The following is a 71,740-nucleotide window of genomic DNA, read 5'->3' as shown; positions in this document are numbered from 1 at the left end:
AAGAATCATTGACTGCACACAGAATTCCCAGAATAAATTTGCACAGGGTAATTGATTCTTTTTATATGCCACTGGATTCCTTGTGCTGGTATTTTATGTCAGATTCTTCACCTATATCCGTAAGTACTCTGGTCGGCAATTCACATTACTTTACCTTATTTGTATGGAAGTTATTCTAGATATATGGAATGAATAGGGAATTACAGAAGTTAAAATAGTTTAAACACCATGAAAGTGACTAGGTCTTTAGGAGTTAGGTAAGACTGAACTATGAATCTACCTGAGTGTGGTTCCTTTGCTGGTCTCCAATGACAGTCTGATATGGTCTCTGATAGTTGGTGTATTACATTTTTCCTTTTATTTTTGGATTGATTTTGGCAATATTCTTTCACTTAGAAATTGTCCCTTTCCTTGAGATTTCCAGTGTGCTATCATATACTTGCTAATTTCTTCTCTCATAACTATTTTTATTTCCCCTATCTCTGAGGTAAAGCTGACCAGGTCTGTTTCTTACTCTAATCCTGTCTAATTTCACTCTCCTTCCTTCTTCATTCTCTGTAATTAGACTCATAAGGGCTTTTTATTCCTATTTTATTAACTACTCTGAAGAACCAGCTCTTGTACTTACTTCTTTCCACTTTTTTATTATTAAAGTTTTTATGAGACAAGATCTCATATGTAGCCCTGGCTGTCATGGAACTCACTATGTAGACCCGGATGGCCTTGAACTCACAGAGATCAGCCAGCTTCTGCCTCCTGAGTGCTGGGATTAACTGCATGCCCAACTTAATTTCCTTTTGTCCATCAAATTCAGTCCTTATCCTTATGAATTCTCTCCTTCTTATCTCTTGTTGAGTCTCCTAATTTCTTGAGACAAGCAGTAACAATGAGGTGATGTTTAGCCTCTTTCAGTGAAGGCATTTGAGGCTGTGTCTAAGTAGTGTTAACTTTGTTTCTTATATTTTAATAATAAGTGTTCTCTTTTCTTTACTTCCTCAAAAGTCTGTATTTTCTCTCTTGACCTTCTCTTTGATGCAAGGTTGTGTAGGGATGTTAAAAATTTGAAGTAAATATTTGAGGTTTTGTCTCCCTTTTTGTTATTTGTTGTTTCTTGTGCAGGGTGTAGACAGAATAGGTAGGCTCTGAGAACCTTGATTTTTATGTTTCTGAGTTTTGCAAAGTTGTTTGTCTTATTGCATATTGGTTCCCATCAGCGGACTTTGGAAGTGTGACATTCTCCACTGTATATCCCATAGCCTTATATCCACTGTTTACATTTTCTGATCCTGAGGTCATTCATTTGGCTTTTGTCATTTGCCTTGAAGTTTTTTAAATGTGCAGAAAAGTAGAGAAATGTGTGTAATGAACACCATGCACATCCCAGGTCATCCAGGGACTGTGCACACTCAGCCATGTTTGCCTTCCTGAGGTACTGATTTCATGATAACTCACATCTAAATGCTCAAGTCCGCCCCCTTTAATAAAGAAAGGTCCTTTCTCATATCACTGCCATACCATTGTTGTACATGAGAAAATTACACCGACATCTATAGTTTTCTAAAACCATGTCTATATTTAAACCCCCATAACCATCTAAAAATGACTTTAAAAGCTAGTATACAATGAATGGCCAGGCAATATAATCTGGATAGTTATTAGTGGTTGAACACTCTTTTCATTTGGTAATTCTTTTATCTTTGTCTTGTTGTAGCAGGGTCATGTACAGCCCAGGTTGGCCTTAACCTCACTATGTATGTGGTCTACAATGACCTCTAACTTCTGGTCCTCCTGTTGTCCCTGTCCCAGTGCTGGTATCACAGGTGTGTGCCATCAGGCTAAATTATTTGTGCCCACAGACAAAGGAAATGTGAAGTTATCTTGATCTGATTTTATTTTTTATCAAGTTGTCTTTTCTTTCCTAAGCTTTTGTTTTATATATTTAGTTCTTCTATTTTTAAGAATAGGCTCTGAATTGCTTCATTGCAGACATTCTAATTAATTCATACATTTAGATGTGCTTGACATTTCTTGGAGGTAGGTATTCGCCAGTCCTACTTTACTTTCATTTGCTTTATTAATTTTTTTTAGTAAGTTTATTTTACAACATCATTTAGTTCAACATAATAGCCATAGATTCCCCTGTTCTCCCACTCTCGCCCCCTCCCCCCTCCCCCCACCCTACCCCTCATTTCCACCTCCTCCAGATCAAGGTCTCCCCCGAGGACCGGGATCGACCTGGTAGACTCAGTCCAGCCAGGTCCAGTCCCCCCCTCCCAGACCGATCCAAGTGTCCCTGCATAGGTCCCAGGATTCAGACAGCCAACTCATGCAACGAGCCCAGGACCCGGCACCAACACACAGCTGCCTCCCAAACAGATCAAGCCAAATGACTGTCTCACCCGTTCAGGGGGTCTGATCCAGTTGGGGCCCCTCAGCCTTGGTTCATAGATCCTGTGCTTCCATTCATTTGGTTATTTGTCCCTGTGCTTTATCCAACCTTGGCTTCAACAATTCTCGCTCATATATACCCTCTTCTTTCTCACTAATTAGAATCCCAGTGCTCCACCAGGGGCCCAGCCGTGGATGTCTGCATCCAGATTCCTCAGACCTTCCTTGGATGGGGTTTATGGCACAACTAACAGGGTGTCTGGCCATCCCATCACCAGAGTAGGTCAGTTCCTGCCGTCTCTCGACCATTGCCAGCAGTCTTTTGTGGGGGTATCTTTGTGGATCTCCGTGGGCCTCCCTAGCTCTCTGCTTCCTCCCTTCTCATGTGGTCTTCATTTAACATGGTCTCCTATTTCTTGTTCTCCCTCTCTTTTCTTGATCCAGCTAGGATCTCCCACTCTCTTTCCCTCGACCGTTGCCCTTCATTGTTCCCACTCATGACCAGGCTGTTCATGTAGATCTCATCCATTTCTCCGTGTTTTTTTGGGGTCTCGTTTTCCAGGTAGCCTCACTGGTGATGTGAGTAGCAGTCCAGTCATCCTTGTTCCACATCTAGCATCTTCCTATGAGTGAGTACATACCATATTTGTCTTTCTGAGTCTGGGTCACCTCACTCAGGATGATTTTTTCTAGATCATCCATTTGTCTGCAAACCGTATGATGTCATTGTTTTTCTCTGCTGAGTAGTATTCCATTGTGTATATGTGCCACAATTTATTTATCCATTCTTCAGTTGAAGGGCATCTAGGTTGTTTCCAGGTTTTGGCTATTACAAACAATGCTGATATGAACATAGCTGAGCAAGTGCTCTTGTGGTATGATTGAGCATTTCTTGGGTATATGCCCAAAAGTGGTATAGCTGGATCTTGGGGGAGATTGATTCCCAATTTTCTAAGAAAGCGCCATATTGATTTCCAAAGTGGTTGTACAAGCTTGCATTCCACCAGCAGTGGAGGAGAGTTCCCTAGTTCCACAACCTCTCCAGCATAAAGTGTCTTCAGTGTTTTTGATCTTAGCCACTCTGACAGGCGTAAGGTGGTATCTCAGAGTTGTTTTGATTTGCATTTCCCTGATGATTAGGGATGTTGAGCAATTCCTTAAATGTCTTTCAGCCATTTGGGTTTCCTCTGTTGAGAATTCTCTGTTTAGTTCTAAAGCCCATTTCTCAATTGGACTGTTGGTCGTTTTGATGTCTAATTTCTTGAGTTCCTTATATATTCTGGATATCAGTCCTCTGTCACCTGTGGGGTTGGTGAAGATCTTTTCCCATTCTGTAGGCTGTCGCTTTGCCTTGTTGACCGTATCCTTTGCTCTACAAAAGCTTCTCAGTTTCAAGAGGTCCCATTGATTGATTGTTTGTCTCAGTGTCTGCGCTACTGGTGTTATATTTAGGAAGTGATCTCCTATGCCAATGCGTTCAAGACTACTTCCTACTTTCTCTTCTAGCAGGTTTAGAGTAGCTGGATTTATGTTGAGGTCTTTGATCCACTTGGACTTAAGTTTTGTGCACGGTGACAGATATGGATCTATTTGCAGCCTTCTACACGTTGATATCCAGTTATGCCAGCACCATTTGTTGAAGATGCTTTCTTTTTTCCATTGTACACTTTTGGCTTCTTTGTCAAAAATTATATGTCCATAGGTGTGTGGGTTAATGTCAGGGTCTTCAATTCGATTCCATTGGTCCACATGTCGGTTTTTATGCCAATACCAAGCTGTTTTTATTACTGTAGCTCTATAGTAGAGCTTGAAGTCAGGGATTGTGATGCCTCCAGAAGTTGTTTTATTGTACAGGTTTCTTTTAGCTATCCTGGGTTTTTTGTTTTTCCATATGAAGTTGAGTATTATTCTTTCCAGGTCTGTGAAGAATTGTGTTGGTATTTTGATGGGGATTGCATTGAATCTGTAGATTGCTTTTGGTAAGATTGCCATTTTTACTATGTTAACCCTGCCTATCCATGAGCATGGGAGATCTTTCCATTTTCTGACATCTTCTTCAATTTCTTTTTTCAGGGACTTAAAGTTCTTGTCATATAGGTCCTTCACTTGCTTGGTTAGTGTTACCCCAAGGTATTTTATGTCATTTTTGGCTATTGTAAAGGGTGATGTATCTATTATTGTCTTCTCAGCTTCTTTGTCCATTGTATATAGGAGGGCTACTGATTTTTTTGAGTTGATCTTGTATCCTGCTATGTTGCTGAAGGTGTTTATAAGCTTTATCAATTCCTGGGTGGAATCTTTGGGGTCACTCAAGTATACTATCATGTCATCTGCAAATAGGGAAAGCTTGACTTCTTCCTTTCCAATTTGTATCCCCTTAATCTCCTTATGTTGTCTTATTGCTCTGGCTAGAACTTCAAGTACTATATTGAATAAGTATGGGGAGAGTGGACAGCCTTGCCTCGTTCCTGATTTTAGTGGAATTGCTTTGAGTTTCTCTCCATTTAATTTGATGTTGGCTGTTGGTTTGCTATATATTGCCTTTATTATGTTTAGGTATGTTCCCGTATTCCTGATCGCTCCAAGACTTTTATCATGAAGGGGTGTTGGATTTTGTCAAATGCCTTTTCTGCATCTAGTGAGATGATCATGTGGTTTTTTTCTTTGAGTTTGTTTATATGGTGTATTACGTTGATGGACTTTCGTATGTTGAACCACCCTTGCATCCCTGGGATGAAGCCTACTTGATCATGGTGGATAATTGTTCTGATGTGTTCTTGGAGTCTGTTTGCCAATATTTTATTGAGTATTTTTGCATCAATGTTCATGAGGGAGATCGGTCTGTAGTTCTCTTTCTTTGTTGTATCCTTGTTTGGTTTAGGAATCAGTGTAATTGTAGCCTCATAGAAGGAGTTTGGTAATGTTCCTTCTGTTTCTATTATGTGGAACAATTTAGAGAGTATTGGAATTAACTCTTCTTTGAAGATCTGGTAGAATTCTGCGCTGAAACCATCTGGTCCTGGGCTTTTTTTGGTTGGGAGACTTTTAATGACTGTTTCTATTTCCTTAGGGGTTATTGGGCTATTTAAATAGTTTATCTGGTCTTGATTTAACTTAGGTATGTGGTACTTATCCAGAAAAATGTCCATTTCTTTTAGGTTTTCCAGTTTTGTGGAGTAGAGGTTTTTGAAATATGACCTTATAATTCTCTGGATTTCCTCAATGTCTGTTGTTATGTCCCCCTTTTCATTTCTGATTTTGTTGATTTGGATTCTCTCTCTCTGTCTTTTGGTTAGTTTGGATAAGGGCTTGTCTATCTTGTTGATTTTCTCAAAGAACCAACTCTTTGTTTCATTAATTTTTTTGTATTATTCTCTTAGTTTCTAATTTATTAATTTCACCTCTCATTTTGATAATTTCCTGGCGTCTATTCTTCCTGGGAGACTTTGCTTCTTCTTGTTCTAGAGCTTTCAGGTGTGCTGTTAAGACACTAGTGTGAGATTTCTCCAACTTCTTTATGTGGGCATTTAGTGCTATGAATTTCCCTCTTAGCACTGCTTTCATAGTGTCCCATAAGTTTGGGTATGTGGTGTCTTCATTTTCATTGATCTCTAGGAAGTCTTTAATTTCTTTCTTTATTTCTTCCTTAACCCATTGGTGATTCAGTTGAGCATTATTCAGTTTCCATGAGATTGTAGGTTTTCTGTAGTTTTTGTTGTTGTTGAAATCTAACTTTAAACCATGGTGGTCTGATAGAACACAGGAGGTTATTCTAATTGTTTTGTATCTGTTGAGATTTGCTTTGTGGCCAAGTATGTGGTCGATTTTAGAGAAAGTTCCATGGGGTGCTGAGAAGAAGGTATATTCTTTCTTGTTAGGATGGAATGTTCTGTAGATATCTATTAGGTCCAATTGGGTCATGACATCAGATAAGTCCTTTATTTCTCTGTTAAGTTTCGATTTGGGAGATCTGTCCAGTGGTGAAAGTGGGGTGTTGAGATCTCCCACTATTAATGTGTGGGGTTTTATATGTGGTTTAAGCTTTAGTAATGTTTCTTTTACATATGTGGGTGCCCTTGTGTTTGGGGCATAAATGTTCAGAATTGAAACTTCATCTTGGTGGATCTTTCCTGTGATGAGGATGTAATGTCCTTCTTGATCTCTTTTGATTGATTTTAGTTTGAAGTCTATTTTGTTGGAAATCAGGATGGCTACCCCTGCTTGTTTCTTAAGACCATTTGATTGGAAAGTCTTTTCCCAGCCTTTTATTCTTAGGTAGTGTCTGTCTTTGAATTTGAGATGTGTTTCTTGTATGCAGCAGAAAGTTGGGTTCTGCTTTCGTATCCATTCTGTAAGTCTATGTCTTTTTATAGGTGAATTAAGTCCGTTGATATTAAGGGATATTAATGACCAGTGATTCTTCATCCCTGTTATTTTTGGTGGTAGTGTGTGTGTACTTCTCTTCTTTGGGATTTACTGTTGTGGCTTTATCTATTGCCTGTGTTTTTGAGTGTGTATCTGACTTCCTTCGGTTGGAATTTTCCTTCTAGTGCTTTCTGTAGGGCTGGGTTTGTGGATAGGTATTGTTTAAATCTGGCTTTGTCTTCGAATGTCTTGTTCCTTCCGTCTATGATGATTGAAAGTTTTGCTGGGTATATTAGTCTGGGCTGACATCCATGGTCTCTTAGTGTCTGCATTACATCTGTCCAGGTCCTTCTGGCTTTCAAAGTCTCCATTGAGAAATCGGGTGTTATTCTGATGGATTTACCTTTATAGGTCACTTGGCCTTTTTCCTTGGCTGCTCTTAATATTCTTTCTTTATTCTGTACATTTAGTTGTTTAATTATTATGTGTTGAGGGGACTTTTTTGGGGGGTCTAGTCTGTTTGGTGTTCTATAGGCTTCTTGTATCTTCATAGGCATTTCCTTCTTTAAGTTGGGAAAGTTTTCTTCTATAATTTTGTTGAATATATTTTCTGTGCCTTTGAGTTGGTATTCTTCACCTTCTTCTATCCCTATAATTCGTAGGTTTGGTCTTTTTATGGTGTCCCAGATTTCTTGGACATTTTGGTTCATGACTTTGTTGGCTTTAGTGTTTCCTTCGACTGATGGAACTATTTCTTCTACTGTATCTTCAATGCCAGAAATCCTCTCTTCCATCTCTTGCATTCTGTTGGTTATACTTGCATCTGAAGTTCCTGATCTTTTACTCAGGTTTTCTATTTCCAGCATTCCCTCTGTTTGTGTCTTCTTTATTTTTTCAATTTCCCTTTTCAGTTCTTGGACTGTTTCCTTTGTTTGTTTCATTGCTTTTTCATGATTTTCTTTCAGTGCTTTATTGTTTTCTTCCAGGACTTTAATGTTTTCTTCCAGGACTTTATTGTTTTCTTGGAGGGCTTTATTGTTTTCTTCTAATTTGTTTGCCCTTTCATCTAGTTGTTTACAGCGTTCTTCCAATTTTCTTGTCTTTTCCTCTACACAAGCCTCTACCTTCTTCATGAAGTTACTCATAAGGCTACTTTCTTCTGCTTCTTCCAATTTTTGGTGTTCAGGTCTAGATGTTGGAGGCGGGCTAGGTTCTGGTGATGCTGTATTGCTCTTCATTTTGCTGTATGTACTTCTGCCTTGACGTCTGCCCATCTCCTTGTGGTTCCTTCTTGGTCTTATCAGTGTACTTGTTTCAGAAAGAGCTGACAGATTCAGGAAGACTCTCTCTCTTGTCCAAAAGGGAGTTCTCTTGTCCAACTCTCTGGTCCAGAAGGGAAGTCAGGGGCAGGCTCTGGTCCAGAATGGCAGTCCGGGACAGGCTGGGAGCTGGGGGCCGGTCTCTAAGTCTCAGGAAGTGGCTGGGGTCTTGGGCAGATGGGCGTGGGGGCAGGGCGCGGAGATTGCAGGGGCTTCCGAGGGGCCGGAAAAGGGGATCCCTCCCAGTGGGGCTAGAAGGGGAGCTGTCCGGTGGCCAGAACCTGGTGCCAAGTTGGGCAGGTCCTCCCGGAGTGGCTGGTGCCCAGGGATGGGGTCTGGGCTGGACCCAGGCACTCACCTCTGGTCCAGAAGGGAAGTCAGGGGCAGGCTGGGAGCTGGGGGCCGGTCTCTAAGTCTCAGGAAGTGGCTGGGGTCTCGGGCAGATGGGCGTGGGGGCAGGGTGCGGAGACTGCAGGGGCTGCCGGGGGGCTTGGAAAAGGGGATCCCTCCCGGTGGGGCTAGAAGGGGAGCTGCCCGGTGGCCAGAACCCGGCGCCAAGCTGGGCAGGCCTCCCCGGAGTGGCTGGTGCCCAGGGATGGGGTCCGGATTGGACCCGGGTACTCACCTCTGGTCCAGAAGGGAAGTCGGGGGCAGGCCGCTTTATTAATTTTTTTAAGACATTGTCTCACTCTGTAGACCAGGCTGGCCTCCAATACATAAGAGATTTGCCTGCCTCTGCCTCCTAAGTGTTGGAATTAAAAGCATGTGCCACCACACCAAGCATTTTCCCTCTTCTTGCAAATATTTCCCAATCCATTTATTGGAAATACTTTAAAGAACTTGTTGACCGTATTTCTGTAAGTGCATTTACTCATTTGTTCATTTTGCATATAATCAGTATAAAAGTATCTGTCTTTTATTTATTTTCTCTGTGTATGCATATATGTGCACATGCATGTTGTGCACATGTTTGTGAAGGACAGAGGTCAGTCTCATTGTTCCTTAGGAGTCATCCACCTAGTGTTTTTGAGACAGGGTCTCTCCCTGGCCTGGAGCTCACCAAAAGCGCTAGGCTGGCTGGTCAGTGAGCCTTGAGTATCCGCCTTCCTCTGCCTCCCCAGCTCTTGGATTACAAGCATTCCTCTCTATGCCTGGCTTTTTAAAATGGGAGCTCTGGGGATTGAACTCAGGTCCTTGTGTTTACAAGGCAAGCACTCCATTGACTGTACCATTGCTCTGGGTCTACTGTCTATTGTTTAATGGAAGATTTCAGTTCTTTCCATTATCATACTAACCTATTGATTGGCTCATTTATAGACAGTTTTGATTGGATCCCTGACTAGACTGGAGCTCACCATCCTTCTGTCTCAGCTCCCCCAAGTACTGAGATTACAAATGTGGTTCACCTTTTTAGACTTATTTAATGACTTTATTTAAGGGGATTGCTATACTCCCCTCTCACCAATCATTTACTTTATGCCATCTCATTCTTTCTCTTTCCTTGTTTTTTATAGCTCGATCTTATTGTCTTCACCCCCCTTTGCCCTGCCCCTTTTCACTTGGAAGCCCCTACTAGATCTTTCCATTACATTAAGGACCACATTTCTTCTTTGTTTATGTAACCAACCAGCTTCTCACTATTATTTAAGAGCAAAATTCCAGCTATTCATAAGACAAGGTGTTCTATTTCTCCCTTCTCATTTCTCCTTGGTCCCCAAAGTTGACAGGTCTAGAATTATTCTAATTTCTTCTGCTGCTCTCTGCTCAGGTGAAATCTTTGTACTCATCAGTCCCCACACACATTCCAAGGGTTGCTGAGCTTTGACATTTGTAGGACTATCATTAGAATCTCCCTTCTATTTCTAGAGTCCTCCCTTAGCACTTTTGCTAGCTAGAGACAAGTCTACTCTTCTTCATCTTGGTTGGATTCTTCCACATGCCAAGGTCTGCTTCTCACTTCATCCTTCTTCATTCCCTGGTTTTTATATCTGTCTCACGTGTCCCTGGGTCTTCTCTGGAGCCTTTGCCTCATGTGTGGATATAGGATGTGAACCCTCAGCAGTATCATTTGGCTTCCTGGGGGTATGTGAGACCAGAAGACAGGATGCTTTCACCAAGGTCACACTGTATAGCCCAGACTTGACCATGTGACATGCTGTAGTCATGGAATGTATTCAGAGCAGACTCTGGGTGTTTGGGGATGGAAGCTTCCAGGAACAGTGCCCGATCTGTCACTTGCCCTTTCCCTGTTGGAGATCACAAAGGGCAGGGAGAACCTAGCATGGAGCTAGGGGTGTCTCCATGAGCACAGGCCCCTGCTGACACACATACAAGAAATGCATCTTTGCCCCTTTAAGCCACTTATTTTGAACTTTCAAGCAATTTTTGCTACTGTTGCATCATCTACCCCTGTTAGTTGACTGAGAACCAGAAAGGATGCAGGCTTCTCTGTTTTTTGTTTTTGTTTTTGTTTTTTTTTTTTCTTTTTTGCAAATCTTGTCTGCTCTCTTGTCTGGCTCTGGGCCCATCCAACAATGTACACATTCTTTGCAGGATCCAAGAACTCAGATTGGATTGCTAGATGTCCTTGGGGTAGGATGCTGAGAAGAAAATGAATTAGTACTAGGGCGGATGCATGGGAGAGAAAACAAGGAGGTTGTTGGAAGAGGTCAGGAATGCGGGTACCATGCCGCGGTGCCCACATTGTCCTAAGTAGAAGATGGGAGGAAATGGAAGCTCACACAGCTCTGGGTCCTGAGCCTTGCTGTGAATCTTTTTCTGGCCAGCTTTCTAGGGTGCTATTGGAGAGAGAGAAGTCATAGCTGAGAGAGACCCATGTTGGGTTGCCGGCAGGTCAGTCTAGGTGCCTCCTTCCTCCTGTCCCAAGTGAGCCCTTTGCACATCCATTGCTTCTGAACTAGACTCCTACTGAAAGGCCTTTGGCATCAGCTGACTTTGGTGTTTCCCATATTTGAGACCCCACTTCTGAGATGGTGCCATCAGATTTCCCTGGAGAACTCCTTAGAATCATCTCCCTTTTGGGGTTTTATGCAAAAAAAAAAAAATCATTAATTTTGGCCAGGCAGTGGTGGCACATGCTATTAATCCCAGCACTTGGGAGGCAGAGGCAGGTGGATCTCTGTGAGTTTGAGGGTAGCCTGGGCTACAGAGTGAGTTCCAGGACAGGCTCCAAAAAGCTACACAAAGAAACCCTGTCTCAAAAATCCAGAAAAAAAAAATCATTAATTTTGTAATTAGACTTATTTTTTGAGTAAGAACCTCCCTGTTTAGTTCAGGCTGGTCTCAAACTGTTGATCCTTCTGTCTCAGCCTTCCAAGGATGATCATGACTGGTTAGTGATTTGAAAAATGTTTTAAAAGGGCCAGAGATTTCAAGACCCAAGTGGTTGAGGAGGGACCTAGACTCTCTGTGTGCCTATGAAGTCATCTTGTATCCACCAGGCCTGACCTAGGTACTGGAAGTTCATCATCATTGTAAGCAGCTGCTATGACTTCAGCCACTCTAGTGGTTCTGGTCCTCGTGGCTGGTACCATGGAGGTCATGGTGGCAGGGATTCCCAGCTGTGACACATTGTCTCCAGGATGTTTAGAGCCATCAGAGTTAGAAGAACCATTTCTGGCACCAATTTCTAGGACCTTTTGTCCTCCTCGGTCAGAAATACCACCAGAGAGCTCTCCGGGCCTGCCCTGTGTTGCCAGGACTAGGGAATGTGAGTGCTGAGATGCCATAGTCAGTCACCCAGAGAGGTGCCCATACCTTGGTGCCTCCTCCTCCATGTGCAGCATTTGTGGATACTGATGTGTGTAGATAAATCCAGGGTTTGTGGCTGGGCTAGTGTTTACATTTCTACTTTCATATCATTCATCGAACCTTCCTGTAGTTTGTTTAACTCTTTGGTCTTTGGGAGCCCCAATGTTGTGGAATATTATTTTAACTGTGTAAAGGTGTGTTACATTTTTTTCTGCTGCTTTTGTTAACAATGCAAAGATGTGTTACATTTGTTTGATTAAATAAAACTAACCTGGGGTCCGGAAGCTGAGTCAACAACTAGCTGACAGGAAGTGGTAGGGAGGAACTATGTGTAGATAGGGTTCTTTTTTTTTATTGTTTCCACATTTATTTATTATTTATTTACTTTCTTTTTTTAATTTAAAAAAATTTTCAATTCATTTTTCATACCAACCACAGATCCCCCTCTCATCCCTCCTTCTGCTCCCCCCACCTCTACCTAACCTCTTATCCCCACCCCCGGCCCACCCCTCCTCCAAAATGGTAAGTTCTCCCACGGTGGGGGGAGGGGACAGCAAAGCCTGGTACATTCAGTTGAGGCAGAATCCAGCCCCTCCATGCTGCCTCAAAGGTGAACAAGATGTCCAACCATAGGTAATGGGATCCAGAAAGCCAGCTCATGCACCAGGGATAGATCCTGATCACATGGCCAGGGGCCCCTCAAACAGTTCCAGCTACACAACTGTCTCCCATATGCAGAGGGCCTAGTCTGGTCCCATGCAGGTTCCACAACTGTCAGTCTAAAGTTGTGAGTTCCTATGAGCTTGGTTCAGTTGTCTCTGTAGATTTCCCCATCATGACCTCTGTTTTTTTGTTTGTTTGTTTGTTTTTTTCCGAGACAGGGTTTGTCTGTGTAGCTTTGGCACCTTTCCTGGAACTCACTCTGTAGCCCAGGCTGGCCTCCAACTCACAGAGATCCACCTGCCTCTGCCTCCCGAGTGCTGGGATTAAAGGTGTGTGCCAGCACCACATCTTCTTTATTCATTCTTTGGTTGAGGGGTATCTAGGTTGCTTCGAGATTCTGGCTATTATGAATAATGCTGTAGCTAGGGTTCTTAAGTAGTGGCTGAGCAAAAGGATGCCCCTTTTTTGGAAGACGCGAGCAAGGACAGAAGGTTAGCTATTTGCTATTCAGCCTCTCTGAGGGAGCAAAATTTCACCTAAAGAAAGAAGAAAGGAAGGAAGAAAGAAAGAACCAATAACAGCAGCAGCAGCAGCAGCAGCAGCAACAACAACAACAACAAAAACCCCCCCAAAACAAAAAACAAAACAAAACAAAAAAAAGAAAACCTCACAAAAACCCAAAATGTAGTTGGTTGTTTTACTCTTTACTCTTTGGGGGCCGGCCACCCAGCTCCCAAATAAATACATAGAGACTTATTCTTACTTATGAATGCCCAGCCTTAACTTAGCTTATTTCTAGCCAGTTTTTCTTAAATTATCCTGTCTAACTTTTGTCTCTGGGCTTTTACCTTTCTCTATTTCTGTATATCTTTTCTTCTTATTCCATGTCTGGCTGGGTGGCTGGCCCCTGGCATCTTCTCTTCCCAGATTTCTTCTCCTATTTATTCTCTCTGCCTGCCAGCCCTGCCTATCCTGTCCCCTGCCTTGCTATTGGCCATTCAACTCTTTATTAGACCAATCAGGTGTTTTAGACAGGCAAAGTAACACAGCTTCACAAGAGTTAAACAAATGCAACATTAAAGAATGCAACACATCTTTGCATCACTAAACAAATGTTACACAGCATAAACAAGTATAACAATATTAATCTTCAATTAATATTCCACAACACCTTCCTGTACCAAAGACCTAGCACACAGGGGCGAAGGCTCTGTGCAGGTGCCAACTCGACTTCTCCATGTTTGATGAATTGTGTAGATGTTGTCTTCAGCAAAGGGGCCTGGCTGTCAGTTTGTGGAGAGTCACCTACAGTCTTGACCACAGCCTGGACTGTTTGGTGGTTCCCATGGGACCCTTTTGGCCCACAATTCAATTATATGGTCCCAATCCCAGTACAGGGAACTTCATTTGGTGACAAGGGATGTCTAGTTGAGGCTCTGTCTCATCTGTTATTTGGAAGTTTCATTTAGGTTGCCTTTATATATGTATACATTTTAGGAAGCTTCTACTGTATGATGTTTCTATACTACCTCTCAAATGGCCCTTAATTTTTAGCTGTCTCTCCCTGTATTCCCTTCCTCATCCCCCTCTTCTCTTTCCCTGTCCATGTTAACCTTCCATTCCAGTCTTCTACCTCCCATCCATTCATAATTATTCTTTTCTCTAGGGAGATTTATCTGGCTCCTCCCACCAGTCCCTTACTTGATACCTAGCCTCAGTGGTTCTATGGCTTGTAGCTTGGTTACCATTGACTTAACAACTACTATCCACATATAAGTGAATACATACCATATTTGTCTTTCTGGGTCTGGGTTACCTCACTCGCCATGATGTTTTTTCTAGTACCATCAATTGCTTGCAAATTTCATTTTTTAATGGCTGAGTAATACTCATTGTATAACTGTAGCACATGTTCTTTATCTATTCTTCTGTTGAGAGACATCTAGGTTGTTTCCGATTTGTGAGCAGCAATGAACATGGTTGAGCAAGTGTCCTTGTGGTAGAATGAAGAGTCCTTTGGGTACATGCCCCAAAATTGTATAGCTGGATCTTGATGTAGATCAATTCCCAACTTCCATAGGAACTGCCACACTGATTTCCATAGTGGCTGCATGACTGCATTCCAGCCATCAATAAATGAGTGCTCCCCTTATCCCATGTCCTCATTAATATGAACTCTCACTAGTTTTATTGAACTTAGCCATTCTGATGGGTGTAAGATGAAACTTGAAAGTTTTGATTTGCAATTTTTTGATGAACTAAGGATGTTGAACATTTCTTTGTTTCTCAGCCATTTGAGTTTACTCTTCAGAATTATGCTTAAATCAGTATCTCATTTTTAATTGGGTTATTTGTTCTCTTGTTATCTAGGTTTTTGAGTTTATATATTTGGGATATTAGCCCTCTATTGAATGTGTAGTTTGTAAAAAAAAAAATCTTTCCCATTCTGTAGGCTGATGCTTTGTTTGAAAGATGATATCCTTTGCCATATACAAGGTTTTCAGTTTCATGGGGTCACATATATTAATTGTTGATTTTAGTGCCTGTGCTATAGATGTTCAGTTCAGAAAGTCTTTTCCTGTGTCAATGAGTTCGATGCTATTCCCCACTTTATCTTCTATCAGGTTCTGTGTATCTGATTTTATTTTGAGGTCTTTTGAGTGTTGTGCAGGGTGATAAGTATGGATCTATTTGCATTCTTCTATATGCTGACATCCAACTTGACTAGCACCATTTGTTGAAGATGTTGTCTTTTTTTCCAATGTTTATAGCTTTAAAAAAATACAAAAACATGTGTCCATAAGTGTGTGGATTTATGTATGAGTCTTCAATTTCATTCTGTTGATTGACATGTCTGTTTTTGTGCCAATACTATGCTGGTTTTTTTTTAAATCACAATAGCTTTGAAATAGCTGGGGATTGTGACATCTCCAGCAGTTCTTTTATATTGTTCAGGATTGTTCTAGTTATCCTGGTTTTTTTTTTTTTTTTGTGTGTGTGTGTGTGTGTGTGTTTCTTTATGAAGCTGAAAATTGTCTTTTCAAGATCTGTGAAGAATTGTGTTGGAATTTTGACGAGGATTGCTTTGAATCTATAGATTGCTTTAGGTAGGATAGCCATTTTTACTCCATTAATCCTATTGATCCATGAGCATGGAGATCTTTCCATCTTCTGATATCTTCTTCGATTTCTTTCTTCAGTGACTTGAAGTTGTTTATCATACAAGTCTTTTGTTTTCCTGGTTAAAGATGCCCCAAGATATTTTGTATTATTTGAGGTTATTGTGAAAGCTCTTGTTTCCCTGATTTCTTGCATCTCTTGTGTGAAACCTACTTGATCATGGAAGATGATTTTTCTTTCTTCCTTCCTTTCTTCCTTTCTTCCTTCCTTCCTTCCTTCCTCCCTCCCTCCCTCCCCCCTCTCTTTCTTTCTTTCTTTCTTTCTTTCTTTCTTTCTTTCTTTCTTTCTTTCTTTCTTTCTTTCTTCTGTCTTTCTCTCTTTTTTTGATATGTTCTTGGATTCAGTCTGCAAGTATTTTATTGAGATTTTTGACTACATTCATAAGGGAAATTAGTAATTCTCTTCTCTGCTGGGTTTTTATGTGGTTTGAGTATCAGAGTAACTGTGGTCTTGAAAAATGAACTGGGCAATGTTTCTTCTGTTTTTATTTTGTAGGATGATTTGAGGATTGTTAGCATTAGCTCTTCTTTGAAAGACTTGTAGAATTCTATGCTAAAACCATCTGGTTCTGGGCTTTTTTTGGTTGGGAGACTTCTAATGACTGCTTCTATTTCACTAGGCCTCATAGTTTAAATTACTATCTGATCTTAATTTAATGTTGGTAAGTGGAATATATCAAGAAAATTATCCATTTCTTTTAGATTTTCCAATTTGGTGGAATACCGGATTTTAAAGTAAGTCCTTATTTTTCTCTGGATTTCCTTGGTCTCTACTGTTATGTCCCCCCTTTCATTTCTAATTTTGATAATTTTGATATACTCTCTCCACCCAGTAGTTAATTTGGATAAGAGTTTGTCAATCTTATTGATTTTTCTCAAGGAACCAACACTTTGTTTCATTGACTCTTTGTATTGTTTGTTTCTATTTTATTGATTTCAGCACTGAGTTTGATTATTTCTTGCCATTTACTCCTTTGGGTGTGATTTATTTTTTTGTTCTAGAGCTTTCAGGTGTGCTGTTAAGTTACTAGTATGAGATCTCTCCAGTTTTTTAATGTAAGTACTTAGTGCTATGAATTTGCCTCTTAAAACTTCATTGTGTCTCATAAGTTTGGGTATATTGTAATTCATTTTCATTTAATTCTGGAAAGTCTTTGATTTCTTTCTTAATTTTTTTTCTTTTTCTTTTTCTTTTCTTTTATTTTACAATACCATTCAGTTCTACATAACAGCCACAGATTCCCTTGTTCTCCCCCTTCCTGCCCCCCTCCCCTTCCCCCAGCCCATCCCCCATTCCCACCTCCTCCAGGGCAAAGCCTCCCCCAGGACTGAGATCGACCTGGTAGACTCAGTCCAGGCAGGTCCAGTCCCCTCCTCCCAGATTGAGCCAAGCGTCCCTGCATAAGTCCCAGGTTTCAAACAGCTAACTCATGCAATGAGCCCAGGATCTGGTACCACTGCCTAGATGCCTCCCAAACAGATCAAGCCAATCAACTGTTTCACCTATTCAGAGGGCCTGATCCAGTTGGGGGCCCCTCAGCCTTTGGTTCATAGTTCATGTGTTTCCATTCGTTTGGCTATTTGTCCCTGTGCCTTATCCAACCTTGGTTTCAACAATTCTCGCTCATATAAACCCTCCTCTTTCTTGCTAATTAGACTCCTGGCGCTCCACTCGGGGCCGAGCCGTGGATGTCTGCATCCAGATTCCTCAGCCCTTGGATGGGGTTTCTGGCACAACTATTAGGGTGTTTGGCCATCCCATCACCAGAGTAGGTCAGTCCCAGCTGTCTCTCAACCATTGCCAGCAGTCTTTTGTGGGGGTATCTTTGTGGATTTCTGTGGGCCTCTTTAGCACTTTGTTTCTTCCTTTTCTCATGTGGTCTTCATTTACCATGGTGTCCTATTCCTTGTTTTCCCTCTCTGTTCTTGATACAGCTGGGATCTCCTGCTCTCTTTCCCTCGACCCTCACCCTTCATTGCTCCCACTCATGTCCAGGTTGTACATGAAGATCTCAGACCAACAGTCCAATTAAGAAATGGGCTACAGAACTAAACAGAGAATTCTCAACAGAGGAAACTCAAATGGCATTTAAGGAATTGCTCAACATCCCTAATCATCAGGGAAATGCAAATCAAAACAACTCTGAGATATCACCTTATGCCTGTCAGAATTGCTAAGATCAAAAACACTGAAGACAGCTTATGCTGGAGAGGATGTGGAGCTAGGGGAACTCTCCTCCACTACTGGTGGGAATGCAAGCTTGTACAACCACTTTGGAAATCAATATGGCGCTTTCTTAGAAAATTGGGGATCATCTCCCCCAAGATCCAGCTATACCACTCTTGGGCATATACCCAAGAAATGCTCAATCATACCACAAGAGCACTTGCTCAGCTATGTTCATATCAGCATTGTTTGTAATAGCCAAAACCTGGAATCAACCTAGATGCCCTTCAACTGAAGAATGGATAAATAAATTGTGGCACATATACATAATTCAATACTACTCAGCAGAGAAAAACAATGACATCATGAGGTTTGCAGGCAAATGGATGGATCTAGAAAAAATCATCCTGAGTGAGGTAACCCAGACTCAGAAAGACAAATATGGTATGTACTCACACATAGGAGGATACTAGATGTGGAACAAGGATGACTAGACTGCTACTCACATCACCAGTGAGGCTACCTGGAAAACAGGACCCAAGAAAGACACGAGGTTCTTTCTTAATTTTTGTCTTGACACATTTCAATCAGTAGAGAGTTGTTCATTTTCCATGAGTTTGCAAGCTCTATGTTGTTTCTGTTTTTATGGATACCCGTTTTTAATCTCTGGTAGTCAGATAGGACACAGGGTGTGATTTCTATTTTCTTGTATGTCTTAAGACTTGCTTTATGCCCAATGTTGTGGTCAGTTTTGGAGAAAGTTTAATGGAGTGTAGAGAAGAAGGCAGTGTGTGTGTGTGTGTGTGTGTGTGTGTGTGTGTGTGTGTGTATGTGTGTGTGTGTGTTTGGGTGGAATGTTCTGTAGATATCTGTTGGGTCCATTGCATTTATAACATGTTAGCTCCAGAATTTCTCTGTTTAGTTTTTGTCTAGATTACCTGTCCATTGGTCAGAATAGTGTATTGAAGTCTCCCACTATCAATATGTGATTGAAGCTATAGTAGCATTTCTTTTATGAACTTGGATGCCCTTGTGTTTGGTGCAGAGATGTTAAGAACTGCAATGTTCTCTTGGTGGATTTTTCCTTTGAGTATGTAGTATTCTTCCCTATCTCTTATGATTAGCTTTGACTTGAAGTCTATTTTGTCAGATGCTAAAATGGCTGCATGTGCTTCCTTAGGTCCATTTGTTTGGATTATCCCTTTTCATCTTTTTACCATGAGGTGATGACTATCTTTGATGCTAAGAAATGTCAATGAGCAGTGTTTGTGGATTCCTGGTAATTTGTTGTTGTTGTTGTTGTTGTTGTTGTGGTGGTGGTGGTGGTGGTGGTGGTGGTGGTGGTGGTGGTGTGTGTTTCCCTTCTTCTGATTTGTTGGTCTGGGATCATTTATTCCTTGTGTTTTCTTGGGCATAGTTATTCTCTGAGTTGGAGTTGTCCTTAGTGCCTTCTGTAGGCCTGGGTTTGTACATAGCTGTTTCTTAAATTTGGTTTTATCACATAATGTCTTGTTTTCTCCACCTATGGTGACTGAAATTTTGCTGGGTATAGTAGTCTGGGCTGGCATTTGTGGTCCCTTAGAGTCTGTAGCACATCTGTTCAGGGTCTTCTGGCTTCTAGAGTCTTCATTGAGAAGTGAGGTGTAATCCTAATGGGTCAGTCTTTATACGTTACTTGGTCTTTTCCCCTTGAAGCTTTTTAATATTCTTTGTTCTATACGTTAATTTTTCATTATTATCTGCTGAGGGAATTTTCTTTTCTGGTCCAGTCTATTTGGTGTTATGCTCCTTGTACCTTGATAAGTATCTCCTTCTTTAGGTTAGGAAATTTTCTTTCTATGACTTTGTTGAAAATATTTTCTATGCCTTTGACCTGGGTTTCTTCTCCTTCCTCTATTCCTATTATCCTTAGATTTGGTCTTTTTATAGTCTCTCAGATTTCCCGGATGTTTTATGCCAGTAGTTCTTTTAGATTTAACATTTTCTTTGACCATGGTAGCCATTTCCTTTATGGTGTCTTCAATGCCTGAGATTCTTTCTTTCATCTCTTGTATTCTGCTCTTGAAGTTGGCCTCTGAGGTTCTTAAAATTTTCATTTCCAGATTTCTCTCAATTTGGGTTTTCTTTATTGACCCCATTTCCATTTTTCAGGTCTTGAACGGTTTTCTTCATTCCCTTCCACTGTTCATTTGTGTTTCCCTTTCTTTAAGGGACCTCTACCATATCCACAAAGGCTATTTTAAGGTCACTGTCTTGTGCTTCAGCTGTGCTGATAGACTCAGGTCCTGCTGTGGTAGGGTTGCTGGGCTCTAGGAGAGACACATTGTCCTGGTTGTTATTGTTTTTATCCTATCATATAGGCATCTGGTTTTAGGAAGATTGTAATTCTAGGTGCTGATCTTTGGTCTTGTCTTTGTTGGGTGGATGTTTCGTTCCTTGGTTTCTGTTGCCCTCTCCGATTTTTAGGAGAGTATGGTGGCTGTGTGATTCCTGGTAGGGAATTCTTCTGCGATTCTGATAGATGTAGTCACTGGCAGTTCTGGGTCAAATATGATCTAGGTATTGGAAGCTGACACTTAGGAACGGGGATGGAGGGTTGTTAAGGGGATCCACAGGAGGGAGGAGAGCAGAGTGTTCCACCATGATCTGCTTAGTTTTCTGGGAATGGTGGTAGAGAGTGAGGAGAAGCCACAACAGGTATTCTGCTCCAAAGCTGGGGATGAGCCTGGGGGTTGGATGTGGAGGAGAAGAGGAAGAGTGAAGCTTGCCTACCTGCTTCCCTGGCTACACACTTTATCTGGGGAGTTCCCGAAGAAATCCTGCTGGAGTTGGAGACTGGGATAACAGGAGGACTGGGGAGGAAGGTTGGAGGAGGTCTGTGAGATCTCCTGGAGATGGAGGCAGAGAGAAGGGGGAGGCTGCAGCAGGTAATCTACTATGGAGATGGGGGTGGTACAGGGGAGGGGATTAGATTTGGAGGAATGCCTGTTGGAGTTGGGGGCTGGGATAAAGCATTGAGGAGAGGAGGGAAGTTTGTAGGGGAAGAGCTGTGTGATCCACTGGAGATGGGGGCAGGGAGGCTGCAGCAGGTGGCCTGCTACAGAGCTGGGGATGAGCCTGCAGATTGGGTTTGGAGGAGCAGAGGGAGAGGTGAAGATCTGAAATTAGCCTACCCACTTGCTTCGAGAAGTTCATATAGTGTGTTTTGATCATACCCACTCCTTCTCCCAACTCCTCCCAGATCCACCTTCATCTCCCCATCTCCCCAACTCTGAGTTCTTTCCTTTCTTATTTTTAGTACTGTTTTTAAACCTATTACATCCAATTTTTGTTGGACAACTACTTTTTGTAATGGGGCCTATCCTGGAGTGTGGTTGACCTCCCAGGGGATCACACAACAAAAGAAAACTGACCTTTCCTCTTCCAGCAGCTCTCAAACGCCAATAGCTTCTCATGCTGGGATTTTGTCTGGCTTGAGCGTGCATAGGTCTTGTGCATGCTGTCACAGAGATTCTGTGAGTTTATGTGAGTTATGTGCATCTGCCCTGTTGGGTCTGGAAAACACTATTTCTTTGAAGTCATCCACCACCTCTGGTTCTTACAGTCTTTCTACTCCCTCTTCTGAAAAGATCTGTGTGGGGAGTGGTATGGTCTAGATGGCTCATTGAGGGTTGAACATGCCACAGTTTCTTTTTTTTTCCCCACTTCATTTATTGTTTTATTTGCAGGAGGAGTTGAAACAAAAACTTAAGGGTGTTTTTCTTTTCTTCCCTAAACATGAATCATCCAAGTAAAACCAACTTAACTATAGAAATTAGCAAAGTAAGGGGAAGTAGTAACAACCCACGAGCAAAGGCTGGGGGAAGAGGAGTTGCAGTAGGCATAGACCACGTGCACAGAGACCATATGCTGTGTTCATGTGCTTGGGACCGCCTCCCCAGAAGGCAAGCACAAGGACCCTTATTCTCTGCATGTTGACCAGTTGAGGATACCAGTGTGAATATCAGGTCAGTCATTAGAGTAGCTGGCAGGGACCACAGCTGGGTGAGATCCATGTGTTTGTTTGTTTAGACACGCCATCTCATGTTACACCATGTTGGCTTTTAACACACTATGTATCCAAAGATGACCTTAAGCTTCTGACTCTTCAGCATCTCTCCCCGGAATTCTGGGATTACAGGTGTGTACCACCATGCTCGGTTTATGCGGTGCTGAGGACCAAACCCAGAGCTTTGTGCATTCTAGGCAATCACTCAACCAGCTGGGCTAGCTAACTCCCTGATTTGTTTGCTTATTTTTAAGAACAGAAGTTTTTTTAATTAAAGATGTATTTTACTTTACGTGTGTGTGTGTGTGTGTGTGTGTGTGTGTGTGTGTGTGTGTGTGTCATTGTGTGCATTCATGTAGATGTCAAAGGATAACTTATGAGAGTCTTCTACTACCGTGTGGGTTCTGGGAATTGAACTCAGATCAAAGGCTTGGAGGCAAGCACCTTTATACACTGAGTTGCCTCACTTGCCCTATTAAGTTTTATTTATTAAAAAGGAAGAAGAATGGGCCAGTAAGTGCCTCCTGACTCTGACTGTCTAACTACTACCAACCCTGGGTAGTGAGGAAGTGATGGAGGGAGGTCATCAGTGCCATTGTTTGTTACCAATGTCCCCACTGTTCCTGTGTCCATTTCATGAGTGGGGCCAGAAAGTGCCCCTTAACCTTTGTTCTGTGCCAAGGTTGGGCATTCAGAAATGGAGGCTGGGGTCAGGGATGTTCTCCGCCGCTCAAAAGGCACAGACCTGCCAGTGTCAGCTTGGGTAAGGACACATATTGCCCTTCATTCTATTGGCAAGGCTTTAGAACAGCTTCCAGGGGGTACTAATCTTGCCTCTCCAGTCTGTTAATGAGACTCTGATGATTGTCACTGGTTTACTGTCTGCACCAGTCCCCTGGGAGCTGTCAGCCAGCCTCTGACTGATCCTAGAAGGGACCTGGGCTCTAGGGGGGAATGCAACACAGCTTTTTTGTGGGCCAGGTGGGAGACGAGCAGAGGATCAGGCCACCTTAAGAAATCTGAATTCTACTGATTTGGTTTTCTCTAGTGGGGAAGGGTATGGAGCTGCATGATGCCTCATGGCAGAGAGTTTTGTAGGGGGAGCCTTGAGCTGGCTTTGCCTTTGGTTATTTCTCTCACTTGCCAGGTGACCTCAACTCCAAGAAGATCCCATTTATCATGAATAATATTCCTACCATTAAAAATCTTCTAACCCTAGGAGCAGACCACATCCACCCCCAAAGAATTTTATTCCTGCCATGGATATATGGATATCCTCTGCCCATTTGGGATATCAAGAACAATGTACTGACAAGTTTGAAGCCTGGAAATCCCCAGTGAAACCACCAGGACTTGTCAACCCATTTAGGGTCCAATTCCCCCTGTCACCCACCCACATCTTTGGAAGCCAGGAGCCCGACAAGTCAAAGGTTCTGTTCCCTGAGCCTCTGTAAGACCCGGTCTCTGTGTCCTTCTTCCGTCACCGGCTTGTGTCTCAGAAGCTCTACCATCTTCCTTTCTTTGTTACTTCTGGTGTTCACATTGTTGGCACCAGACTCCGGGACTCATTTCAGCATCTTTCTGATTTAACCCCATTAGCCACAAAACAGTTGGGGCACCTGCTGGGTACCAGGGTCTGGAAGATCCCATCTTCCTTATCAATCTTTATGCCATCATATCATCACGTGGTCTCACCCTTGTGGCTTGTGCCTGCTTTAAAAAAAAGGGGGGAGGGGGGATATAACCCAACCTGCCATTCCTGCAGTCCCTACCATTGTGTTAATTTCAGATACCTTGGCTCCTTACTATCCAGGGACAACAAGAGCGACTTTCCAGGGTCTTCATTCGGACTTTCCCAACTATAACAATGAGTGGGTCCCCCTCAGACATGACACTCCAACCTGGGGAACAGAGAAATTGCTTAGTGGCACCAGATGTAGCACCAGAGTGCATTTTTAGCTTGCAAACAACAGCAACTCCAATGAGAGGAGCTGCAGGAGCCTGGGTTTAAGGGTCGGAATGATGAAAAGAGGGGATGTGCCCTAGTGGTGGATTTTCAGCATGGACATGCAAGGTCCGTCTGGTCAAAAAAGAGCTCTGGCCTCCTGATAGAGAGACAGATGTGTTCAGCTGAGCTGCAGGTGGAAACCCAGGCAGAGGGAAGCTGCCAGACCCTGGTAGGTGCTCCAGACTGTGCCACAGATCCTGGCTGAAATCAACGAAGATGCTAAGTCTAACATGAGGTCCCCAGAACCCAAGCTGCCAACTTCCCTGTGCCCAGCTCTTTAGCCTGGGGCAGTGGCTTCCAAAATGGGTTTCTAAGACCTGGTGTTCCTTCACCCATAGGCAGTCCTACCACTGAGTGAATTTGGAAAACTCTAAACACAGTACTACTCTGTGGGGGTGGTGATCCCTGTTAGTAGACCAACGCCTTTAAGAAGACCCGTGCTCCACCGTTTAACCCAGTGTCGGTGAAACAGTGTGGCTATGGAACATACTTGCTCATATACCAAGAAGAGTCTTGGAAATACGGGGTAAGCTTCTTGCCCCACACTGGATGTGCTTTTCTCTGGAACCTGACACTGCTGGAAGACTAAAGTCAAGACTACCAACTGTGCAAATTGCATGGCTTTGGAGCTTGCAAAAGGCTGGAGGGGGAATCCTCTTCTTAGGGCTTATATCAGTTCCTTTTCCTGTTGGTAGCACAAACTACTCTGAGGGAGGAAAAACCAAAAGGCCAACTTGAGGAGGGGAAGGCTTATTTTGGCTTACAGTCCCAGGGTAGATAGCTATCATCACAAGGACAGCATAGTGGTAGGAGCTTGAAGTAGCTGCTCATATTACATCCACAGTCAGGAAGCAGGGATGAATGCTAATGCTCAGCTCATTTTTTTCCCTTTCAGTCAGCCCAGGAATCCTGCCCAAAGAGTGTGCTGCTCACAGTGAAGGTTGAGTCTTCCTACATCAATGAATGTAACCTAGGTAACCCCTCATAGGTGTGCCCAAAGCCTAGTCCAGTCTAGAGTCTATCAAGTAGACAGTCACTATTAACCATCATGGGGTTCCATGGTGGGAAGACTTCACGCTGCTCTTGCTTCAAGTGGGGGCTTTGAGAGAACTCACCCTCACCCGTGGAAAGTGGTGATGGTTCTGTACCCTCTGCCCACATTCAAAGATGGAGACACAATTGTCATGAAGCATTTGGCACTCCCCAAGGACTCAGAATGTTCAGGGAGCCATTGGCAGCTCTGGTTTCCTTCCAGCAGAAAGAAACTGCCCTGGGCTAGCAGTGGCATCAACCTGGCATACTTGGAACAGAGTACTGTACCTCCCTCCCTTTCTCCAGCTGCAGGCCCTGTGGCCAGACACACAGTGGGGATGTGATGAAGTACTGGCCTGGGAGTTGCATCCTCCCTTCCTTCTTCATGGTGGGGCCAGAAGATGCTACTGTCCCACTGGCCTCTCTCTGGGAAAAGGCTGCAGACACACCCACTGTGTGTACAGAACAGAACAAACAAGTAGGCGGCAGAGTTATAAAAACCACGATGTGTTTTATTAGCTAATAAGATGCATCTGCTTTTATTAAAGAAAGACCCAGAGTGCAAGGAGGTCTAAGGACTGACTTCTGAAGGGGCACCGAGAAGCTGCGTGCCCACTCATCGGCCACAGCTGTGCCCTGTATCAACGTCCTCAATGCCTTCTCCTCCCTCTGTCTCTGCTCTTCCCTGGACCTCTTAGTCATGCCCAAGTCTAGTCAAGATGACTCAGGGTTACACTTACCAACCTGCAGCCCTACCCAGGGAGGAGAGTTGCCACTGACTCAAAGGTGGACAGGTGAACCCACGCCAGACAATGACAGGGAGAATTTCTGAGCTTCCTTGGCAATTATCCAAATGATAATGACATTTTACCATTAAAGTTTTTTTTTTTTCTAGCATTGAAAAAAAAAATCCCTGGGCTCAGCACCCAACCCTGGGAGTTGGGACTCTCAGAACCACCAGAGAGAGGTACTGTCACCCTTCTCGTGCTGTCTGGGTATCAACCTGTAGTGGGAGTTGAGCATCTTTCTTGAGAATGGGTACTAGGGATTCCGGCAGAATAAGTCAGGACCCAGGCTCCCCTCCAAGGAGCCCCAGTTTCGCCGGCAGTCAAAAGACCTTCAAGGACTGGGTTGTGGGGTGTGGACCGGGACCTTAAGACTGGAAAAAACAAAACAAAACAAAACAAAACAAAACAAAACAAAAAAAAAACAAACAAACAAAAAACCTGGAGGCCTGGAGGGAAAGCTGGAAAGAAGTCTGGGGACAGTTGGTTCTAGATGGGAGTAATCCTGTGTCTTGGACAGGAGGCCCTTTCCTTCACCTATAAAACAAGGGGTTTGGGATAATTTCAAGCTGAAGTTCCCTTCCATTCCCCCCCCCCCCCGAAGGACTGCGTGTAATTGGAGCTTTGTAAACCGAATACAAGCATCTCTGCGCAAAGCCTGGAATCCTGTCCTCTGAGCTCAGCCCATACCCGCCTCCTCCCCGCTCCTACACTCGCCTTTGGGGACAGCTTGGACTTCAGCTGCAGTCTGGTTGGCTCAAAAGTGGGCAGATCTGTGGGTCGGAGTCCAGCGCCCCCTAGTGTACCCGAAAGGTACACAAGCCCTTTAGGACCCCTTGGAGGCCCGACGGCCCCCGTGACTCAGGGTGCCACCGCTGCCAGAGCTGCAGGAGGCCTGATTGGGGTTCCGTCGTGGGCTGAGCTCAATTAATTACCAGTTGCTGGGAATCCTTGTCGCTCGCTTGTGGTGACTCACCCCGCAGCCAGGCTCACTTGCCAAGCACGGGGCGGGGGTAGGGGGGGGTCTTGGGTCTTGGAGTCTAAAACGAATTTTGGGGAGCGCACCTACTCTAGTGGGGCTTCCCATTCGGGTACCTGAAGACCTCACGGAGACATGACTGTCCAGACATAGCGCACAGCGCCGACGCCCCTGCCTTGTGGTGCACCCACAAGCCTTTGAATTTGGGTAAAAAGCTTTTTGCCTGGGAGCCTACATGAAGCCCCAAACCCACTGGGCTGAGTCTGGGTAGACAGAGGTCGGGGGTATAGTCCGGGAGACTGAAGAACATAGGACTTCTATATTTTCGAACTCAAAAGCTGGGTCTGATTTACAGGCTGCTCCTATCTCCGTGGTCAGCTTCTAGCTCCAGCCTCTTTGCTATTGAGCAGGGGGGGGGGAGTGATCACCAGATCCTTCCATCTGCATCTCTTCCTCAGCTAGAGACAGAGAAGATAACCTAGCCAAGGAAAGCAAGTCCCGGGGTCTCAAGACTTTGGTTTTAAAGTCCCGGTTGGCAACAACACTGCTCTAGGGGTGTTTTGGGAGCGAGAAAACCTCTCTCTGGGCGACCTAAAGAGAGATGGATGGGTGGGGGATCCGGAGACCTAAAGAGAGAAATCTGGGCTTCTTCCCTGTATGCTAAGACTAGCTGCTCCTTGGCAAGATGCACTTGTCCCATCCCCAAGCCTGAACTTAGTGGGTGAACTTCGCGGCGGTTCGCTGGAGGGACGCTCTCTGCACTCCTCTCCTCTGCCACAGAGACAAGAAATGATTCGAGAAGAAGCAGGGAGGGTACTGAGGGAGAGGGCGAATGCGAATTTCCGTCCTTCCCTTCTTGAGGTGTGTGTGTGTGTGTGTGTGTGTGTGTGTGTGTGTGTGTGTGTGTCTAAGAGTGGTGGTCTGCACTATTCACCAGAACTCTAGGGGAAAGTAGCTGGGGTCAGCAGGTGCAGGACCACCGGAGATGCATCCAGCATCCCACCATGGGGACTGAGGAGGCTATCAAAACGCCAACACTCTAGGAGGCAGTGCCCCAGCCAGTAGGGTGCTGCTGTGCCAGGTGGCTGCTGCAGCTGGAAGTGTGTGTGTGTGTGTGTGTGTGTGTGTGTGTGTGTGCTCCCGTGCGCGTGCACGCGAGTATGGGGGGGGGACCGCGAGGCAACTGCTGCTGCACTCCCAAGTGCTCATAGCCCCTTCCTCATCTATTCCTCACGCTCCCCTTTTCTCTGTTCAGACTCTAATTTGCCTCCACGGGCCGAATTTGTTTCTCATCTTCAGCTGCGGGGTTTCTCAAAACTCTCCACTTTGCCAAGGCTGTGTGCGCTCTTAGGGGAGCAGTGCTAGAAGGGACCCAAGCATTCGTGTTTATCCACTCATCCCAGCCAAAACCCAGGCGGCACTCAGTTCTACCCCTCTCCCTCCCCCTCAGGCCACCTCTCCTAGGCTCCATAGCAAGCCCCGTGCGCAGCACTAAGTCTGCTGCAGGAGCCGCCACTGCCGCCTCTCCAGCTGGCTGGGGACCAGGCGGGAGGTGGCGCGACCCGGAGGCTGCAGGAGGGAGGGAGGGGGGAGGGAGAGAGGAAGGCAGAGAAGAGATGAGAAGAGAGGAGGAGAGGAGGGAGGGAAGCCGGTCCTCGGAGTAGCCTGCCCCCCCCCCCGTCCGCCCCCGTCCCTCCCGCCGGAGCGGGGCCGTCAAACGCAAACACGCGCGCACGCACACCCGCGAATACATACACTCGGGCTCCCTCCGGCGCGCACGCACAGCGCCTCAGGCAGACCAGAGCGGCGGCTGCCTCTCTGGACTCCTGGACGCCAGAGTCTCGGGATCTTCCCGCGGCTGATTCTCCTTTGCCCGTCCCTATCCCTACCCTTCAGTTCCTCCAGGCCCGCGGGACCACTCCCGCCCCGCCGCCGCCACCTCGCCGGCCGCCCCGGGAGGAGCTGGCTGGCTGGCTGGCCGGCCGCGCAGTTCCCTCGTCGCCCCCGAGGTAGCTCCGTCGCAGCTCCTGTCTTGGACTTCGCCCTGTTCCTGAGCTTCGGAGGCTGAGTGAAACAAACTTCGCAGATCGGCTGTCGCGCGGCGGGCACCCCGCGTGCCCCGCGCGCCCAGGTGGGCTTTCGGACCTTGGGGCATCGGGCTGCCTTGCCGGTTGCACCTGCTAGATAGACTCTCTCTCCCTGCTTGCAGGGGATTCTAGAGACATCTTCACTTAGCAAACTTTTCTGTTCCCCCAACCCAAGGGGGTGAGGAAAGCTAGAGGAAGAAGTTGGTGCCCGCGGGGCAACCGCCACCCTGGAGGGGATTCGCTGGGCCCCGCTAGCCGGGGAACGCATCCAGAGGGATGGGGAACCTCTCCCCGGGTCGCCCTCTGTCCCGGATCCTGATCCTGATCCTGCCCCAGCCCGGCCCGCGGGCTCGAGGGGCCAGGTACCGAGGACCACGCAGCCCGCGCGGAACGAGCGTGGGTCATCCTTACGCACGACTATCCTCACTGGGGCAAGCCGCCTGACCCAGGCCTGGCGTAGGGTGACCCGGGTCCAGGAGCGCTGGCCTCCCCGCTCTAGCGATGCCATAAACCTGCCTACCCTCATGCCTATCCCAGTGGTGATCACCACGCCCGCGGACCCCGTTGAGTTCGCGGAATCAACTGCCCTGGGTGCGCCCGTAGGGCCCGCAGAGCTCGTTGTGCCCGTGGAGCTCGTTGTGCCCGTGGAACCGGCTGCGCCCCCGGAACCCGCTGCGCCCGCGGAACCCGCAGCGCCCGCGGAACCCTCTGAGCCCGCGGAACCCGCTGAGCCCGCGGAACCCGCGGCGCCCGCGGAACCCGCTGAGCCCGCGGAACCCTCTGCGCCCGCGGAACCCGCTGCGCCCGAGGAACCGGCTGAGCCCGCGGAACCCGCTGTGCCCGCGGAACCCGCTGCGCCCGAGGAACCGGCTGAGCCCGCGGAACCCGCTGTGCCCGCGGAACCCGCTGGCCGCCCGCTGACCCGCGGAACCCGCTGCGCCCGCGGAACCCGCTGCGCCTGCAGAGTCCGCTGCGCCCGCAGAGTCCGCCGAGCCTGCCGAGCCCGGGACGTCCGCTCAGCCCGCTCAGCCCGCGAAACCTGCCGCGTCCGGTGAGTCCTGTGTGGTCATTGAGACCGGGGATCCCGCAGAACCCGAGAACGCTCCTCAGCTTGAAGGTGTTGAAGTTCAGGACGGTGAAGAGCCCGAAGATGAGGCCAACATTTCCACTATCAGCTGCGGGCTCTGCTGTTACCACCGCTTACAACTTCGACTCGAACGCAGAGCAGGCTTCGTCCGCGCGGCGCTGCATTGGGATAAGAGCGGTCCTTTGGTTTCTTTCATACTTGGCAGCTCCCTCCTAGCAGCCATGAAGCGGCAGAACGTGCGTACCGTGTCCCTGATCCTCTGTACCTTCACCTACCTGCTGGTGGGTGCCGCCGTGTTCGACGCCCTAGAGTCTGACCACGAGATGCGCGAGGAGGAGAAACTTAAGGCCGAAGAAGTCCGTATCAGAGGCAAGTACAACATCAGCTCTGATGACTACCATCAGCTGGAGCTGGTGATCCTGCAGTCTGAGCCCCACCGCTCTGGTGTCCAGTGGAAATTCGCGGGTTCCTTCTACTTTGCCATCACCGTCATCACAACTATAGGTAAATAGTGGGTGCGCCGCCACCGGGCTCGTGGGAGACACGGGAGGAGTCCCGGGGAAGTGGGGAAGTAGTGCGCGCTGTGTAAGGCTGGGTGGGGGGCTCCCAGCTTCCAGACCGGCCCCTGTTTCTGGATCTCATCCCTCAGGGGATGATCTCACTCCTCCAGGGAATCCTATCTGGTGCCCCACACCGCTCTGGTGTCTGGGCCAGCCTTGTAAAGCCCCAGAGACAGAGTGCTGTTGTCTTGAGGGTGGAGGTGCCTACTTTTGCCAAGAGTGGCGCGCTAAGAATAATCCCACAACCGACACCCACCCACCACAACACCCCTGTGCGGGCTGCGCTTCCCTAAGTGGGTTCCAAGCCTTACACTTACTACCTCTTGGGGAATTTGGGACAAAGATGGCTTGGTGACAGGGGCTGCTTAGGAGGTTATAGGTGGTATTGGTACTGATCCTTCCTCATCTGGGGGCCTTTTGGGAGCCAAGATTTCAGCACCCATTATCCTTCCTTTGAGTTGTGGAGTGTGTTAGGTCCCAGAAGAAGAGTTTGCTCTTCTTTGGTTGGGATGGGGTTGGCAGCAGGTGACCTGCAATGCGGTCCTGGTGGGTTGGATAGGGCAGTGGGTGTGGATCAAAAAGAGTCTGGATGTTGTTTGAAAACGGGGGGGGGGGGGGAGTTTAACTCACTCTGGGAAAGAGTCTGGTACAGATGGGATTGCTTATAGGTTCCCACACTCAGGTTACTGTCCACAGAGCAGTCTCTGGTGGCTCCCTATGGCTGTACCCCACTGAGGCTGGGGTTGGGAGACACCTCTAGATTGGCACATGAAGACCTGTGGAAATCTGAGTGCCACACTTCATCCCAGAAGATGGGGTAGATGCCCTTCTGGTAGGAGGCAGAATGGTGTCTCTGGCTGGCCACTTGCCCTGTCATGGCAGAATGCCTAGGGCCATCTCCTTAGATCTGTGAGGACCAGAATGTTGACTCAAAGGTGGTCTCTTTTGCCCCTTATGAGAATCCATCTTCCTTTCCCAGACCTCCCTCTAATTTTCCTATGATACTTTTTTTTTTTTCCTGAAAAGCTCTGCATTACTGGAAGGGGGGGGGGAGGGTGGAAAGACACAGGGTTTCAGGGTGCCATATGCAACAGGAAACACCAACCCAGGACAGACTCTTTCTTGCTTGCTTGAAAGGACTTTTTAAGAGTTGCATTTTAAAAATATGTGCTAAATTGGTGCAGGTTTTTTATGTTTGGGGAAAGGAAGTCAGCCTTCCGTTGTCCACATAACCAGTTTTGCCAGGTTGGAGAAGAGACCAGCAGGTCACTGCGTCATTTCTGTCTTTGAACTGTGGTGGTGATACACAGATGTGCAAGTCATTGGTTCTGGTGGCAGGTATCTTTGCTGGGAGGCAAGAATATGCCTGTGACATAGATGGAGGGGAGAAATTCCATGGTCCCCTAAAAGTGCCTTTTGTGATCCAGCTCTGAAACAGGGGGATTTATTTTTCAGGCTGGTTCCCTGTAGTAAAACCAGCACAGAAAACTGTTGACTCGTCCCAAGATGTGGGTGACACAGGGAGAGGGCTGGGGTTAAAAGCAAGCACAGTCATGTTGCAGCATTCCTTAAAAAAGTAATTGAGGTTGAGGAAGCTCTCATTGGGGTATGCCTCCTTTATTGATATGATTGGCAGTACAGGACAGAAGCTTCTAATATTTGAACTCCAAGGGAAGAGAAGCTAAAAGCAACTGCTGTCTTAGCCCCCCCCTCCCCAGACAAGGGGCTCTCATCAAGACAGGATCAGGGTCACTTGAGAAAGAGAAATATGTTGGCTTTTCTCATTTCCCTTATTGGGTTTTCTACTGATTTGAGGAAAACATTGGAAACACACACACACATGCTTTCATGTGCATACACATGCACATGCACACATACATCCACACTCATGCATATTCATATGCATGCATGCATACACATGCACACACACACATACATCCACACTCATGCATATTCATATGCATGCATGCATGCATACACATGCACATGCACACATACATCCACACTCATGCATATTCATATGCATGCATGCATGCATACACATAAATGCATATACATACAAACACCCACACTCTCATGCATATTCATATGCATGCACAATACACTTACATACATGTACTAACACACACATAAACACAATACTCTCATATACATGTACACGTATGCATGCACATACATACACACTCACTCACTTGCATACATGCACACATGCATACCCCCATGTACCCATACATACACATGTACCCATACATGGATGTACACATACACATACTTGCATGCATATATACACACATGCAGGCACATGCATGCAGAGAGATACACATCCAGACATGCACACTCATATGCACACACACCCCACATGCATCTACACACTTACTTGCATGCATTCATACATACCTGCATACATGCACACACATACACATGTCCTAAGGCATCTGGGCTTGAGTGCAAAGAGTGAAATCTAGAGCCTGCCATATAGGAAGACTACAGTGATGCCATTTTCTGACCTCCAGCCTCAGTTTCCCCACCTGGAGAAGGGCTATTATATAATAACCATTGGCAAGTGGCCTTTCCTCATCAGCTGTGGGCATGCAGGATCCCTACTCCAGTCCTGCACACTGCATTGCTTAGTAGGTGCTGAATCTATGCGCTTGCTTTTGACTGACTGAGCCTCTCGCTACCTGGTCCTCTCAGTCATCCACAGAAGCACTTACATCTGTAGGAGACAAAGCACCTTTACGGTTACTCGTGTGTTTTCTTTTTTTTTTTTTTAAATACAAATGCAAATGAAAGTGCTGTTCGGTCCAGGATAAAAGCCAGCCCCCAAAGGAATCATCTTCATCTTCTATTGGGCATGATGTTGGCAAAAAGGAGGCTCATTTTCACAGCTTTCCTTTTTCACTAAGTTTGGGTGATTTCTAGTGTGCATGCGTGTCAACTCTGCACCCAACACTTCGGTTGTGGCAGGAGCCCTGAAGCTGGCTAGTGAACTTCTTAGAAGCAGTTATTAGCTTCCTCTGGGAAATGGATTCTCAAAACGTACATAATTACTACTTCATTTCAAAGCTGTGGCTAGGCCTTCATGCAAGACTTTGGAGGCTATGACATGGACTCTGGTCCTAGCTCTCTGGGGAGTCCTGCACATAACAACTGCCCTCTTAATCAGGTCCAGTCCTGGTGCCCATTCTTTCCAGGGCTTCCAGGTTGCTGCCACTTGTAGCTCTCCTTAAAGGATCTTTACTGTGTGGTTTTCAACTTGGGTGAGACTCCCTTGCTTGTAGCCCACTGACCCGGATTGGCTGTGCAGTTGAAGCATCCCCTCCCAGACCCACTGATGCAAGTGGGAGAAGGAAGTGGTGCTGAGGGGGCGGGGTCTGCATGGGCATAGGAGGTTTATGAGAATCATCTCTGCTTGGGGTTGAGGTCTTGGAGCTTGCAAAATATATGGCTGGTATAAACTTATTGCCTCCCACAGTGGGAGGTTCAAGCTAAAACTACCCCCACAGTCAACCTCTTTGCACAATGTACCAGAGATGGAATTTCCATCACACTTGGGTTTTTCATTCTAACATCTGTGATCTAGGTTGGCTACCTTCAGGATCATTAAAAAGGAAGACATCAGAAGCCACCTGCGGAACTATGGCTGACAATGTAAAGGCTGGTTTGCCATGGGGAAGGAGGGTTGGCTTGTGGGTTTTCTTCTCTAGCTACAGTTTTGGGGGACAGGGGAGAAGCACACACTTCCTGACTCTCTGAGCCCATCTAAAGCTGAAGTTGCTTCCAGATTGTTCTAGACAGATAATCAAACTCTTTCCTTTCCAAGGTAGAAGCAGACTTTTCACAAAATGGACAGCATTCATCACAGGTTTGGGTGGTGGGACATGGTTCACATTCTTGTCAAGGACCTGCCCTGCCTTGCGTGTGCTGCCTGCTTTGATGCTCTGGGGACAGTCTAGATGACAAGATAAGGTCTGGCCTTGGCAGAAGGTGCTGGAAAACCAGGTAGTTGGATGTAGTCTAGTGTGGAGCACAGGTACAGCTAAACTCAGTGAGAATCTTTATCTGTTCCGTGCCATCCACCAGGCTAAACACACACACACACACACACACACACACACACACACACACACACACACAGCATCCTTACCCCCCACAGAGCATCCTTAACCCCCCCCAACAAACAAAGCATCATTACCCAGTATACAAACACCTGCCTCACCGAGTCCTCCAAGCACCGCCCTTGCCCTCCTCCGCTCCAGTCAGTCTCAGCTTTGTGGATTCTGATCATTCTACCTCAGGTCTGAACTGCCTTTGTTCCCTGAACCTACAGTGTCCAGCACAGTAGTACATGCCATAGAGCAGGCATCTCACAAAGGATTGCAAAGCTGAAGCAGGACCAGTGGGTCAGACAGGCTGATGCCTGAGGAATCATGGAGCTTAAACTCTCTCTCTCTCTCTCTCTCTCTCTCTCTCTCTCTCTCTCTCTCTCTCTCTCTCTCTCTCTCTCTCTCTCTCTCTCCTCCCTCCCTCCCTCCCTCCTCTCCCTCCCTCCCTCCCTCCTTCCCTCCTTCCCCTTCTCCCCTCTCTTTCTCTCCCTCCTTTCTCTTTTCACCCATGAGTGTTCTGCTTGACAGATGAGGAAACTGAGGCAGAGAAGGCAATGAATACCAAGGTAGAGTATAGATGTAAACAGGGTCTCCTTACTGCAGGCTCTAGCTGGAAGTCAACGCAGGTGTCACGATGGGTCTGTGTGCCTGCCTCACATTCTCTTACATTTGGGGAGCCTGCTCAGTCAGGTCCAGAGGATGGGTAGCCTTGGGAGCAAGAGGGTTCTGTAGTTACCCACTAAATAAATCTTCCTTTTAACTAAGTGGAGTGGCCTTAATAATTTCACCAATAGGGTTCACCTCTATCCACCCGAGCTTGTGTGCTCGTTCACTCTGTAACCACACAGCCACTCAACCAATCTGCCACCCGCCATTTTAACATTACATCTTGGGTGGGCTAGCCATTCATGGCCTCACCCAACACCATAATCCACCCATTCATTCTCCATTAGCCAGTCATCCTCCAGTCCTTCGTGCACTTGGACAATTTATTCCATCACCCAACACTGCACCACTCAGCCCTGCAGACACCTGCCATTCAACTTCTATTGATGCACACGGCAGTCGTTGAACTTTTCGCTCAGCATCTGACATTGTGTCACTCATCCTCTGTGAACCTGTCCTTCATTCCCCCATCTCACATACCATCACTAGTTTCTACACACACCTGTCATTCATTCCCTGACCAGCCACTGCCTCGCTCAGTCCTACACATACCTGCCCTTCATTTCCCATCAGCCACTGCTTCATTCACTGCTCCACAGGCACCTCTCCCTGTCCCACCCACTCTCATACCACCCACTCTTCCATGAAATTCCTCTCTCTGACATGGGGTGTCACTTGGTTCTGCATAGCCTGTCATCAGTTGCCATCCTTGCATTGCTCAGTCCGCTGCACACCTGCCGTTCACTCCCCCATCAACCATCACGCCACCAGGTTGTCTACACACATAGAATCCTTTCACACAGCTACCTCTGTGTCACTTGGGCCTCCATCCCTCTGTCATTCATCCTTGCCCCTGACACTGTATCTGTCACAGAGTTACTGGATGCCTATGATCCATTTTCCTTGATAGCCATTGTGTCACGTGGTCCTCCGTAGAACTAGCTCTCCCATCCAAGTCTCATTTGGTCCTCCACCCCCACTCCATTCATCTCCCCATTCACTATTACTTCACTTGGTGCTCCGTGCCCTTACCATCTGCTTCTTTATCTCTGCCCACTTTTCACTCACCTCCCTCCCTCCCATTATCTCTTCAACTATTTCGTCCTCACATAGTTGTTTTATATGGTCTCCCCACAACTGTCACTCAGACATCCAGCCGCCATCTCATCGTTCAGCTCTCCACTCACCTGTCATTCACTCCCCAGCCTCTCTTTGTATAACGAAGTCCTCCACATGCCTGCCACTCCCCCCTCTCTACCATTGCCTTAGTTTTCCCATGATCTCATATAGTTTCCCTCTGACACATCATCACTCATGTGTCCGGGCACCTTCCATCCTCCCATCTCCCACTGGAACTCAGTTCTTCATACCTATCGCCCATTTCCTTGACGCCATTCTCTCAGCCACCATACACTGCTCATCCATCCCCCCCACCCCCATCTTTCATTGTGTCACTCGATCTTCCAGGTACCTGTCACTCGAGCCCTACCTGCCACTGTAACTCTCAGTTCTCCAACCCCCTCTCATTCACTTTTTCCAGCCCACCTCTGGACCACACAGTCTTCCATGGCACTGGTCCTTCATTTTCCATGGAACGCTAAATCCCTCCAACCTCCATGCCCTCTCCCTTCACTCCACCGCCTTCCACTGGACCATTCTCTCTCTCTAAACCCACCATCCATCCCCTCATCTGATGTAAATTGTTCAGTTCCTGCCCTGCCTGTCAGTCATTTTCCCTCCTGAGATGGTGTTGCTCATTTCTTCAAGTACTGGTCATTCATTTTCCATCTGCCCATGTCCACGTCATTCATCCCCCCACCTGTCTTTCTTTCTCCATTCACAATTGTACCATCCGGTTCTCCCTATACCTGTTACTTGTTCCATGTCCAGCACAGCTCTGCTGAGCTTTCACGCACCTCCTATCATTCCCCTCCTGCCATTTTGTCCCTCAAACCTTCCAGTATTTCCTCTATCCACCACAGTGTTATTCAATTGTCCAGCTGCCTGCCATTTATTTCTGGACCCATCATAGCTTCTTTTAGGTCATCCACCTACATCCTGTCATTCTTCTACTATCTGTTAGTGCATCATTCATTCCTCAATGCACCTGCTATTCATTCTTTCATGCCCCATTACATCATTCAATCCTACATGTACCCATCATCTGTTCCCATATGTACAACATCACTCATTCCTTGAATGCATATGTCATTCATTCCCTTATACACCATTAATCACTCAGATCACCTTGCAGCTGTCATTCATTCTTCTATGTACCATTACATCATGCAGTCCTTCATTACTCAGCACTCCACGTCCCTGTCACTCATTTCCTTAAGAACCATTAGATCACTTAGCCCTACACACACCTGTCATCCATTCCCCTATGTACAATGTTATCACCCAGTGCTCCATGTCCCTGTCACTCATTTCACCAAAGCTATTACATCATTCAATCCTCACTGTATCTATCATCCATTCACTATACAAGGATATCACTCATTCCTAAATGTACCCATCATTCCTTATACCCCATACACCACAACATCACTGAGTCCTCCATGCACATTAACTATCCTCTACACCATGACACCAGTCAATCCCCCATGTCACTGTCATTCATTCTCCATGTACCATGATACTACTTAGTCACTCCTGCCCCTGCCAGTTATTATCCTATACAGTATTACATCACTTCCCCATGTCCCCACCACTCCTTCCTCCACACACCTGTTGTTCATTTCCCTGTGCACCACCATGTCTCTCAGTTCTCCGTGCACCCGCCATTCATTCTAAGAACCAATGATTTCACTCCATCCTCCATACTCCTGCCATTCATTCTAAGAACCAATGATTTCACTCCCTCCTCCATGCTCCTGTCACTCATTCTAAGAACCAATGATTTCACTCCCTCCTCCATGCTCCTGTCACTCATTCTAAGAACCAATGAGTTCACTCCCTCCTCCATACTCCTGTCATTCATTCTAAGAACCAATGATTTCACTCCACCCTCCATGTTCCTGTCATTCATTCTAAGAACCAATAATTTCACTCATGCTCCATACTCCTGTCATTCATTCTAAGAACCAATGATTTCACTCCACCCTCCATGCTCCTGTCATTCATTCTAAGAACCAATGATTTCACTCATGCTCCATACTCCTGTCATTCATTCTAAGAACCAATGATTTCACTCCATCCTCCATGCTCCTGTCATTCAATCCCCTGCACATCATTATGTCACTCAGTTCCCCACGCACCTGCCATTCATCTTCTCATGTACTTTCTCGTTACATGGTTCTCCATGAAACCATAATTCATTACCCATCAGCTGTTGCATCATCCAGCCATCCACTCACCCACCACTCTTTTCTCCATTTGGTAAAGGTGTCACCAGCTCTTCCATGCAATCATCACAGTTTCCCCATTACTCCTTGTGTCTCCAGCCTTCCGCCATTTTCTCACTCCTCCATCTGCCATTGCCTCACTCGGTGCTCTCTGCAGCCATAATTTGGTCCTTCCTCTGCCCTTACATCAGTCTGCTGTGCACTACCATTCACGATTCCAGTCACTGTATCAGTACGCCACGCACACACTTGTCACTTATTCTCCTCTCTGACCTTGTCACACTCATTTCTCCATGCACGTGTTATTCATTTCCTCACTGGGCCCAGTGTCACTCAATTTTTCATACACCCATCATTCTTTCACCCTTAAGCCTTGTTTTGCTCAGTCCTTAAATCTGTGGCTCATTCTATTCTCTGGCGTTGCATAACACAACCCTCCACTCTCTCAACATCTGGCCCCACTCCCCACCTATCAGGGCACTACTATGTCTTCCTGTACCTGTCATTCATTCATCCTTTACACCACATTGCTCCCCACCTATCAGGGCACTACTATGTCTTCCTGGCTTTCATTCATCCTTTACACAACATCACTCAGTTTTCTGTGCACTTGACATTCATTTCCCCTCTGCCAATATATCACTGGGCTGTCAGTGCACCTGTCTTTCATTCTTCATTCTACCAGTGCATCGATCAGCACACTTGTCACCTGCCATTATTTCCAACATCTGACATTGTATCTGTCACTATCTCCATCGCCTTCATTTCCACATCTGCCATTGTGTTTGTAAATGCATTCATTCTCCTCCCTTTCATTTTCTCCTTCCTTCCTCCATAAACGTATCACTAATTCTTCTGTCTGGTGTTTTTCTTATTCTTCCACAATCCTGCCATTTATTCTCCTACCCATCTCGTGTCATTCTTCCTTTTTACTAACTCATCTTCATCCACCATCTACTATCATGTTACTCATTCCTCACTTGCACCCACCATTGCATCACAAGTCCTCCTTGCAGCTTTCACTCATTCCCCTGCCTGCCTTTGTATCATTCTGCTACTCAAATACCTGCCATGTGTTCCCTGATTCTCCCTTGTATTCAAGGTCGACTCTACACCCATCATCCATTTCCTCATCTGCCACTAAAGCACCGAGTTCTCCTGTGGCATTCCTTCCCTCATTTGCCATTGTATCATGCTTTCAGGTACCTGTCACTCATCTGACAGACACTACTGTATCATTTAGCTCTCCATGTGTTCATTCATTACCATTCAATCACTGTCCACCATGCTTCTCTCATTTACTTCTGCATTCAGTCCATCCGTGCATTCAGTCATGCACCCAGGAAATCTTCCTCCCAAATTGTAGTTGATTCTGAGCGGGGGTATAATGGCTGCTGATACAGGACAGGGAAGGCTAAGCAGAGCCTGGAGTCCCAACTGTAAAGAGGCAATGGGGCTTGGGAGGCTGATTTAAGGAGGTATCCATACTGGAGGTAAGCTTTTTTTTTTTTTTTTTTTTTTTTTTTTTTTTTTTTTTTTTTCTGATGGCACCTGGGTGATGAAGAATTCTAGCAGCTGAGAAGATTAGTGTGGTGTTGGTTGGGGATGATGTTCAGGCCAGGGAGCCTAAACACAAAAGAAGTGGAAGCTAGTGTGTATTGTTTTACAAAATGACTCTCATTGTGAAGGAGAAGTGTAAGTGATGGTAGAGAAGGCTTACAGAATATACAAAAGCAATCTCACCCCTTCACATTCACCTTCTTGGTGTTATTTATGTGTGATACTAGAATCATCCAACAATTGTGCATAGCTGCTTATAGCATAGAACCCAAGAAACAGTGAATTAAGAGAGCAGTGGTTATTATTCTAAATTAGGAAGCCTGGATAGACAGATGCCTGCAAAGCTTTAGCTCATATCTTTCAGCTTAGCTATCTTAGCTCACAGCTTACCCCCACTCACACACTCTGACTGAACATATGTGTTTTATTTGGCTCTTACATTGTTTGAAAACATGGAGCATTAGCTAAGAACATTTATTGATTTATTATAGTAGGTTACCTTGATATTTGCTTTTTTATTTATAAACACTTGTTTTACTTTATTTGGCTTCCCCCACCCAACTTCATGTGCTGACAGTCAGTATGCTTTTTCCTTTCCCTTAAAATACTAAAGGCTATGTGTTGTCCTCTGTTTGCCACTTTGGCTGCATCCTATGGCCAGTTATTTATAAATAATTTGCAAGTGAGTTTTTTTCTTACAATCAATGATCTGCAAGTGATTTTTAAGTGAGCTTTTTATTGTCATCAATTATCTATAAATAATTTATGACTTTATTTTTTTAATTCAAGAGTTAAGTGTGTGAGTTCTACACACTTATACAGTCATACAACATACATGCACATAAAAGCTTGTTAGTAGAGAGATTAGAATCATGAGCTTTGGAGCTGATTATCATTGACTGTCATTTGTTGAGCAACCTTGGGCATGTGATTTTACCTCTCTGTGCTTTGCCCTGTACCATCTATAAAATATGGAGAATAATACCAAATTGGCTGACAAGGTGTTTGGGACAGTTAGATTTTATTCATTGCATTCTAAACACGTAAGACAGCCTACATGTACTGGGTGTTACTGTCTATAAGGACATTTCAAAATGTTCAGTTTCTCTATTTTATTTTTTTTTTTTTTAGTTTTTGTTGCTAAAGGATTTACCTTTTACTGAGTCCTTCAGCTATGAAAAGAACATTTATTTATCTGTTGTATGTAAAGTTCTATACAATTCTAGTAACTCAAACTCATGTATGTTTTCTTTCTCAAGGGCTGGGAAATAATGATTACTGGTTTTGTGGAGCCTTGTACACAGTGAGCTTAGCACACAGTGTCTCAGGCTGTCATTATGTTGTTGACTTGTATGCCTAACTGGCACATGTGCTCTGTCCAGCTCACCACCATCCCAGTACCACCACACTTAGGTCCCATCACCCACACACCCCAGACACTTGGCTCCCCGGGTTCTCCAGTGTGTGTTCCTTGCTTTGTAATGATTATTGCTGTTAAGAGTCTCCTTGGTTCCTGAGGATGATCCACTGGAGTCTTATTTGGTGATTTGCTATTGAGGTTTATCATTGTCTCCTTTGCTTTATGTACTTTGAAGCTATATGGTTAGATGCATACAGGTTTGTGTTTGCTATTTTTTTTCTTGGAAGATATACCAAGCTTCTTTATTGCATGATGCGTTTTGTCTTTCTGTCCTAATGATTTGGAGCCAGCTTTCTTTTATTAGCACTTGTTATATAAATGTTAATGTTTTTAGCTTATTTTTACACTTTTTCTTCTAGGAAGATTTTGACATGGCTTGTAACCAAAGATACAAATATAGGTGAAAAGCCAGTGTGAAAATCTGGGGATCTATGTACACTCGCCTCTGTAGGGATGGGATAGAAGTTCATATTTTCTTGGGTAGAAGGGACAAAAAGAGAACAAATGCTCTAGGTGCCGTCACTGAGAACAAATGTCATTGAGCTGCACAGGTATGTAGTCTTGCGGCTTTACTGAATGACATTGCATTCATATTTGGAACACGGAGGAGATGAAGACCACACTGAGCCCTGGCTATGCAGAGGCTGCTGAGGCCTTGGAGTACCCAGGTGAGTGATGGTGATACTTGGTCTCCAGGGTCCACTGCCCAGGATTATTTTGGGCTTTAGCTCCTTTGATTTTTCATTATTATTATTATTATTATTATTATTATTATTATTATTATTATTTAGTCAGAAGGGTTATTCTAGCCAAGATTACCCTAACACTTCTCTAGAAGCCCCACCGAACATTCTTTTTTCTCTATCTCATAGGTTAGAAGTGGGTCACGTGCCTGCATCTGCCTTTTCTCTTTAGGCTTATGAGTATGAAACAAGTCTGGACACAGGGTTGGCTATTAAGTATGATGGCTGATGATGGAGCCCTAGGGTCTGCTCCCAAAGACAGAAGCCACCAGCTGCTGTTTTGTTATCTCAGGATATCCCCCAGAGACCCCATAAAAGTGAGAATAGATGAAGGAGCCCAAATAGGTGCTGGCAGGGGAGAACCCCTTAGAGTAGAGGGGAGGGGGGTGTGAGCAAGAGGAGGCTAGCATTGGGGAGGACTTCTTAGAGCAGAGGGGAGGAGGGTGAGGAGGAGGAAGCTGGCAGCAGGGAGTACCTGAGAGTGGAGGGGTGGGTGAGCCTCTCTCTGCCTGTTTTCTTTTTCTTCTGTTCTTTGGGCATCTGCTCTGTACCCCATCTCTCAGGAGAGGACTCAAAAGCCAACAGGATATTATTGTTCCTATCCTCTTAAGCATCTGCCCTGAGCCCAGCAGTATTTCCTTATAAAACAGGATTCTAAGCACCCTGTTCCCCCAATGCTTTCTCCTTCCCACAGGTGGCATTTGCCATCAATGCCAGAACCTTGCCCTCTCCGTACATCAGACGGAAGCTGCTGTGCTCTCCTTTGGCCTCTGCTGCTCCTGACTGAAGTCCTCCCTTCTCCCGCACCCAGGAGACCCAGTCATTGGGAATGGTTTCTTTTTTCATCTCTGGGTTTTTGCTCTCCAGCTCTGCCTAGATCCATTCTGGGCACATGCAAGGCCCCTGTCTGGTTTTTTGGCTTCCTTTGGGGATGATCTAAGCATTTGTTTAAAGGGCTGGTGGGGGAGGAGGGCCACAGGGATTATGCAACTCTGCGTTCTGACAGTGTCCCACACCTGGCCTGCATTTATTGCATGCATTTGTTGTGGCTCAAGGCTGGCATTGATACACATTAAGTCCCTACCCTGCTTGAGAGCCATCAGTGGCTCCTTGTGACCCACATGGATGCTCACCCTGACCTTTGAAGTCCAGCTTCTTGCTGACATGTAGTCCTGACTGTCACTCCACCCCTGTCCCATGCAGACTGAGTCACAGGCTATGGTGGACACCCTCACCGCTCAGTACCCCTCCCCTGTACATCTTTCTTTTGCAGTTAGATGCTTCTCTCTTGGGTGTCTCTGCAGCCCCAGGGCTCCTGCCAGCTAAGCACCTGTCAACCTGTGTTACATCAGCTTTTCCCAAGCCAGACTTTGTCCCCTGCCCCCAGCACCTCTGTCCGGGGACCATGTTATTACCTGCCAGTGGCTGGGTTGTCCACCCGCCAGTGTCTAGCACTAAGCAGGCCCCCAGAGAATGTTTGTTGAATGAACATAGGCATGTAAATGGGACAGCTTTCACGAGAGCTATATTTAACTGTTCTAGAATATTCTCTGGGCCTTTCAGAAAAGCAAATCCTTGAAAAACAGCAGCCCACGAATCTGAACAGCAGGTGTTTGCAAGAAGCAGTGGGTGGGCTAGCAGGAGGCTGTCTGTTTCCCAGGAGGCCCAGGTTCACCCTGTGCCCCTCTGGCCCTCAGTAGAGCCCAAGGTGTCTGCTGACTTTACTCCTTTCTCTTTGCATCCCAGGATGTCTCTACCAAGCAGGAGGAATCTAGATGGGTAAGGCAGCACTCTAGGTTGCTGGGACCTCACCACCATGGAGGGTTATCTCTTCAGAGTCCTTAGTGAGGCTGACCCTAACAAGCTTCTAGGGTTCTGGTTCTGAGGGCAGAAAGCAGTCAGTGGCTATATATCACTTGCAGCCCCTAGGCTTGGGGTGAACTTCCTCCACCCACAGCCCTGGCTTAGTTCCCAAACAAACCTTCAGGAAATCTACAGGGCCAGGTCCAAACCACCTGCCACACCTCCCCCTTTCCTTTTGTCCCCTCCTGTTCCCACTCAGTGTTTTCAGCTGTAAAATGGGTAGAAATGGCTGCTTCCCAGAGGAAGATTTGATGAGCCACCTGGCTGGTCTCTGGGTCACAGCCAGGTAGACAGACAGCGAATGGCTCGTTATCATTCACATCATTGCCTGCCGTGGTACTTGCTGCTGCTCTGAGAGTCATGAAACAGACACCAATGCCTTATGTGTGTTTGGGGAGATGGATGCTTTTTCATGCTGCCCCTCTTCCAGCCTCAAGACTGTCCCTTATGGCCCCTCAGAAGGTGTGGTGAAGGATTCGCAGGCCCTTAGAGCTGCTATCTTCTAGGTTAGGGTAGTGGAAAATGGGACAGGAGAGCAGAGAGGGTGCTGTAGAGACAGGGTCTGGCAGAGGCTCTTGACCACAGCTAGGCTGCTTTCCTCTCTGTCGTCCTTAGGACTTAGACATTACAACTTCAGGCTCCTGCTTCCCACCACTGCTGGCCAATGCTGAGCCTGAGTCGTTCTTGGCTGGTCTAGGCAGGGATACTGCCAGCAGGAAGGGAGGCTGCCAGGTCCTGCTAGTCACAAGCACAGCTCCCAGGTCCCTGTAGTTGTGGGACCAGGTGGCTCAAATGAAGAGACCAGTGAGGTAGGGTCTGTGCCTGGGCATGTCTGGTGTTAGCAAATGATGACACTCACTTCTTCAATACAGCTGTGACATCATAGGGTGGCTATGAGTCAGGCCAGCAAATGGGCATGAGAGGTACACATGCTTCCAAGCAGGGGTCAACTTGGGCAAGGCAAGGACATGGGGTGGGGACTTAGTTCAAGCTATAGTAAAGAGCTTATAAATAACAGCAGTTTATGTCCCACAATTCTGGAGGCTGGAAGGCCAAGGCCAAGAGCAGAAGGTCCTCTTCCAAGATAGAGACAAAGACAGAGTTGACATCTCACCTCCCAAGACTATATAGAAGCAAGAACAAGGCTGCTCTCTGTCTGTCGGGTGATACTTTGAACCTGTATGGGTGGACCATTATGGCTTCAAACCCAAGTGCTTGGAAGACTTGCTGACCATGACCTCTCGGGCTTCACCCTAGGCTGAACAGGCAAGACTTAGCTAGTGGTGAGTGGGTTCAACCTGGGATTGGTTAATCACAGCATGTGGCTACCCTAAAGCTGAGGAGGATGAGGATGGGGCAAGGAGGGTCCAGGTGCCACAGAGTCCAACCCCTTGCCAGTGTCACACCCCTTACATTGCAGGAGACTCCCCAATCACTGGACTCACCAAGTTTTGTCTCCACTCTTACCCCTTTTCCTGGAGATCTAGTGGAGCTTGAGACCCTACAGGCCCCTCTGTCCGTGTGCCAGCTGTGGATCGTGGTACTCTTAGATGAAGTGTCCAGAGTCTGGGCCACCCCTGTCCCACACCCCTCTGTCTTCCTTCCACAGAGACAGTCCTCAGACCCAGGGCGTTGCCATGGGGATTGTGAGCTGGAGTCTATTTTGAGATCATGTTAGAGTGTGATTTTTTAGTTCTGTCTGGGCTGCCTGTTAGTTTCCCTGTTTGTCCAATGACGAGCTAGAGAGTTTGGAATGGTCTTGCTCCACAGATACTACTCCTTGATGTGGAGGACAGGCAGTTAGCATCCAGTCTGACCAGTACGTACCTGCTAGTGGTCCATAAGAATCTCCATGACCAGGGGATGATGAGATGACGGGATGCCTTCCTGCAGGAGGTGTCCTCAGCCGAGATTCAGCACTCCTGCTCACTCAGCTGACTGCTGCTGGCTGGTCCTGTCTACAGATGGCAAGGGAGTGGTGGATGCCCCAGAAGAGAGGGGGAAGGGCCCTTTAGCAGAGAGAGTAGCATAACAAGGGCCAGACGTGGAGGTGCTGGTGACATCTGAGAGTAGGGGTTGGTTCAGGGGCATCAGGGAGGTGAGGGCTGGCAAGTGGCTATTGCTAGGCTCCAAATGTAGACCCTAGCCATCTCCTATCTGACTTATCTGCTCAGCTTAGTCATAGGCTCTAGGTGAGGCTAGTTCACTACTTCAGAGGTCGTCTCCAGCCTTCCTTGCTACGCTCAGAGGATCCTGGGGGACTGAGGGTGAAGCAGAGCTCTGATTCCAACTTTATTGGCCTGCTCTTCCCTCCTGTTCCCATTCTGTAGACGAGGAAACTGAGGCTCAAAGGGCCCCATGGACTTTTCCAAGGTCCTATGTCATTGGCTTGTCTTTCACTTGCTATAGGCAGAAATCTTTCCCTGAAAATGCTGTTCTCTCTTCAGGGAAGCCCTCCTTGGTGACCCAGGGTGGTTACTCTCACCATGAGAGCTTTGGGGTGGGTCTCCAGGTGCACAGTATGCTGTTGGGACTGGTTGCATTTGCTTGCATTCAAGCATGTGCAACCTAATTCAGATATCTCTCTGAGCCCCGGTTTACTTACAAGAGATATGGGTATTTGTCACAGGGAGGGTTTCTAAAATACTGATGATCATAAAGTCCCCAACACAGGGCTAGGCACCTCTTGGCTCCTTCTGCCCCTCCAAAAGCAGTGGCATTCTCCCAGTATTCTCTCCCCTGGACCTGCTGGGAGTCACAGAATCTTATGCCTCAGCTGTCCCCCAGCCCAGCTCAGGGCCTGGGAAATCTGTCGAGTCAGGTTTGAATGGGGGAGAGCCAGCCAGCCTTGTGTCTGGGCGGTGAGAGGCTATTTTGGGAGCGAGTCAGGGAAGGGGTGCTGTGCTTTCTTCGCTCCTCGTGACTACCAGAGGTGGTGGAGCCCTGCACGCCTGTCCTGGATGCCTAGTGAGCGCCAAGCCCGGGACTGAGCAGGGAAGGAGAAGGACTGTTATACGGCCTGACAGCCAGAGGCCACATGAGTCTAGCCCCCACCCCCTACCACTGTCAGCTTGCCTACCACAGCAAGCAGTGTCTGAGAGAGGAGAATGGAGAGCAGGAAACTCAGATTCTGATGTGTTAGGCTAATCCCCAGCTCTCCTACCTACAGGTAGCCCATCTACCTGTCCTTTTCCAGTAAACCTTTGTCCCACCCCATCTATTTGTTTACTTATTTTCTCCCACCCATCCGCTTGCCTATTTGAACTAGTTAGCTAGCCATTTATCTAACCACCTATCTGCCCATCCATATTCTATATATCCATCCACCCATCTGTCTGTTTTTAACCTTTCATTATCTATCCACCAATCTATCTTCCACCACATTCCATGTGCAAATCCATTCATCTCTTCATTATCTACTACCTATTTGTCCATCCATTATCCATCTATTCATTTTCCATCATGATACCATGCATCTGTGCATCTATGCATCTTCCCTCCATATACTATGTACCCATCATTCCATTATTTCATTTTTCTATTCATTACTCATCCATCCGTCATCCATCCATCTATCGATCCATCCATTATCTACTCATCCATCTTTCTGTCCACTATTCATCCATCTATTCTCTGTATATCCCTCAACTACCCATCAACCCACCCACTCATGCTCTTGCCTTTCTATTCCATACAGCTATCTGTCCATCCATTGCTCATCCATCCATATATCCATTCATCTATTAGTCTATCCACTCTCCATCTTCCATCAAACTTTCAACTATTCATCAATCCCCCTACCCATTTTTATCTCCATCCATATTCCATGCATCACCCATCCATTATCAATTCACCTTGTACCCATCATCTGTTCACCCATTTCTCCATCCACTGGCCCACACATCATTTCCAAGCAACCATCCTTTCATCCATCATCTATCTACTCTTTTTGCCCCCAAATACTGTCATCTGTGTTTCCTGTTGTACTGAGCCGCACAATAGATGGTAAACAAGTTACACTGATAATCTGCTTTCTCTACTAGAGATCTCCACTGACAATGAATTTGGCACTTACAGTGTGAAACTTATAGTATCCCTAGATGCTTGGAAAGATTTGAGCATGGTGCTCAGACAAGAGATGCGGGTGGAAGGGGATCAAAGAGATACCTGAACAAAAGACTCTTGGAGAAGACCAAGTTTCAGTTTGAGGACCACCTAGAAGTCTTTCTGTCCTTCTGTCACTCTGGCTGAGGAAAGAGCTTTGGGTCATGGCCAGAGGGGGGAAGGGTTCTGTGGTCTTAGAGGGACTGCCCAGAAAGCCAGGGATCTGAGGCTTACTGAGGGGTATGGGACAAGACAGTTGATGAAAAGGGGGATGAGGAATGTGGGGCAACTAGACAGCGTCAGGTCAAGGGATAAGAGAATGTCTGCCTGTCTGTCTATTGGACATATCTGCCTATCGGACACAGTTGATGGCCCGGCTTCCTGTCGGATACGGATGTGCTATGAGGCTGGCTTCTTTTCTAGAAGTTCTGTTCCTTGACCACTGCAGAGAGGGAAGCTCAGTGCTATGGGCCCTGGGCACCAAGGTTCTGGTGGCTTATGCTGTTCATGTAAATATTAGTAACACTCCCAACCTCCCCTGCTGTAGATGCAGAAAATCTGAATCAATCTCAGCTACCCTGACCTTACTCCTAACCTTCTGGTGGTTTCATTTTCTTCAGTGGTAGCATATTCACCTCCCACAGGGTAGGAAACTGGAACTCTGTTTTCCAAGGGAATGAATTGTTTGGGGGGGGGGATACTGGGTTAAGCACATCTAGGCCTCTATCTAGTTTGTCATGTGGCCTCTATGTCATTGTCTTGCCACCTCTGGGCCTCTCCACTAACCATGGGTGATAGGAGAGAGCTTGAAGCCTCAGTTTCCCCCTCTCTGCTCTGAAGGTCTAGGACCCAGGCATTAGGCAAGTCCTTGCACAACACAGAGCAATAGGTGAGTCTCGCACAGCACAGAGCAGACAGGTACCAGACAATCAGGAGTCTGTTATCAGGGAGTGGATCTGGCTGGCACAGTGGGGGATGAACTCAGCGTAGGCCTCTGTGTGCTGTAGAAGATGGATTTTCCTTGAGCTGATAATGCTGCCTTGTGTTTGCAGAGTGGTTTATAGGTTTTGAAAGTATGTCTTCATAAGTCTTCTGATCTGAGTTTTGAGTGTTGATTAAACAAGAGTATGTATATAGTGAGTAACTCAAGACTAGTCCAGGTTTTGGGATGAGGGAGGGAACCTCAGCCTTCCTTAGACTCAAAGCAGATAGAGCACAAGGACATAAAACATCTCCTGTTTTCTTTTCATTATGTTATGATAAATGAAAATGGACATAAAATATGTTCATGATATTTACCATTCCCAGTTGTATACTGGAGATATAATACATTTTAAAAGAGTGACCCCTGCCCCCTTGAAAACCACAGGGCTGGTAGTTTTGCCTTCACTGATAAAGCCACCAATAGCTGGTGTGTGTTGGGTATGGTCCATGATAGACATTGGGGCCATTACTTCTGCATCCCATCACATGGGGTAGCTGAAGAATGCTTTTATAGAGTTAACAGATGGGGATCCTACAAACTTCATGAGCTATAGCAATAAGCCATCCTCACAGTGCACACATATGTGGGCATCTGACCTCATCCACAGATCCATCCTGACACATCAAATTCTGATGCTAACATGAATCTAGAGTAGGAGCCCAGACCAGGCTCTGCCAAAGCTTGGCAGCATCAGACTGTGAGAGAGCCCCAGGTGAGCACTGAGGTTTGGGCAGCTAGGTTTGCACAGGGCTCAGACCTTGCCACATGTAGGCTAGAGCTCCTGGCCACTAGTCGTCAGTAGCATTTGGCAATACCAGTGCTTTGCATACTTAGGAACCCCCAAAAGACCTGTAAGTCCCATATAACTCCATTTGGAAGATAGACACTATTTAGTTGTCCCTCAGCTCTCAGTTTGAGGCTCCCATCCTGGAAGAACATTAAGGCAGACAGCATTAGTAGAATCTCCTTCCATGATGCTGGGATGGGGGGTCTTTAGTATGAGGCATCAGGAGGCCAAGGACAGACAGGGGAGAACCCCTTTACACATATGCATTCCCCTATTCTTCCTTAGCCATACAGACAGGCCTAGCTTATTATGGTTCAGTTCTATCACAGATTAAAAGCAATACATGATTGGCAAAAGTTTCAAATTCTGAGTTTTTATCTTCTCTGGGGCTAGTGCTCTGCAGGGTAGTATTATGTCTATAGTCTAGACAGTGGAAGATTCTGCAGCTCCCTATTTCCATGCGAACATAGGAGGAAGTTCTGATCCCTGGGCTAGTGCTCTGCAGGGTGGTATTGTGTCTGTAGTCTAGATAGTGGAAGATTCTGCAGCTCCCTATTTCCACATGAACATGGGAAATTCTGATCCCTGGGCTAGTGCTCTGCAGGGCAGTATTGTGTCTATAGTCTAGACAGTGGAAGATTCTGCAGCTCCCTATTTCCATGTGAACATAAGAGGAAGTTCTGGTCCCTGGGCTAGTGCTCTGCAGGGTGGTATTCTGTCTGTAGTCAAGACAGTGGAAGATTCTGCAACTCCCTCTTCTCATGTGAGCATGAAGAGAAATTCTGATCCCTGGGCTAGTGCTTTGCAGGGTGGTATTCTGTCTGTAGTCTAGACAGTGGAAGATTCTACAGCTCCCTATTTCCATGTGAACATATGGGGAAATTCTGATCCCTGGGTTAATACTCTACAGGGTGGTATTCTGTCTATAGTCTAGATAGCAGAAGATCCTGCAGTTGCCTATTTCCATATGAACATAAGGGGGAATTCTGACTCCTGGGCTAGTGCTCTGCAGGTGGTATTCTGTCTGTAGTCTAGACAGTGTGAGATGCTGCAGATCCCCCAAGACATATGACAACAAAGGGAGGCCAAGGACACTGGTGTGCTGTGCTGCTGTGTCAATGCTCTGCCGGTATATTCAATGCACTTTTGACTTTCAATATCTTTGACTCACACTAGGTTTATTTGGAGGCAACCTCATCATTAGTGTAGGATACTTGCATTCTACAGAACACAAAATCTTGGTGGTGTGATAAAAGCTGAGGAGAGAACGTGGGCCTGGAGATGGGAGACCTAGAGTGAAAACCTCTGGGAACAATGCATTTCAGAAATGAAGCTAAGCATCTCCATGTTCCTATTTGAATTAAAGCAAAAATACATACCATTGGAAAGCATTCACTTCAGTGGTATTTAGCTTTCAGCATTGAGCAGCCATTATCTCTGTCTAGTTCTTTGCATTTCATCACCTAAAGCAATGTCTCACCCCCATTACTGGTCACCCCATTCCATTGTCTCTTTCCTTACCCCCACAACCATGAATTCACTTTCTTGTCTATGTAGGGCTGGGTCTTACAAATGGTATCCTATGATAGTTGGCCTTTGGGGTCTGGCCTCTTAATTTAACAGAGTATTTTGGGAGTTCACACATGTAGTGAGCATTAGCTCCTCTTTTTGGTTTACATCAAGATAATAGTCCATTGAAATATGCCACATTTTGCTTGTATGATTCTGGTTATGAGGAGGCTGGGGGTTTCCAGCTCTCAGCAGAATGCTACTGTGTACATGCATGTACAATTATTACCCAGATTCCCGCTCTCTGCCTCTTTTGGTTATGTCCCTAGTAGTGGGGTAGCTGGGTATCATGGCAATTCTGGGTTTGACTTTTTTCTTTCTGCTACAATGGCAAGTTTCACATTGTCTTGTAGCCTGCTCCAGAATGGGTAGAAGTGCAACAGGAGCTTCAAGGCTGGGGTGCAGAGAAGGTATCCAGATAGCAGATGATGCTGTAGAAGAATGGATGTATTGGTTTGGCCAACCATGGCCCTGAAGGAGACAGCAATGGAGCCAGGCTTGCTGCTATACCTTGGACCAGAGGAGTCCCATGGCCAGCCCAGAGAAGGGAGAAGATCCAGGGGCCACTTGAGGGGGACTGCTCTGTGGTGTAGATCTCATTCCACCCAATGCTGGAAATAGCACACCTTCTCATTCTGGGTCTTGGAGAATAAGGGGAGAAAAATCAAGTTTGCTGGTCACTAGGAATTGTTCTAGTTATGACTAAAGTGGGTAGAGATCCAGGGTTGAACCTTCTATGGCTCCTGTCCAGCATGAGAAGCACCTGCTAGATCCATGTCTTCTGCAGGACTCAACTCTTACTTCAAAGCTTTTTCTTTCTTTCTTTCTTTTTTTTTTTTTTTTGGTCTCTAGTGACATGTATTTTTTGGACCCAATTTCATCTGGTGTTAGTACAGGCATGCCAGCTTTTTTTTTTTTTTTTGGCCAGTTTGTGTGACATGCCTTGTGTCCATCCTTTTATTTAAATTTGCTCATGTCTTTGAATCTAAAGTGTATCTTTTATAGACAGCAGCACAGTCTTGGATCATAGCTTTTGTTTTGTTTTTGTCTATCTGCCAACTTCCAACTGCTGATTGGAGTGTGTGGTTAATTTACACTTAATGTACTTACTGATCTGGAAGGTGTTAAATCTGCCAGTGTGCTACTTGTGTTCTGTGTTCTTTTGTTCCTTTATTTCTCCATTACTGGTTTCTTTTGTGATAAGTAGATATTTCCTAGTGTGTCATTTCGATTCTTATGTTGTTTCTTTTATGCTTTAAATTAGTTCCTTAGTAACAGCTCTGCAAATAACAATGGGCATCTTTAAAAGCAGCTAGTTGGAGTTGATATCTTACAACTTCAGTGGTTTACAAAAGTTTTTTTTTTTTAAAAAAAATAGATCCATTCCTTCTCTCATTATTGTTGTACAAGTGAAACATTGAGGCACTTCTTAATCATTGCTTTATAACTAAGTACTGCCTCCAACACTGCTTTGCAATTACTACTTTATAAGTTAAGTAGCTGCCTTTTATATAGATGGAGAAAGATTATGAATAAAAGGATCTGATGCCCTTGTATATTTACATATGTAGTTACTTTGATTGCCACTCTAATTCTTTTTATGAATTTGGGTTACTGACTATAGTTCTTTCATTTCACTCAGAAGAACTTTAAAAATATTCATTGTAGTACAAATTTGTTAGAAATGGATACTTTTAGTTTTTCCCTTGTTGTTGTTTGTTTATGTAGGAATAGCTTAATTTCTTTGTTTTTTTAAAGAGGGATAGTTTAACTGGGTATAGAATTTTTTATTGACTCCCACATTAGTTTATACCTTTAACCATCTCAATTCACTGTCTGAGAACATCTTAATTTCTCTGAATTTACAGGATAATTTAAGTGGGTGTAAAATTCTTGGTCATCACTTTCTTTCAGCACATTAACCATGTCATCCCATTGCTTTCTGGACTCTGGTTTGGGATGAGAAGTCACTCATGAACCTTATTGTGGAATCACTCTAACAATGAATTGCTTTTTTTTCTTGCGTGTTTTTAACATTGTACCATCACCTTGCACTTATAGTAGTTTAAACATGATGTATCCAAGCATGAATCTCTTGCAGTTTATCATTTTTTTTGGCATTTGTTAAGCTTCTCAGATGTTCAGACTAACATTTTCATCGAGGTTTAAATGGTTTTGTTCATCATGTCTTTAGATATTTTTTTTCTGCCATTTTCACTCTTCTTCTAAACCTCTTATGAAACAAACACTAAGTCTTTTAAAGCAGAACCCTGCGTGTCCCCGAGGCTCTGTTCTTTTTTTCCATTCTTTTTAGCTTCTTTCCCCGGAGAACACGTTGCACACCTGCAGATTCCAGTCCTGGCTGCATTCATCCATTTATGTACATATCATCCTGAGAAGAGCTGTGGCTTTTAGATCAGAGAACTCAGGGTGGCCCTCTCACTCTCACTGCTTATAATTTATTGGAACTGGGCAAATACTTGACCTCCCCAAGTACTTCTTACTCTAGGAAGTAAAGTGGTCATCTCCACTGGAGAGCAGACCTCACTGCTATTAGAATCCGGTCTAGCCCAATTGCTGGCTCTTACTTGGTTTTTCATTTTTGCTTTTGGTGTAAAACCTCCCAGGCCAGGAACAGTATGCTTTTGGCTAAAATACAAATGGCTGTTAGCAACAGAAGCAAATTAGAGTCCAACACATTCCCCATTTAGTCTATTTAGGTGAAGAAGTTGTGGCGCCTCTACTTGGAGTTGATGAATTAAAAATGATGCTTATGAAGAATGCTATTGGCAATAGACTAGTGTTGGCATTTTCTTATAATTGCTTATGTGCAGTTTTCTCTCAGCTGTGGAAAATGCATTTAGGAATAGGATTTGGGAAACAGAAAGAAAGGTTCCCAGGTCTGAGTGGAAAGATGGAGAGTAGATGTTCCTGAATTTCCATATCTCTTCTGTTTTCTCTTGTTTCTTCTTATTATGTGAGTTTCTCCATTGAGAAACCATTATTCCTATAGCCAGCAACTTTCAAAGGAGGAAAGTCTAAAAATCAGAAAAGAAACTAAAAAGAATTGGCTGGAAGTCTAGGGCGTAACCAAGATTGGATGGGTGGGGGTAGTTTCCATTCTTTTCTTGTTTGGGTTTTGGTATCTCCATCTTTGCATTGTTAGGTGACTTGCCCAGGCCATACAGCTGAGATATGGAGGAGGACCCCTAGGACTAGGGTTTTCCATCTTTAATTGTTATCTTGCAGTAATTATGGCTATCATGCAGCCCCTGGCGATGCCTGCCTCTACCCTTTGCCTGTGATGTCTCACAATGCTGGTTGATGAGAATTGGCTGTGACAGATGCACAAGTGTCCACCCCAGCAACTGTCATCCTTGCTTTTTTAGGAAGGCTATCAAGGACAAGGCTCCACTTGGGCATGGTTTTCTCACTGTGGAGCTTCAGCCAAGAAGCTTAAATAGGTAGATGCTTGTGTGGGGGGCCCTTTTTGGCCCCTTGGAATCCATCCAACCCCCTGCCTCACACACAGTAAGACAGTGAACTTAAGTCCTCATTCAGAGGTTTGGAAATCCAGTGCTCTGTGGCTCCGGGGAGAGGGACACACCAACAGAACAGAGATCAGTGTGAATAATACGGGCTAGCTTCTGGAATGGACTGCTGTAGAGTGGTCAGAGGTCAGAGATCATGTGGAATGTGAAAGCTGTTCCTCAAATGGCCCAGGCTTTCAGTGTGTCAAGGTCAGGGCTTCTCTTACTCTGATCACCTAGAAGTCTTGCTTCACTATGACGGAACCGAAGCCATTTGAGCCTGACACTATTAGCCTAGGGAGGGAAACAGTGCACTTCCTCCTGCTGGACCATGCCAACCTAAGGCTCAGGGGCTGCCCACTAGTACTGATTTTTCTTAATTCTATCACGGACTTCTCAAACATCAGCCAGATTTCAATCCTTTTTCCCCTTAGGAGTCTTTGATTTGTCTCTCCACATTTTCTCGTAGAGATTTTTGGATGGTGGAGAGTACAGGAAAGAATGGCAGGAAGTGAAGAAGGTTTTGTGCTGATGCAATGGGAGGACCTGGATTTCCATTTCCTGACCAAGGGGACAAGGTGGACACCTCATTTGCCCTGTGGGTGTGGCTGACAGCAGGAGCTTAGGATCACGGCCCAGATCAGTTTGACATGGGAACTTAGAAAATCACCATGCTAAGAGCCCAAGATCATGGGCACCACCTCATCCATGCTGGGGAGAATATTGACTACCTGGAAAGATTAAGAAATGTATTTGGGGCTCATTTGCACCCTCTTTTCCCCAGGAGATAAGTTATTGAGTATAAAAAGGTTTTAGCTCTGCTCTCAGCAAACACTGGTCATTACTATTCTTATATTTTATCTATGCCAAAATGCTGTTGATTGATGGTACTTTCTGAGAAAAAAAAATCCACCATGTAACATAAGTTTTGCCAGTGAAAAAGTTTAGCGAATTTCCCTTTGATTCTTGGACCTATCCCAGGAGAGAACCTAGGCAGGTGGGACCTGTGCTTGCATTCATGTTTTGCATTGACAGATCTCCCGCCAGAGGGCACCCTTGTACCTCTGGTGATAGGCTGAGGGAGCGTGCAGGCCAAGGCTTCCACCATCCTGCCACCCCGTGGGCTATTTGTGGACAGCATTTCCAGAGCCGCTTCTAAAAGCAAGCTTGTGTGAAGGATAGGAAGCCCCAGCCTTTCTTAAAAGCACAGAGAAACTGTGAATATAAGCCTGAGATACGGGGGGTAGGGGGGGGAGGCTGGAGTGTCCCATCCCAGGCAATTTCATGTCTAACTTGGGGTTCACATCACAATCTAGGCATTGACAGGTACCTCTGTGGCATCACATTGCCCCATGAGACAAGGTTTTGAGGCCCTTTTATGGATGGAAGCCATCTCAGTCTTTTCTTTTGACTACGTTCCAGAAGAAACCTATGCTTTGCATACTTAGAGGTCACAAAATGTATTTGGAGTTCATTTGCTCCTTTAAGATACAAAGTTAAAGGAAACTGACTAGGAAGCCACGTTCCTCTGGGGCAACAGAGAAGCACACCAAGGGCGTGAGCTTTTTCATTATATAAAACGATCTGCCAGGTTTCCTTCTGCAGAACACAGAGGGCCCTGTGAGAAAGCAATGGCTTAGCATGCGGTAACCACAAATACTGGTACCTCCCTCTTCCAGAGGAAAGACTAAATTCAGGAGGACAAACTCTAAAATGCCATGTGACTTAAAGAGACTGCATCTCTTTCATGTCGTCTTTTCCAGAAGAGCAAAGTAAGGGCTAGAGAATTTCAGGAGCTCGTGGGAGGATGAATGGGAGGCTAGCTGCATTGTGGGCAGAAGTGGGAACCATCCCAGAAGCACAAGAGGTTAGCGCCCTCCCCCAGCATGTCTCTTTTCAAAGCCACCCTGAGTCATCCTTCATTGGGATCTGTGCTTTTAATCCCTACTGTGATAAAAAAAAAAAAAAAAAAAAAAAAAAAAAAAAAAAAAAAAAACAAATCCTATCTGTCATTCATAAATATTTCATTCCTCTCCAGTAACAAATTCTCCAACACCACCTTCTCCATGCTGGGCAGCTGGAGGAGGCAGGCAGTATGGCACCCTCACCTGGCACCAGGCCCTGGGCAGTGATAGTAAACATGATAAACAGAAGGATGAGGCTGGGGAATGGAGAATAGTGACTGCTGTCTCTAAGGTGGCAATCTGGGCTCAAGTCCAGTGGGCCTGCTGTGAGTGCCGATCTTGACTCCTAGGCATTGTAGTGAGAATTCAAAGATGGCCTCTGAAAGCCCAGACTGGTAGCTCATGCTTGTCATCCAAACATTTGGGAGGCTGTGACAGGGGGATTTCTGTGATTTCAAGACAAGGCTATGTAGTGAGTTCCGGGCCAGATGGCACTAGAGAGTGAGACCTTGTTTAAATTAAAAAAAAAAAAAATCAGAAAAAAATGGCTTCTGTGGGAGGCTTTGGAAGCACTCTTTGAACTAGTGTTGAACATGAGTGACGGATAGGGGGAGCAAGACCTCGCATTCAGCTTTTGACCCATATGATGTTGTGTTGATTTCCTCTATTAAATACAACACGTGGAGAACTGGTAAGTGCTTACTGTGTTCCCAGCACCCCCCTGTTATTCCACCCCATTTGGCTTTGCACTCTGCTGTGCAGGTGAGCTCCATGGAGAAGGAGTGAGAATCCCACCTGTGTGGGTGATATTTACCACTACACGATTCATTTTTTTTCCCCCCCAAAGACCCACATTTCCATCTGGTGTCTTCTTTTGGGCAGAGCCTCCTCTTCCAACAAGTGTGCTGTGCAGATGTGATGGTGTTGAATTCTCCACTTTTGAAAAGCTGAAAATGAAAGTTGTCTCCCTTGGGTGTGGAATTCTGGATTAGTGGTTTTCCCCTTGACTCTGTGCTGGCCTGGCTCCAATTGCTTTTTGGACTCCATTGCTTGTGATTGGAACTCAGCAGTCTAAGAGGTGTTGTCTCTGTAGTATTTGTGTTGTTTTTTTTTTTATCTGTCTGCCTTCCAGCAGGCCTCTCTTTAGCTTTCTTATCACTTAGCTGACATGTGGTTTCCTTTACATTTATTCTACTTAAGAGTTTGCAGAGATGATTGAATTTGTCAATTTGTCTTTCATGGAATGTGGTTGATTTGGGCCATTATTTCTCTCATTTTCTAGAATGTCTTTTTGATACCCTCTTGCCCCTGAGGCTTTGTATCTTGCTTCTTTCGATTGTTTTCTCCCTTCCTTCTCCACACTGGTTGAGTTCTATCAAAATATACATTGCAGTCCTTCTCTGCCTTTTTGTCTCCCCACGCTTAACCTCTCTGGCCTGGTTCCAACTTCGTGTCGTGCCATTTATTCTCCTTTGTAATGGATGAGGGTACCTGAGGCAACATAGGTCAGTGCTAGCTGGGGTCAAAGGGTTCGGGTGCCAGAGAGAATGAGGCCAGGTCTCCTGGAGAGACCATAAAGGATAGAAGATGAATGAAGGTGGAATCGAAGCAGGAGGGAGATTTACATTTGGTAGATTCCTATTATGTTTCTGTTCTCAGAAGATCTGCCCAACAATCCACTGAGAAACGCCATCATCGACATATCAGTTGACAGAGACTCTCTGGGGTATAACATAATACAGGTGGTGAAGTGACCATGAGCATGTGACTTGAGGAAACATACCTGTCACCTTCCTTGATGGGGCAGGCTTTGAAGATGACTTCTAGCCTTCAAATTCTCAGTCCAGACACTGTCCATGATGTACTTTTTTTTTTTTTCCTTCTGGGCAATCTTCATTTAAGAACTTGAACTAGAACCAACAGCCATTGAGGCCCTTGAGGACTGTGTGCTCCCCCTCCATGAAGGTTACTTTTGATACAAGGTTACATTCTATTACCAGACCAACTTTCTACCTTTCCGGGCACTGCCTAGGCATGAGGATACAGCAGTGAGCAAATGAAAGAAAAGCAAGTTCTTCCAATTCTGTCTGTCTTCTCCCAATTTAAACATTTGCTTTTTGCCTCATTCTCTTAACACAGGGTTACCTGACCTGCTAACTCACTTCCTGGCTTTCTTGTTTGTGGGCTTGAAGTCATTACCTCATTTGATTAGGGTCATTATACAGTTAGGCACCTGAGGAGTCAGCATCCTGCTGGCACATGGTGACTGTCCTTGCAGTAGTTACTCTTTATGGAGATCCATAGTAGGGATGTTCCATTTTCTCTCTTGAGTTTTTGTACTTGGGTAATTTTCTTAGTAGCAAATATGCTGTGCTACTCTAAGAACATTGGCATGCCTCAGCCTCCCTCATATCAAACCGTCACAAGGGATACTTTCCAAACTAGTCTTCTTTCCCTCCTAGGTGGTAAGATAGTTAAGGCTAATAAGCATCCCTTATCCAAAATGCTCCTACCCATTTTTGTGCTTGGGGCTTTGGGAGATCTTTTTGGATTTGGGGATATTTGTGTCTATATAATGCGCTGTTTTAGGGAAACAACTCCAGTGCAAATACAAGCACCTCATAGCTTAGGGAGATTTTTTTTTTAATCAAGCACAAAGTTTCATTGGATGAAATCTTCTACTTGTGGCATGGTGGTGCTACTCCAAAAGTCTTGAGGGCACATATCTGCAATCTCAGCACTTGGAAAGGTGGAGGTAGGGGCATCAGGAGTTCAGGAACAGCCTCAGCTACGTAATGAGTTTGAGGTTAGCCTGGACTACATGAGACACTGTCACAAAACAAAACAAAACGTTTTAGGTTTTGTCGAATTTTTTGATTTTACATTCTGAGATTCGAGATACGTAATCAAATCCCTTTATATTGACATCCCCCCCCATCCCTCTGATCCTAGTGCTCATGAGACTTTTGAACTGGTTCTTTGTCTTTCTATGCTCTAATCTCCTTGCTGTTATAAATGCCTGACGTTTCCATCTTTACTCCGGAACCTCACAGAACCTTTCCTGACGACTGTCCCCACTCTTCTTCTCCTTCCCCTAGGATATGGACACGCTGCACCTGGTACTGATGCTGGCAAGGCCTTCTGTATGTTCTACGCTGTGTTGGGCATCCCTCTGACGCTGGTCATGTTCCAGAGCCTGGGTGAGCGCATGAACACCGTCGTGCGCAGGATGCTGAGGCGTTTCAAGAAATGCTGTGGCATGCGCAACACTGATGTTTCTATGGAAAACATGGTGACCGTCGGCTTCTTCTCCTGCATGGGCACCCTGTGCCTTGGGGCGGCTGCCTTCTCCCAGTGCGAGGACTGGAGCTTCTTCCACGCCTACTACTACTGCTTCATTACACTGACTACTATAGGATTCGGCGACTTTGTGGCCCTGCAGTCCAAAGGTGCCCTGCAGAAGAAGCCATTCTACGTGGCCTTCAGCTTCATGTATATCCTGGTGGGGCTGACCGTCATCGGCGCCTTTCTCAATCTCGTGGTCCTGCGATTCCTGACCATGAATACCGATGAGGAGCTGCTGGAGGGAGAAGTTGCGCAGATACTTTCTGGACCCCCAAGCAACGCGATACATGTGCCACGTGGCCACTTTAGCTTCCATCCTGTGGCCTTCCTGAGGAAACATGGCAGGACCCTGTGCTTTCTCTGCTACCCACGTGGTGCCCCCGCCCAAGATGATGATAATGACGATGTTCCCGAGGTTGTTACTGCGGGTCCTTCTGGTGCTGCTGTGGTTCACAGGAATGTCCGGGCTACTGTCCACTCCGTTTCCTGCAGGGTTCACCAGCTCTCCCCAAACACACTGAGGAACACCTTCTTCCGGACCCCGTTCGGCACCATCATCCCGCCTGGGTTCCACACCTGCAGGCATCACAACCACAGGCTGGTCCTCCGTCGCAAGTCCATCTAAGTGTGGGAGGGAAGTAGACGGAGTCATTTGTCATGCCGATGTAAGTTCCATTGGCCCAACTCCTCTTTCTCCCCTTATTTATTATTACTCTCCTTTTTCCTGATTACGGTCATCATCATTCCTTTCTTCCTTCCTTTCCTGGTTTCATTTCTTTCCCACCTTTCCAGCCAGGCAGAGCTGTCCAAAGGGAAAATAGAGGCCCAATCCTCTCTGAAACTGGCACCTGAGCACGAAGCATGGATTCCTTCCTTTCTCCCCAGCAGAGATATGCCTTACATTTCTCCCTACCCTGCCTCCTCTCTCTGGGGTGGCTTTCCTAGGACAGGTATGAGAACAAGAGCACCAAGACAGAGCTGAGAGGATGCCCAACCCGAAGCCTTTGACTGCCTACCTGTAGTGATGTCTCCGACCTTAACTCCTCTCTTTTTCCCCAAGGACTGGGTGGCTGTATGTACGCATGTGCAAAATGAGTGTGTGTGCTTCTGTGTGCAGGTGTGTTGTGCGACAAGGTGGAAAGTATCAGGTATTCACTTCCCTTCTCACTCATACAATTTTATTAACAGTCTCCTGGAGGCTGCTTCCCAACAAACTAAACCCTGCGAGGTTGATCACCTTGCCAAATTGAGCACATTCCATAAAAGCACTTTTGACCCAAGATGTATCATATGGCCATAGTTTCAAGTGGCTAGCTTCTAAATCTCATTCACTACTCTTCAGGGTGGAGGTGGGAAAGACCACGGATCAGGTCAGCTTACCAGTTTAAAATGAACTCTTAAGAAGCACGCACTTTTGGGAACTGGTGACATCCCCGCATCCCTGACACAAGGAAGAGGAAGCTAAGGGTGCCAAGGAGTAGTCAGAAGCCACCAGTGTCAACTTCCTCAAGACATTTTTAATTTCAGCATTTCCCATTCCAACAGTTTTTCCTGTACCTGGAGTTGTCAGGGTAAATAGGAAGATTGTTGGGACCCAAGAGTCTCTATTTTATTATTTCCCTTTTCCTAATGATGATGACTGTGACGATGATGACTCGAAAGCCTCTACCTGCATGGATAAGAGTCCTAGTTTTGGAATGCTTGGATGAGAATGGGTATCAGAATGATGATGTGGTTTCTTTTCCTAATAAGAAAGTGACAGGGCATTCCTTGTTTAAATATATATAGAGAGATATATATTTCAGGAAAGATTCTCTAGATGCATTGGGTCTGTAAATAGGGAGAAGTTCTCTTTACACGTTGGTCTCAGGAAGTGTTTAGAGGCTGTATCTTGGCCTACTGGGGAATTGTCGATCTCAGGGGATGCTTTTGTCTAGGTAGTGGAGAAATTCTTCCCCACTCTCAATAAAGGGTGGCCCCTTAGGGGATAGTTCAGACTAGAGAATATGGCACATGTAGGCCCTTTCAATCGAAGGAGTCAGAGGGCAGCTTGGCCTCTACATTCACTGAGGGACTCTAATTTCTCTCATCACCATCCCTGTCATCTCTAAAAGTCACCCATTCACTCATCCTCCCACTCCTTCTTCGTACACTGGAAGTTCCTGGCTTTTGGATGGAAATGGGCTTTGGCTACACTACGCATGCACAAGGAACGCACTTACTGATCTTCAAGATTTCTTAAAGGACACAGCATCCAAATGCCACCAGTCCCAAGCATGTGTGCCACTGGGCTGAAACCAGGAGCATCCAGGACTCCTCTGGAAAGTCAATGCATGCACTTAATGCTACACCCCGTGTTGAAATATCCCCCTTCGTCTAGGACACGGGACCTTCAAAAGGAGTCTGTGAACCTTAGACTCTCTTGGCCAAAGTTGACATATACAAACTTCAAGGTCTTTATCAGTTCACTTGTTTGAGATTTTGTTGTATGGAAAGCCCTGCACAGGGTTCTCAAGTCTGTCCAGAGAATAGAAGCAATCAATCTTCTTGAATGTTTTTGCTCTGCAAAGAGATTGTTGGCTCTTTTGGGTCACAGACGTGACAATCCTGATGCCTATATGCAGAGTACTTTATGCCTTGGACAAGGCTTCCTGGAACACATGTAGGAACCCCCTGAAAACTGTTGTAAGATTTTCCCTCAAATGGGGGGTATGTGTGATCAACTCTGATCTGTATATGGCGCTGAGGCACTGAGAGAACCAAGGATCTACTCTCAGTCCCTACCCAGAAGGGTCCAGAAGGTGGACTTCCTGACACCAAGGTGTCCAGACTCAGCCCTCCAGTGGAGGAGGGACCCTGCTCTGTGTCTCCATAGGGCCAATCATTAGGCCCAGGAGTCAAGTCAGAGGGACATAGGCTCAGCCTATCTGTAGAGCTGGCTTCCCACTCATGGATCTGTGCAAAGTGGTCACACAGTGACCATTGTATGGAAAAGATTAAATGGCAGGGAGATGCCCTCTTCCTAGAAAAATATAGACAACACCTTCTATATTCTCACGAGGCTGACCCTCCCCTATTTTCTGCAAGGTAAAGAGTTGTAGAGTGAACTCGTTCTTGTAACACCTCCCTCCCCAGCCCATTTCTTCAACTTTTTATTGCCAGTTTATCTGTGGAAGAAAGGGCACCAGGTTGTCTCTTCCAAGCTCAACATAAGAGCATGGAGGAAGGGAATGAATCTTGGCCTATCTCCCTGTGAGTGGATCTTCTCGAATGACCTATTTGTTCCTTAGCATGGATTATTCTCTGGGCACATCCAATGATGTGCTCCCTTGGGGTGAGGACATAGAGAAGTCAAGTTCTGAAGGACTTTCCTCTTTACAAGATGGGAGTGGGCCACTTCCATGAAGAGCCCACCAATAGAGGCTGAAGGCCTCCAAGTTGGGGGCGGGCAGGGAGCTCCACTGATTCCCCCATTTTCAGAAGAGGAGACTGAGGTTCAGGAGGATCAACATATCTGAGGTCATGTGTCCAGAATATAGGTCTTCACAATTCCTTTTGCTGTTGTCCTAGCTGCTTTGTGGCTGTTTTGAACAGCATTCCAAAGATCCCCCATTGCTGGACTGTATTGTGTCTCTGGCCAAGGCCTCTCTCCCTCTCTCATACACTTGGCAACTTCTTTCAGCCAAGTGATTGTTTTACCCTTCCCTCCAGTTAACCAAACCCCTTCAACAGCAAGGGAGATGACCTCATGCCAGGTTATTTGCATAAGGGACTCAGCTTCAGGAACCGGAGGCTGGCTTGCTGTCCAGTTCCTGGAAGTCAATTTGCCTTGTATATACTTAATAAGATATCTGATTCACTTGAACTCTTCACTAAGTGATCTCCATCTTTACTTCATCAAGGACAGGAAGAAGTAGACAATGCTATGGAGTAACCCAGAGCTCTGGGCTTGCTGATTTCTAGTGTTCATCCCATTTTGACCCTCAAAGGTACTCATCCCAGGAAGAAAGTGCTGTCTCACCCTTTAGCCTGTTAGACTTTGAACATCAGAGGGAACCTCCCTCTCTGGGTTTTGAGATTCTCTGTTAGGCCCCAAACTGGAATCAGCTCTGTGCTTTCTGGTTGCCCCATTTAGTCCGAAGGCCAAGTCAGCAGTCTCCAAGCATGCTGCAAATGCCATCTATCACTCTCTTGTAAGAGTTGTGAGAGTCATGGTGGGTGACTGATTGACAGGGGTGCTGACACTCAGCATGACCATAGTAAATGGCACACCTGTATGTTCTCTGTGCACTTGATTGAGAAGACATCTGGAGAGTAAGTAGAAAAGCTGAGATAGGTCAGTTTTATCCTTTTCATCCAGATATGAAAGCTGTATGGACCTTGAATCCTAGTGCCAATCTATTCCAGCTAGAATCTGGAGGGATCAGGGTTCTTCAGAGCTCTCCCTTGTCTGTGCACTCTGAGAGAAAGAAAGAAATCAGAAAATGAGGACCTATCATGGGGGCTGCCAGCCTCACTTCCACACATTCTTTCTAAAATAATGAGCCCTAAGTCAGAGAATCACTGAGAGTGTCCACAGAGGTATGAGATCTGAGGTGGATGCCGGAATGGGTCCATTCTACCAGCTCCAAGCTTGCTGGAATCTGTTCACTGTGGCTCAGTTCTGAAAGTGGTTATGACTTTCACACACATCCGAGATGCATTTCCCTCCAGAGTCAAGGTCTTTTCGGGACCCAGGAGGCATCTTAGGTGAGGAAAGAGCGGTAGGACAGGGAACGGTTCTTCTGTCTTGCCTCGCTGGGCTCTTGGAAGTCATTCCACTCCTTGAGCCTCTGTAGCTTTCTTCTTAAGATGATGGTCAAGGGAGGGTGGGGAATCTAGGCGCACTTAGCACAAGATGAGCTTGACCACAAGGACCTTTGGCTTGGATGATCTGGTCACCTTTGAAGATTAGGCCACCAAAAAACCCAGCCAAAATTGTGACAGGAGATGGAGAGCTGGAAAGGTGAAGAGACCCAAAGTGCTGGCATAGAGCATTGGTCATTATGTGGACCACGGTGTCACGAATCATGGGTTCCCTACACAGTGCTGGGCTTGTATTGACTTTCTGTCATCCCATCTTGACCACTTGTTGGTAGAGTTTGCTGTTTCAGGAACACAGAAGTCTATGATCATGATTCCCTTGACACCAACTTTGAAAAAAAGCCAAGGCTGACAGAAAAGTTGATAGGACAGCGCTATGGGTTTTCTGATACCTTTCACCCAGAACCCCAGCCTCAATACCCCCCCTCAACACTGAGATGGTTGGAAGATAAGGTGTTGTGATGTCTACAGCTTTTAGGTGGTTCAGCCAAAGACAACATTGTATATCTCCCATGACAAGTGCATTCTCTTACATAGTAGTACCATTGTCACACCTAAGAAACTTAGTATAAGAACATCTAATATAATAATATAATCTGTATAAAGAATTCCCCAAGAGTGTCCCCCAAAATGTCGTATTGAGCTTGTTTGTGAATCTAAGACGCCTTCCAAGATCACACCCCACACCTGCTTGTCTTGTTGTTTCCCAACCCCCCAATTGAGGGCATCTCCCTCACTGTGTTTGTGTCTCTTGATAATTGATAGTTTTGAGGACCCCAGGCCCGTAGTCTTGTAGAATGCCCATGATCTGCTGTCGTCTGCTCGTTGCCTCGAGTTGAAGAACTGTTGACAAGAAAATGATGTAGTTGATGTTGTTTAGCCCTGATTTATGCATTGGATGTTTGTCTCTCTGGGGACCTCTGTGGTTAATGATTTTGTTGTGAATAAATAAGTCATATTAAATATTGTTTTCCTCTGTTAGGCGACCTAACTGCATCTTCAAGAGAGGCGTCCATGGATGCTGGGTTTCACTGTGAAGCCCAAGCAGGCTTCGGATTTCTGACCTCTCCTGGGGACCTCTTCCACGAGGGGCGAGTGTCAGCACCCTTCCCCTTAAAGACCTGTGGGAATGGCCCAGCTATACCTAGACAGAAGGCACAGAGCCATGGTCCTTGTAGGGTCCCTTGCCTGCAAATCTGTTGGGCCGCCTTGGCTCCTGGCAGCAACCTCATGAGTGGCGATGACCACCACACTCTCTCCTCATTCAATACCATAGAAGTGTGACTTATTGTCATGTCACTGCCCTAGCCATGAAGGGCTATATTTGTTATCTCTGTCTTTGAGATGTTTGCTCTGGCATGTTCTAGAGCACAGTCCTTTCCCTTCCAACCCGTGAGACATACCTGCTATGGCTGTGTGACCTTTGCTTACCCTCCTGGAGGGTCTCCCTGTTGCTCCGCAGCATGGAGGTAGAGATGGAACACATTGGTCCTCCCTTCAAAGTCCTTCCTGCCCTTTTTGCTCCCCTGTAGACTTAACCCTCCTCTGTGTTCCTCGATGTTTGCTCCTCATGGGTGAACACACGGAGAAGCAAATTTCCCATGGGTCAGCCCTAGGAGCAGAGAGTTAGAAAGCACTCGCAGAAGGGAGGAAGGCCCTAGAATATAAAGCAAGTCCAAGCATGAGTTATCTGGCTGAAGTAGACATGGGGTATTCCAATGCAAATCCCTGGAAACAACCCAAATCCTGGTTTGCATTGCATTGCTCGCTATTCAATTGCACGTGCCTTGGGGGGTTGAGTGCGCCATTCACAATGGGCCCACAGCGCCAGAGGGTGGCTACGTCTTCAGACTATAGAAGCATGCTGGGATGTTTCTCCCTGTAGTAGGTGGGTCTGGTGATGGGAACATCACAAGGGAATCGGGTGGTGCTGTGTCAATTTCTCCACGGAGGTAGGGTGGTTTGGGAGATCATGCACATCCACACAAGACCCTGGACCTCTGGGGCTCTGGGAGAGACAAGAACGCCCACTTCTTGTTCCCTCTCCCATCCCCAGAGCAGCATGGTGTGGTGAAAGCTGCTTGGGGCTGGCATTTCACACACCCGGGACCAACCTCCGTCATTCACAGGTGGGTGGTGGCTTTACCCCTCCGTGCCTCAGTTTTCACACTCCCACACTGGAGGTTCTGAGCAGTTACCACTGCACAGGGTGCTTGTGAGAACTACATGTGAATGTTTCCTGAGCACCTGCTTTGCTCTCGGGAAAGTATGTGCCCTTGGCCCAGCTCGCCTCCCTTCAGGTCAACTGGACGTTGTGCAGTCGTCCAAAGTATAACTCCAGACCCATTCTGGTGCAGCGCTGTGCAGATAAAACATCTTGTCCTGTTGTACGCCCATGCTCTGCTGCTGGCAGGGGTGTGGGTGTTGGGCAGGAGGGCAGTCAGAGCTCTTCTGTTCAGCAGGTGGCTGACAAGGCTCAGAAAAGCTGCAAGACTGGATCTCCAAGACAAGGTGTCTGCGGATCCCAGAGGGTTGGTACTGAAGTGTGTGGGTGGGAGGGAGTGGAGGCCTCGAACACAGAAAATCATACAAGGGCACAACTTAGAAAAGGGAGGGAGGGGGTGTTACCTTTGAGGAAACCACATGGCTGGGGTTCACCCTGGGGAGGAGGCTTTGCATGGATTCCTAATGGAGGGGAGAAACTTCCAGGAATGTACCTGGTGCCAGGAATGTACCTCCTTTTCCTGCTTTAGTAATGAATGCTAAGATGGGAACCATGTGCTGTTTAAGCCTGTAATTGTCATTATTAACCTTGTAGACATTTGTCTTCAGGCATCATCTTCGTACCAATGGACCCTAGAGGACATGCCCTGGACCAACGGTATAGAGTTCTCTGGCATGAAGGGTGGCCAGCAGGCCCATGCACATGGCAGAAAGTGGCTGCCACCTGCACAGGACAAAGGGCTTCTGCTGGACCCCATCCAGTAACACTGTGTGACCCTGTCAGGTGACCCTTCCTGAGAGGTAGACCTGAGAATGACTTTGAGCATAGAAATGTTCAATCCAGTCACCCCAGCCAAGGATGGTTCTGAAAGGATTGGGGGTGGGGGGGTGTAGAGCCTCATCCTGCAGATGCTGGTATAACTGATCTTCTGAGAACATGGGGCTGGAAATTTTTCTCAAAGGGTACCTTGGTCTTGTCTGAAATTGTGTGGGGACACAAAGGTGGACAGTGGGAGGGGTGGGCTTGATCTTCTTCTCACTGTACCTTCATCATGGTGACAACTGACATGAAGGGCTATGTTGGGAGAGAGCTTATGGTCTGGAGGGAGGTGGGAGAAGAGGAAGGAGCTTGAATTACTCAGTGCATTTCGCTTTATAGTTTCCCATTTGCTCTTGGGTCCTGACCTCTTCGAAGGCTCCAATCCAGTTCTGGGGAGACTTGGTATCCAGAGAGCATGCTCAATTTGGAATGTGAGGGAGGATCTTGTGAACTCCAGGCATAGCTTTGGCTCTGGAAACAGTGTTGGCTTGCCTTTTGCAGCTTGCTGGGCAGTGGGTAGAGGGGACCCTGGGCATCTTCCTAAGAGCCAGCCCTGATGTACCATCCTTATATAGGGTTGTGTCACAGGGCCTTGGCAACTCATTTCTCATCCTCCTCTGCAGAAGATGGAATGGCCAGGTCAGAAGTGGGTGTCTCTTGGGCACACACTGGTACACAGGAGATGAAACTCATGTCAGTACACCCTAGCTCTTTGCTGGCATTTGGTAGACGAGGTCAGAGGAGAGCTAGGTCAAGTCCTTACAAGCTGGCACAAGATTCCCAAGAATGGGCCAGTTACCCTCTCTCGGGGACTTTATCCTTTGCCAGGCTGAGCTGTATTGTGGACTTGTCACTGAAGAACTGGCCTGCATCAAGCTTATCACCCATCCAGTGGCCTTTCCTTCAGCTCCCTTGAACAATGGCATGGTTGTGGGTGGGACATTCATCAGGCAACCAGGCCCTCATACTCCTAAAGGGTCCTTGCCTTTTTTTGCCTAGAGAGGATGGCACAGTTCCCGATGTGAATTGCAACGGTGGGGACATTTCTGTGCAGTAGTGGCTGATGTTCACTTAGTGGTCCCACTGTCACTCACAGATGAGCTGGAGCAACTTTGCTACATTAAGAGTCACTCTGGAGAGCGCAGTGGGCAAGGCCCTCCCTGGCCCCATGAGGCTGTGAGTTCAGTGGACCACATGCTTCCAAGATGCGTGAGCTCTTGCTGCAGGTTTCGGGAGCAGAGAGAGGAGCTAGAGCATGCCTTGACAATTGTTTTCATTTTTTCAAGCTGGAACATTAGAAGTTGGGTAGAAAAATAAAACTCAAATGAAACGGGAAAAATGCGATGAGTGGGAACCCAGTGAAGCAGAACCCACAATTAACAAGATTTCTCTGTAATTTGATGGCTCCTCAGAGAAGACCATATTCCAGAAAAGGGCTAATTATACCATTTGTTTATTCAGGCCACAAATAGCATCTTGACAGCTGGTTTTGGGTTGGGAAGGCCCTTCTGAGGTCATCTTAGCCCATCTTCTGCCTTATCAGAAACCTCCACCAAACAGACACGGTGCTGAGGGTAGAGACCCCCTGAATCCTGCTGGGCAAAATTTGCATAAGAAGTCAGGTTGGTCCCATTGGGAGAAATCTGGGATATTTTGTTATTTTCCCATACATTGATAGAAAGGTTTACAATTATACACAGAAGACAAGGAACAGAGGATGTCAAAGACAATGAACTGAATTTTTACCCCACAGTTGATAAACAGGGGAAGAAGATGCTGTAGCCTATTCCTAGCAGGTTAAGAAAGAGTAGAACATTCCTCTCATAGCTGTACTGTCTTAACCTCAGCCCAGTGTATATCTGTGTACCTCATGACAGCAAAACAAAACCAGCCCACAAGCAAAAAACAAAACACCTGTCATTTGTGACCCCAGGTATAGACATGAAGCTTGAATTGGTGTCAAATGCATCTCTGTCAAAATAAATGGCATGTACTCACAGGGTTCATGGGGGTGAGGGAGATGGGGGGTGGGAAGTTGGGGGGACATGGGGATGTGGGCCCTCATGTAATCGTGTGTGTGTGTGTGTGTGTGTGTGTGTGTGTGTGTGTGAGAGAGAGAGAGAGAGAGAGAGAGAGAGAGAGAGAGAGGAGAGTATACATGAACATATTCACTAGGTATCTTTGGATCTAATGTTTTTTTGTTTCATTCTTTTGGGGAGGGGCACATTATTGAGTGCTTTTGTGTGGCGAGGGTCTGAAGGTGAAGCTGCCAAAGGCTGGCTAGAATGCCCCCATGGGAAGGGCAATGAGAACCTTCAGAGTGCACACAGGAAATGAGGTTGAAGTACTCTCTAGCCATTCTCACATTCCAGGAGGGTGAGGCAGTGCGTCCTGAGCCCAGGTGCGGACTCTCCCTTTCTGTCCTAGGGTTGGGGGGTGGATTTGCATGACAGGTCCAGCACAGGTACCAGGCCTTTGGCAGAACCCTGCACCTGAAGAGGCAAGACCAGTGATCCCTGCCCAACTACAGAGTCGTCTGCGTTCCTGTGTGTGCCCCGTGTTCATCCTCTCTGGCCGCCCAGCCTTCAGGAGAGAGAGAGAGAGCACCTTCACAAAAGGCCTTAGGACCCTACCCCTCAAGTGAATATCAGATGTATTTGTTATGTAGCTTACCTGAAAAATGAAGGCATACCTGTATTACCAATGTTTACACATCTTAGTGGCCATATAGCTCATGTAAAATATGTACTTTATGCAGGGACTATAGCTTTTCTTTTCTTTTTTCTCTTGTAATAAATGTAGTAAGCAAGCTGTATATATTTCACATGTCTTTGCAGGAAAATCATTTGCTGCTGTAGACTTGTAAATTATTGCACTTTTCTATTTTTTTTTTTTTTAATTAAAGTCTCTGGCATGTTTGCACTGTGTTCTAGTCTTTCTCCGTCAAACAGTCGCCTACGGGTGGGCACTCTGAGGGTATGTCATTCATGCTTCCATTTCCCTCATTGTGCAAAGACTCCTATGTTCACATTTTGGGGTCCAGGCAGTCTTTTTCCTCCACTCCATGGTAGCCACCTGGGCTGCTAAGCACCCAGCTCTTGGGCCTTACAGGTACTCGGGGATTGCGGGGGGGGGGGGGGGCAGGGGCTGCGAACCCAGCCAGCTCACCTCTGTCTTCATTCCTTTCACTCATACCTAAGGACTCCAGCTGACACCACCCATCCACGGCCTTTGTCACATTCCCACCTGGTTTCCAATCAGCACTTCAACCCTCATTTGCACACAGATGAATTCTTCCCCTACACAAGCGGTCATCTCCTGTGGGTGAACTTGAGGACTCATGACTTACCTTTCCCATTCCAAATCTGAGCCCCCAGAATAGTCTGTTGGTTCTTCTTTCATCAGATCTCTACCCCCTAGCCCCGTACCTGTCCACCACCAACTACCTCCGTCTCCCATGGTGACAG

General features: G+C 46.1%; 1 protein-coding gene across 2 annotated transcripts; it reads left to right on the top strand.

Annotated features, from left to right (window-relative positions):
* The first annotated feature begins 30,077 nt into the window (after positions 1 to 30,077).
* On the top strand, positions 30,078 to 70,277 carry Kcnk9 (potassium two pore domain channel subfamily K member 9). 2 transcript variants are annotated; one of them, XM_028885993.2, is made up of 3 exons: positions 30,078 to 30,382; positions 60,121 to 61,032; positions 66,213 to 70,277. In XM_028885993.2, the coding sequence occupies exons 1-2, from the start codon at positions 30,100 to 30,102 to the stop codon at positions 60,990 to 60,992; spliced, it is 1,155 nt and encodes a 384-aa protein (XP_028741826.2). In that variant the 5' UTR covers positions 30,078 to 30,099; the 3' UTR covers positions 60,993 to 61,032; positions 66,213 to 70,277. The 2 variants fall into 2 exon arrangements, with proteins under 2 accessions (XP_028741826.2, XP_037053415.1); XM_037197520.1 differs by lacking the exon at positions 66,213 to 70,277 and having other exon boundaries at positions 60,121 to 62,637.
* Positions 70,278 to 71,740: the final 1,463 nt, after the last annotated feature.

Source organism: Peromyscus leucopus, chromosome 20 (genome assembly GCF_004664715.2).
Source record: "Peromyscus leucopus breed LL Stock chromosome 20, UCI_PerLeu_2.1, whole genome shotgun sequence".
Lineage (NCBI taxonomy): Eukaryota > Metazoa > Chordata > Mammalia > Rodentia > Cricetidae > Peromyscus > Peromyscus leucopus.
This window is presented reverse-complemented; position numbering and strand designations above follow the sequence as displayed.

Excerpts from the sequence above, each read along its gene's own strand:
- Kcnk9 (XM_028885993.2), top strand. The coding sequence starts at position 30,100 with ATGAAGCGGCAGAACGTGCGTACCGTGTCCCTGATCCTCTGTACCTTC. Across the intron at positions 30,383-60,120 it reads CACCGTCATCACAACTATAG|GATATGGACACGCTGCACCT; the intron begins GTAAATAGTGGG and ends TCCTTCCCCTAG.